Source organism: Dryobates pubescens, chromosome 36, assembly GCF_014839835.1.
Source record: "Dryobates pubescens isolate bDryPub1 chromosome 36, bDryPub1.pri, whole genome shotgun sequence".
Lineage (NCBI taxonomy): Eukaryota > Metazoa > Chordata > Aves > Piciformes > Picidae > Dryobates > Dryobates pubescens.
In genome coordinates this window covers 1,790,807-1,854,253 of record NC_071647.1, presented here as the reverse complement: position 1 = coordinate 1,854,253, position 63,447 = coordinate 1,790,807, and the positions used below count along the sequence as shown (strand labels likewise).

The 63,447-nt window shown below is 66.5% G+C and overlaps 7 protein-coding genes across 7 annotated transcripts in view; 4 read left to right on the top strand and 3 right to left on the bottom strand.

The window, feature by feature from the left end:
- Positions 1-8,721, bottom strand: part of SP2 (Sp2 transcription factor) — a 15,919-nt gene extending 7,198 nt beyond the window's left edge. Inside the window, exons 1-5 of the mRNA XM_054176800.1 lie at positions 8,666-8,721; positions 4,679-4,754; positions 2,658-3,602; positions 1,162-1,305; positions 960-1,125 (exon numbers count right to left, since the gene is read on the bottom strand). Coding sequence (XP_054032775.1) covers positions 960-1,125; positions 1,162-1,305; positions 2,658-3,602; positions 4,679-4,741 — 1,318 coding nt within the window. The 5' untranslated portion in view covers positions 4,742-4,754; positions 8,666-8,721. The remainder of the gene's footprint in view (positions 1-959; positions 1,126-1,161; positions 1,306-2,657; positions 3,603-4,678; positions 4,755-8,665) is intronic.
- A 12,668-nt stretch (positions 8,722-21,389) lies between these two features.
- Positions 21,390-22,482, top strand: SP6 (Sp6 transcription factor). Its single transcript, XM_054176761.1, is given in 2 exon segments — positions 21,390-21,710; positions 21,712-22,482. Coding segments are annotated over 2 exon segments (1,092 nt in total).
- A 4,544-nt stretch (positions 22,483-27,026) lies between these two features.
- SCRN2 (secernin 2) lies at positions 27,027-30,349 on the top strand. Its single transcript, XM_054176753.1, has 7 exons — positions 27,027-27,221; positions 27,324-27,505; positions 27,613-27,812; positions 28,152-28,367; positions 29,087-29,252; positions 29,392-29,569; positions 29,702-30,349. The coding sequence occupies exons 1-7, from the start codon at positions 27,030-27,032 to the stop codon at positions 29,858-29,860; spliced, it is 1,293 nt and encodes a 430-aa protein (XP_054032728.1). The 5' UTR covers positions 27,027-27,029; the 3' UTR covers positions 29,861-30,349.
- On the bottom strand, positions 30,347-32,472 carry LRRC46 (leucine rich repeat containing 46). Its single transcript, XM_054176607.1, has 8 exons — positions 32,373-32,472; positions 32,174-32,270; positions 31,968-32,076; positions 31,819-31,865; positions 31,551-31,660; positions 31,356-31,425; positions 30,883-31,043; positions 30,347-30,738 (listed from the first exon to the last, which is right to left on the bottom strand). Exons 1-8 carry the CDS (start codon positions 32,470-32,472, stop codon positions 30,347-30,349), a joined length of 1,086 nt encoding a protein of 361 aa, XP_054032582.1.
- A 1,474-nt stretch (positions 32,473-33,946) lies between these two features.
- Positions 33,947-39,042, top strand: MRPL10 (mitochondrial ribosomal protein L10). Its single transcript, XM_054176606.1, has 6 exons — positions 33,947-34,152; positions 35,970-36,134; positions 36,216-36,360; positions 37,051-37,254; positions 37,477-37,531; positions 38,649-39,042. The coding sequence occupies exons 1-6, from the start codon at positions 34,048-34,050 to the stop codon at positions 39,040-39,042; spliced, it is 1,068 nt and encodes a 355-aa protein (XP_054032581.1). The 5' UTR covers positions 33,947-34,047.
- An 826-nt stretch (positions 39,043-39,868) lies between these two features.
- On the top strand, positions 39,869-49,826 carry OSBPL7 (oxysterol binding protein like 7). The gene is made up of 22 exons (XM_054176796.1): positions 39,869-40,053; positions 40,562-40,684; positions 40,834-40,887; positions 41,017-41,130; positions 41,213-41,332; positions 41,438-41,558; positions 41,663-41,766; positions 41,878-41,975; positions 42,091-42,212; positions 42,308-42,432; positions 42,766-42,846; positions 42,944-43,075; positions 43,690-43,771; positions 43,881-44,152; positions 44,845-44,982; positions 45,076-45,139; positions 45,685-45,763; positions 45,873-46,017; positions 47,203-47,344; positions 47,450-47,576; positions 48,863-48,985; positions 49,438-49,826. Exons 1-22 carry the CDS (start codon positions 39,961-39,963, stop codon positions 49,544-49,546), a joined length of 2,568 nt encoding a protein of 855 aa, XP_054032771.1. The 5' UTR covers positions 39,869-39,960; the 3' UTR covers positions 49,547-49,826.
- A 1,095-nt stretch (positions 49,827-50,921) lies between these two features.
- On the bottom strand, positions 50,922-62,506 carry TBX21 (T-box transcription factor 21). Its single transcript, XM_054176605.1, has 6 exons — positions 62,016-62,506; positions 53,583-53,737; positions 53,359-53,480; positions 52,268-52,426; positions 52,043-52,104; positions 50,922-51,573 (listed from the first exon to the last, which is right to left on the bottom strand). The coding sequence occupies exons 1-6, from the start codon at positions 62,504-62,506 to the stop codon at positions 50,922-50,924; spliced, it is 1,641 nt and encodes a 546-aa protein (XP_054032580.1).
- Between the last annotated feature and the right edge of the window lie 941 nt (positions 62,507-63,447).

The following is a 63,447-nucleotide window of genomic DNA, read 5'->3' as shown; positions in this document are numbered from 1 at the left end:
CCCAGCCCCAGGACCTGGCAGTGTGCTGGGGCTGCTGCAGGAGGGAAAGCCTCAGGGCCCCATGGCAGAACAGAGCCAGAAGTGAGGAGATTCAGACTGGATGCCAGGAAGAAGGTGTTGCCCAGGAGGGTGGTGAGAGCCTGGCACAGGCTGCCCAGGGAGGTGGTGGCAGCCTCATCCCTGGAGGTGTTTGCAGCCAGGCTGGAGGTGGCTGTGAGCAACCTGCTGTGGTGTGAGGAGTCCCTGCCCATGGCAGGGGGCTGGAGCTGGCTGAGCCTTGAGGTCCCTTCCAACCCTGACAGCTCTGTGATTCTAGGTCCCTCTCCCTGCCTGGTGCCTCTTGTCCCCACTCTCAGGTGACAGAGCCTGAAAGGGCCTCAAGCTGGGGCAGCAGTGGGACACACTCAGGAGGGGAGCATGGCCTGGAGGAAGCCAGGCTGAGACCAGCCTTGATTCAGACTTTCATCCATGGGCAGCAGCCAGCAGGTCAGAGAGTGAGAACCACTGGAAAGGATCCTGAGGCTCCTCCAGTCCAACCAGGACCTAACTGCCAAGCCTGCTGCTCAACCATGTCCCTCAGCACCACACCTCTGGGGTGGGAGAGCTCCTTGCTCTCTACAGCTCCATGAAAGGAGGTTGGAGTAAGGAGGGAGTTGGTCTCTTCTGCCCAGCATCAGAGGACAGAAGGAGAGGAACTGAGCTGAAATGGTGCCAGGGGAGGCTGAGGTTGGCCACCAGGAACAACCTCCGCGCTGCAAGAGTGGTCAGGCACCGGCACAGGCTGCCCAGGGAGGTGGTGGAGGTGTTGTGGAACCCTTGGGGCCATGGCTTGGTGGCCATGGTGCTGCTGGGCTGCTGGTTGGGACTGGATGACCTCGGGAGGTCTTTCCCCAGCCCAAACCCCATTCCCATCCCTCCCCTCCCCTCCCGGCCCACTGCAGAGCAGGACAGCAGCCTACCTCCGGTGTTGGTGATGGTGACAGGGACCCCCTGGACCTGCACCCCGTTGATGTTGATGGTCTGCATGGCCTGGGCAGCGGCTGCCAGCTGGGCAGCGTTCAGGCTGATGATGCCCCCGGCCGGGGCGATCTTGGGCAGGGGGCGCTCCTTGCGCGCGGCTGCTGCCTTCCTGCTGCCGCCGCCGCTGCTGCTGCTGCCCACGGGGGCAGAGCTGCTGCTGCTGCTGCTGCTGCTGCTGCGAGGCACTGGGCTGCTGCAGGAGGTCCCAGAGGGAGTTAAGGGAATGCCTGAAGGGTCCTGGAGCACCACTGTCTGCAGCTCGCCCGAGGGGGATTTGAAGTAGATCTGATGGGAGGAGAGGAAAGGAATGAGAGCAGCCAGGGGCACCAGGGGACCCCCACAGCCCCAGCCCCTCTCTGGCCACCATGGTGGTGACCCTGCCCACACCACCCAGGAGTGCTGACCCTGCCCACACCAACCCAGCCCTGCCCACACCAACCCAGGGATGCTGACCCTGCCCACACCAACCCAGGAGTGTTGACCCTGCCCACACCAACCCAGGGATCTGAGCTTGTGATGGGGCAAAGAGCTGGAGAAGTTCAGCTCGGAGAAGAGAAGGCTCCAGGAAGGCCTCAGAGCAGCCTTCCAGTAGCTGAAGGGGGCTGCAGGACAGCTGGGCAGGGGCTTTGGACAAGGGATGGAGTGACAGGAAGAGGGACAATGGCTTTGAGCTGGGAGAGGGCAGACTGAGAGTGAAGAGAAGGGAGAAATGTTTGACACTGAGGGTGGTGGGACCCTGGAACAGGTTGCCCAGGGCTGGGGGAGATGTCCCATCCCTGAAACCATCCCAGGTGAGGTTGTCAACCTGCTCCAGTTGGGACCATCCCTGCTGACTGCAGGGGGGGTTGGACTGGATGAGCTTTAGAGGTCCCTTCCAACCCAACCCGCTCTGTGAGTCTCCCAAGTGGTGTGAAGGGAGACTTCACAAAGCCCTGTGGAGGGAGGAGCTGAGCCCCAAAGCCTCCTCACACATCATCCACACAAGCTGGAGGCCAAGCTGGGGAATACCTGAGAGCTCACAGCCCCCCTTCAGCACTGCAAAGGCTGGGGGAGAGCCTGGGGGAGGAGAAAAGAGGGCAAGGAAACGGAAGGAGGAGGAAGGAGGAGGAAGGAGGAGGAAGGAGGAGGAAGGAGGAGGAAGGAGGAGGAAGGAGGAGGAAGGAGGAGGAAGGAGGAGGAAGGAGGAGGAAGGAGGAGGAAGGAGGAGGAAGGAGGAGGAAGGAGGAGGAAGGAGGAGGAAGGAGGAGGAAGGAGGAGGAAGGAGGAGGAAGGAGGAGGAAGGAGGAGGAAGGAGGAGGAAGGAGGAGGAAGGAGGAGGAAGGAGGAGGAAGGAGGAGGAAGGAGGAGGAAGGAGGAGGAAGGAGGAGGAAGGAGGAGGAAGGAGGAGGAAGGAGGAGGAAGGAGGAGGAAGGAGGAGGAAGGAGGAGGAAGGAGGAGGAAGGAGGAGGAAGGAGGAGGAAGGAGGAGGAAGGAGGAGGAAGGAGGAGGAAGGAGAAGAAGGAAGGAGGAGGAAGGAGGAGGAAGGAGGAGGAAGGAGGAGGAAGGAGGAGGAAGGAGGAGGAAGGAGGAGGAAGGAGGAGGAAGGAGGAGGAAGGAGGAGGAAGGAGGAGGAAGGAGGAGGAAGGAGGAGGAGGTACCTGGGTCGGGACAGGTTCCGTGGCCTGGATCTGGAAGTTCTGGGAGGACTTCTGGGGGACGGTGGGGAGGGTGGCGGAGGCAGCCTGCACCACGCGCAGGGCCTGCGGCGGGATCTGCACCACCTGCGGCTCCTGCTTGGGCTGCAGCACCTGCAGCTGCTGCAGCAGGGCCGGCTGCCCGGCGCCCGGGCCCTGCACGATCAGCAGGTTGCTGCCCGCCTGGATGATGTTCTCCGCCGTGGTCTCTATCAGCACCGTCTCCACCTGCTCGGCCACGGCCAGCGCCTGGGCGGGGGACGCGGCCTTCTTCCGAGGCTTCTTGCCGGGCTTGGAGGGACTCTCGGCCATGGCCTGAGCCTGGCTGCCCTGCTCGGGGCTGCTCCCCAGGCCGCCGCCGGGGAGGGCGAGGGTCACGCCGCCGCCGCCGCCGGCCAGCTTGACCGCGCCGCCCTGCGCCGGGGCCGCGCCGCCCTTCTGCGCCGGGGCCGGCTTGATGGGCACGGGCTTGTGCGAGGAAGAGGAAGGAGCGAGGATGGCTTGGTTGGTGCCAGGGATAATTTGGATCTGGTTGGTGAGGTTGGGCTGGACCTGGAGGGTCTGCCCCCCCGCGGCCTGCAGCTGGGGCACCGCCTGGTACTGGATGTTGGCGGCCGACCGCGCGCCCTTGTTGATGACGGCCGGGTTCTGGATGGCGAAGACCAGCTGCCCCCCCGGGTAGGAGGTGCCAACCTGAGAGCCCTGGATCTGGAAGAGGTTCCCTTTGGAGGAGAGGAGCCCGAAGCTGTTCTTGCCAGAGCCCAGAGGGAGAGGAGCGGGCTTGATGGGGACGAGCTTGCGAGGCGTGGGCTGCGGAGGGGCAGGAGGCGTCACGGCGGCTTCCACGGCGGGGGGCCCGATCTTGCTACATGTCGCTGCCAGCAGGGCCAGAGGGGATGGCTGGGAGTCCTGGGGAGCCAGGGAGCAGATGGGTGAGAGAGAGAGAGAGGGACACACAGGGCTTTGTGCCCAGCACCTGGAGACGGCAGGCAGCAAAGGGCACACGCTGCCCGAAGCCACCCACGCCGCCGGGGCAGCCCTGACGGAGGGAGCTGCTTACTGACCCTGCCCCAGCTCTGCCTTCAGCTCAGCCTCCTGGCTCTGCTTTGAGCCAGCAAGGTGCTCACTGCCTTGTGATTGTGTCCTTCTGCTCCCTCAGCCTCAAGCAAGCTGCAAACCCCCCTGCAAGGCCCCTGGTCTCCACACCCAGGGTGCCACAGGCAGTTTTGAGCCCGAGGCCCGGATGTGTTGCTGCGTGATCTGCTTTAGGTGACCCTGCTCTGGCCAGGGGGGGTTGGACTGGATGATCTCCAGAGGTCCCTTCCAACCCCTGCCCTTCTGTGACCACCTTGTGGTATCAGCTGCTGATGGGAGCCTGAAGGAAAGGATCCTTAAAGGAGGCTCCTGGGAGAGCTGAGAGCAGCCTTCCAGTGCCTGGAGGGGGCTGCAGGAGAGCTGGGGAGGGACCTCCACTTTGTAGGGATAGGACAAGGGGCAATGGCTTTGAGCTGGAGGAGGGCAGGTTGAGAGTGGAGATGAAGAAGAGATTCTTCCCAGTGAGGGTGAGGAGACACTGGAACAGGTTCCCAGGGGAGGCTGTGGCTGCCCCCTCCCTGGAGGTGTTCAAGGCCAGGCTGGAGGAGGCCCTGGGCTGGTGGGAGGTGTCCCTGCCCACAGCAGCAGGGATGGAACTGGCTGATCTTGAAGGTCCCTTCCAACCCAACCCATTCTGTAAACCTCTGAAAACATGGCAAGGGGAGGAGAAGCAACAGCCCAGAGGAGCTGGGGCTAGAGCTGGGGCTGGGAACGAGTCCAGAGTGCGGCTCCCCAGCCTGTCCTACAACCAACCCTTCTCCTGACACAGCACTGCTGGCTGAGGCAGAGGCAGGAGGGGCCAAAGGATGTGGCATTTGCTGTCCTGCACCCAGGACACATCACCCTCTCCCCATGGGGAGCTGGGAGGCCACTGCTGCCCCAGAGCTCACCTGGGCAGTGGAGGCAGCTGGCTGAAGGTATTCACTGGGGCTGACAGCAGCAGTGGCAGCCATGCTGTCCCTGGATCTGTGAGGAGGAAGCAGAGAGAAGGAGGAGTAAGACCAGCAGCAAGAGCAGAGACTGCAGCAAGGTGATCCCAAGGCCCTCAGTGCCTGAGGGACTCTCTTAGTGTCCCCCCTGCATCACCCCAAATGCCACACCTCACCCACAGGCCTTCAATGAGGGGGTTCCAGAGAGGGGCAAGAGGAATCCCAGCAGCTCAGCACCTTCCCCCTGCCCTCTCCTTTGACCTCTGTGGGCCACACCTGACAGCAGCCAACCTCAGGAAGGGCAAAGTTGACCTCCTCTGAAGCAGCACTGTGGCTGCAGGAGCCCCTGGGCAAAAGGCAGGTCTGCACTGGGGAAAGAAGGGGTGGTTCTGGTTTGGAACTGGGGGTGGGCACAGGAGCTGCTGCCCACACCAGGGTTGGTTAAGCTGAAAGCTGAGAGAAAAGTCCTGCAGGCCACGGAGCCAACGACCACCTACAACCAGAGGTGAGGGCCCCCAGCCCCCCACTCCTGCACCCCTTGGCTGCCCAGGAGACAGACATCTCCTCCCTGGGAACGTGAAGCCTCTCACCAAACAGCAACCACCAAGCAAACAGAGTGCCCAGGCCCTGGGCCAGGTCACCAAGGAGCTCAGCTGGCAGCTCGGCCTCCGCCGAGGCTCTTCCACAGCCCTGCCGCGACCCAGGCCACAAATCCCCAGGGCAGGGGCCCAGGAGCCAGGGCAGGCTTGGCCCTTTGCTGAGCAGCGTGGCCCAGGGGTGCCAGCACGGTGTGGGCACTGCTGGCCCCGTTCCTGAGCAGAGGGCAACCCTTCCCCTTGCAGCTGCTGGCCGGGGCAGCCCCCTGGGGGTGACAGCCTCAGCGAGCTGGCTGCTGAGCAAAGGAAGCTTCCTTCCTCCTTCAGGAGGGAGCTGGCAGCTTGTCCTGGTGCCCAGGCTGGGGCTGCACCCTCCCTTTCAGCAGAATTAGGGCACTGCTGAGGATTAACAGCCCTGACTACAAATAGGAGCAACGCTGAGCTGGCCAGAACAAGAGCCACAGAGCAGGAGAGATCTCATTAGCCCAAGTAAATGAATCAGGATAATGATGTTTGGGGGGGGGGGGGGGGAGGAAGCTTTGTGTCACTGCTGGGTGACCCCCTCCACCAGGCTGTCACTTGGCTAAGCCCCACCTAAGGCCAGCAGTGGTCAGTTTCACGTCTGAAGGGTGGAAGGTGGAACAAAGCCACTCAGCAAAGCAGAGAACCCAAGCAGCAGGTGGCAAAGCCTCTCCCTGCCCAGGCCAGGAGCGGGAGCAGAGCTGTGCCTGGCCTGGCAGGGGAACGTTTCTGGAGCTGAGCTGGGATGTACACAGGCAGGGGGTGCCCTTCAGCAGCCTCCCACACAGCTCTGCACCAGGAAGATTCAGCCACCCTGCTTTACATACTGAACAAAGAACCTGCTGGGTGGTTCAGGTCCACTTCGCCCTCCTGCGAACCCCTAACCAAGGCTGGAGAGGAAGAGGACTCTCCCCTAGAGCAGTTAAAGAGCAAGAGCAGTGACTCATGAAGCTCATTCTCCTCTGGCCACCTCCTCTTCCTCTGCTGCTCAGCAGAGCAGTTTTGTGTGGCAAGCATCTCCCTGCAGCCTGGAAGCAGCAGCTCCCTCACCCCTTTGCCCCGGGAAAGGGCAAGAGGACCAAAGCTCAGCGACTGCTGCCTCAAGAATCACTTCCTCTGTGCCCTTCTTCACTCCTGGCCCAGGCAACATGGATCAAGCACCTCACATCCCAACCAGCTGGAGCTCTGAGAGCTGCTGGAGCCCACCCATGCCCAGGGAGACCTCACAGCTAGGCTCAGCTGCTCAAGGCCTCATGCAGCCTGGCCTGGAACACCCCCAGGCAGGAGGCAGCCACAGCCTCCCTGGGCAGCCTGGGCCAGGGGCTCAGCAGCCTCACACTGAAGAACTTCTTCCTCAGCTCCACTCCAACCCTGCTCTGCCTCAGCTCCAAACCCTTCCCCTGGGCCTGGCTCCAGACCCCCTCAGGAGAAGTCTCTCTGCAGCCTCCCTGCAGGATCCCTTCAGCTCCTGGCTGGCAGCTCTGAGGTCCCCCCTGGAGTCTTCCCCTCTGCAGGCTGCACAGCCCCAGCTCCCTCAGCCTGAGCTCCCAGCAGAGCTGCTCCAGCCCTTGGCTCATCCTTGTGGCCTCCTCTGGGCTCACTCCAACTCCTCCTGCCACCCACCCTTGAAGTATTGATCAGCACTGATCAGATCCCCCTCGGGCTGCCCTTCTCCAGACCAGACAGAGCCAACTCTCTCAACCTTTCCTCATCTCAGAGCTGTTCCAGTCCATCACCACAAACCCCACAGCAGTTTTCACAGACACCAGCAGCTCAGCTGTGTGTGGGGGGGTGGGAACTCTTTGCTCTCCAGAAGACCCTTCCCATCTTGCCTGGTGGATAGTTTCTTTGCTGAGGGGAACACAACCCCAGCTCTCAGGCCTGGCTTTAAGCCAGCTGCCAGCCCTGACCTTAGTTAGCACAGGTTTTAATTAACACCTCGAGCCTGGAGGTGACTCAGAGCTCCCTAAAATCCATGAAAAGGACCTCAGTGACCTGCTGCTCAGGGCTGATGAAGCTGAGCAGAGTCATAGTTGGGGGGGGGGGGGGGAGGAGTGGAATAAAACAACCAACCCCACCCCACCCCCCAACGGTGGCAACCCCATTTGGTTGTTTGCCATGGCCAGAAGCAAACAGGTTCCAAGCTGGGCACACAGAAGGAGCTCAACCCCCTGCACTCTTTGCATCTCAAGAGCAGGAAATGAAGCAACCTCCTCAGGGTAAAGCAGCCAGGATTTTATTCCTCTCCTTGCCTGTTTTACCTCCTGCTCTGAACACAGCTCTGACACAGCTCAGAGCCACTTTAAGTGCCAGCACCAAGAGATCTGGAAGGGGGGGGTGTGTTTTGGTTTGGTTTTTTGTTTCCTCCCCCCCACTCCTCCTTCCTTAAAGCTGGAAGGGGAAATTCCCTGAAGCTGTGGGAGGGGTAAAAGAAAGGAGCAGCTAAAGCCAGGATGCATAAGGGGATGGTGTGGAAGTGGCAGCCTCGGGAGGGAAGCAGCTTCTCACTCTGCACAGACAAGGAAGGAGAAGTTTTTGAGGGGCTGGAGCAAGCAGAGGGTGGGCAGCTCCCCTCAGAACAACCAGAGACCCCCGACCCCCCGACTTCCAGCAGCACCAATCCGTTCGTGGATCCCTCAGCAGCCTGTTCCAGCGCACGGCCCCAGGGGCCCCGAGGACCACCTCGGACCTGGTCTCCCCTGCTGCAGCCCCAGCCCCGGGGGGAGCTCCTCCAGCTCCTCTACACCCCGTGTCCGGCAGGAACGAGAGCCCCCGTCCCTACCCGCATCCCAAGGGCCAGAACGGGACGGAGCTGAAACGTCCAACCCCACAGAGACCCCCCCCAGCCCCAGCCCGCTCCTCCCGGCCCCAAGGACCCCCACGGCAGCTCGGACACCCTCACTACGGGCACCTCCATCCCCCAAGACCGCCGCAGCAGCCCGGACACAGCCGGTACAGCCGCACACCTCCGCCAGGAACCCCTCGGCGCACGGGGCGGCCCTAGGGGACCCCCACCGCCCCCCGAGCTCCTTCCGCCACGTACCGAGACACCCCCCCACATACGACGGGACCCACCCAGGCCACGGGAACGCCCCGCCCAGCCCCTCCCGGTAGCGGCGGCGGTCCCCGGGGAGGCGGGCCGAGGTGACGGGCCCGCCTCCGACCGGGCCCCGGCCCCGGAAGCGCCGCCTGTCCGCCCGCCCGGCGTTCGGGGAGGGCGGGCCGCGAAGGCCTCACGCCCCTTCCGGGCCCGCCGACACCGCCGCTGCCGCCCCCCGCGCCTCCGTCCCCCGCCCCAGCGCGCCCGCCCCTGCCGCAGGCCCGCACAGACCGGCCGGAGCGGCGGCGGCGGCTCCGACCCCCTCACGGCGCCATCTTCCTCCTCCGGGGCCGCCCGGGCACCGCCCTGGGTGACCCTCCCCTCGGAGACCTCTTGACCAATCTTCACCCGGCTTTCCGGAGCTCTGGCCAGTAGGCGACGAGATGTTTTATCGCTGTCCAATCCGCTGCGGCTAGCGTCTTGATGAGCAGCTCCTCCGAGCAATGGGACACGTGATGGAGTGATTGCTCGGCCAATAGCTGTGGACCTCCACCGTGACGGACGGAAGCGAAGACCCAATAGGAGGGTGGATCTGTGATCGACAGCACGACTGGCTAATGGCAGCGAGGTCAGCCTGTCGCCGTCCGCTGATTGATTGACAAGCCTTGGCAGCGGAGGGGGCGGACTTCCCCGTAGGCGGGAGCCACCCAAACTCCGCCTCCGCATTGATTGACAGACACACAAGGCAATGGAAGACAGAAGGCGGAGGCGCTCCGCTTGTGATTGGCAGCGCGCCTGGAAGGGGGCGAGGTCTGAAGCGCTCGGACCTGATGACGGCGGCGGGGTCCCCGCCGGGGCGGGGAGTCCCGGGGATCCCCAGTAGGGTCCTGGCCATCACCGCAGTCGCCGGCCCGGCTGCTCCAGGACTCCTCCGGCCCCGTGTTGCTGCCCGGGCAGGGACATTCCCTCCCTTCCATGTGGTGCCGGGGGAGTCTCTGCTGCTGCCGTGCCTCCAAAGGCTCCCCCAAATCCGGGATGAAGTGAAGCAGCCTTCCGGGGCTCCACGGTTAAGCTCAGGCTCATCCTCCTCCTGTCGCCCGTCACCGACCCCTCGGGACAGTCTTGGACACTCCGCGCTCCTGGCCGGGCACTGCGGGGTGCGGGGGGCAGCCTGCAGGGAATAAAAATGGGAGGTGTGGGACCCGAGGGGACCCCCGAGCCTGGTGACACCCAGCCGCACGGCTCCTGAAGGGCCTCATCTTCCCCAGGGGGTGTTGGGGTGCCTGGAAGGGTTTGAGATGTTCAGAGGGAGTCGGGGTTCCCACTCCCCTCATAGGAGTTGGGGTCAAGGTCCTTGGAGGGTGTGAGGGTGCCCAGTCCCTTGCATGGATCAGGGTATAAAAGGGGATTGGGATCCCCAGTCCCCTCACAGGAGTTGGGGTGCTTCGGGAGGATGTCAGGGTCCTTGGAGGGGTTTTAGGGTGCCCAGTCCCCTAGGCGGGGGATGGGGTGCACAGGGGTGTCACGATCCTCAACTGCCTCAAAGAAGTTGGGGTGCTCGGTGGGGATGCAGGGTGCTTGGAGGCACCTTGCAGGGGTCAGAGTGCTCAGCACCTGTGAGCCACGCATCTCCATCCTGCCTACCTTAGAGCCACCCACCCTGCCACTTCCTTGTGACCAAGAGGCCACCAGCCACCCCCAAGACCAGCTGGGGGCTTCCCCGGTGCTTCCTGACCCCTTCTACCTCCCCCCCCATGCCAGGTCTGCCAGGCCCTGGGGTGCCCAGCTGGCTCCAGCCCTCATGGGACCAGCACCTCCCACTGGAGCCAAATAATTGCTCGGTGCTTTGTTGTGCAGTGTCTATGGCCCCGGGGCCTTCATTTGTGGGAACTTGCTGTGGCGAGTGCCTCCCTTTTAATTACCTCCCCTCCTCATGCTCCTGCTTACTCACCGCCTGGCACCGGCGCCTCTGACCCCCGCCTCGGCCCCCGGCCCCCCACCGGCCCCAGCTTCATGCCGGGGTCCCGGTGGCACACGCTGGGGTGCTGGTGTCGTGCCTGGACGGACAGAGCATCCCTCACACGCCTCAAGCCTTGCCCTGCCACAGAGTGACGGCAGGTGGGTGCCCAGCCCCAGCGTGGCAGGTGGAAGGGGAGGGTTGAGGCTGGGTGCCCAGCGGGGTCCCTCGGGTGGGGGCTGCCCACAGCTGCCCCCAGGACCCAGCTGTGGCTGAGCTCAGAAGGCACCAGAGCCAGCAACGCTCTCGATGCCCCGGCATCACCCTCTGTGCACCAGGGGCACCGGGACAGGTGTGTGTGGGACGTGTGGTGCTGCCCGCTCCGTCCCCGACTTCTGACCCCACACTCCGGCAGTGGGACCCCACAGCCCGGCACTGGGATCCCCGCCTGGCATCCCTGCTCTCCAGGGAGAGCATCCCAGGGTGGGGGTCCCCGCGGGCTCAGCCCAGAGCAGGCTGCACCCCAGCCATGCTGGGGCGAGGGAAGGGAACGGGGCCAGCCCTGCGGTGGGACCCCGGGGGAGCCGGGGGTTGGCAGCGGTGCCCAAGGGTGACTGCCTGGCTGGGTGCCCACACGGCCTCGGCGCTGCTCCCGGCATTCCCGTCCCGGCTGCTGGGGCAAGTCCCAGCCTGCCGCTCCCTGCCTCAGTTTCCCCAGGCGGGCAGTGACGCCGGCTCTGGGCTGCGAGCCCGGCGCAGACGCGGGCGCGGGCACGATCGCTGTCACCGTCCCTGGCAGAGGGGACATCCCTCTGGCCCTCACCGTGGCACCTCCGTGCAGCGAGCTGGGCACTGGCACACGGACTGGGATGGGGGGCAAGGGTCTGTGTGGTGAGGAACACACAGCTTGGCAGGGCAAGGCTGGGACGGGGACACGGGGACAAGAGTCTGTGTGGTGAGGCAGGGGATGGGGGCACAGAGGTTGGCATGGCAAGGCTGGGACAGAGACACAGGCACACAGGGACAAGAGTCTGTGTGGTGAGGCAGGGGATGGGGGCACAGAGGTTGGCAGGGCAAGGCTGGGACACGGACATGGGGACACAGCGGCAAGGGCTGGCATGGCAAGGCTGGGACAGAGACACAGGGACCCAGGGGACACCCTGTGCCAACCAGAGTCCCTGTCCCATCTCGCTGCACAGCAAGGCTGGGATGAGGACCTGTGGACATGGGGACAAAGGGACACAGGTCCACGCAGTGAGGTTGGCACTAGGGTGCAGGTGTGAGCAGAGAGGCAGGGGACAGGGCCACACAGGTTGGCACAACGCAGCCGGGATGGAGACCCAGGGAAGCGAGGACATGGCGGGGGGGGGGGGGGGGCGTGAGGAGGTGGCGACGTGAGGCAGGGACCCCCTGCAGAGCCAGGCTGCGGCGGGAGGGCCCAGAAGACCTGGAGCAGCGCCACGGGGCGAGGGCCCAGCATCCTCCGCTGTCCCCGGCCCCGAGTGTGCCACCCACCCGCCCCGTGCCCCGTGCCAGCTGGATGCGCCCCGGCTCGGGAAGCGCGCCCGAGCCCACGCTCAATTACGGCAATTACGGCACCTCCTCCGCCGCCAGCCCGGCCCCGCGCCCGCCCCGGCTCCCTCCCAGTTCCTAATGGTTTCTCTGGAAAATTAGAAAGTGGTTTTGCGGAGGCTCCTCCTGGGGTGCAGCAAGCGAGGGGGGACGGTGCCGTCACCGCTGCCCGCGGGGCTTGGCATCACCCGGCGCTGCCTCCCCACCCCTTCGGGCCCTGATCCCGTGCCAGCCTTTGCCTCCTCTGAGCCCCGCGGGGCCGCTGGGCATGGGGACCAGCTGGCACAGGGTTCTGCAGAGGCTGGGGAGGGGCTGGGTGTCCCCCGTCAGCCCTGAGCCTGACGGCAGTCCCAGGGCAGCCCTGTGCTGGGGATGGCACAGCTGGGTGGATCCTGCGACTGCTGTGGTTGTGTGGCCCTGTCCTCCGTGGCAGCCACGTGGCCCTGTCCCCAGCGTGGCCGTGTGTCCCTGTGCTCAGTGTGTCCTTGCTCCCAGTGCAGCTCAGTGTCCCTGTGCTGGTGCGGCTGCCTGAGCCATCCCGGGTGCATCCCTGTGTCCCTGTTCCCGGTGTCACTGTGTGGCCCCTTCCCAGTGCAGTCCAGTGTCCCATTCCCCAGTGCAGACCAGAGTCCCCTTCCCAGTGCAGTCCAGTGTCCCATCCCCAGTGTCCCATTCCCAGTGTCCCATCCCCAGTGTCCCATCCCCAGTGTCCCATCCCCAGTTCATCCTCCTGTCCCTGTCCCTGATGCAGCTGTGTGTCCTACCCCAGTGCAGCTGTGTGCCCCATCCCTAGCACAACCCAACACCCTCTTCCCAGTACCTCCCAGTGTCCCATTCCCCAGTGCCTCCCAGTGTCCCATTCCCAGTACCTCCCAGTGTCCCATTCCCAGTACCTCCCAGTGTCCCATTCCCAGTACCTCTCAGTGTCCCTTCCCCAGTACCTCCCAGTGTCCCTTCCCCAGTACCTCCCAGTGTCCCATTCCCAGTACCTCCCAGTGTCCCATTCCCAGTACCTCTCAGTGTCCCTTCCCCAGTACCTCCCAGTGTCCCTTCCCCAGTACCTCCCAGTGTCCCATTCCCAGTACCTCCCAGTGTCCCTTCCCCAGTGCCTCCCAGTGTCCCTTCCCCATTGCCTCCCAGTGTCCCACCTTGGCTGCAGCCACGCATCCCTGTCCCTGATGCATCCTCATCTCCCACCCCCAGTGAAGCTTCGGGTCCCATCCACGCTGCAGCCACCCCCCCCCCACCCCCAGCACAACCCCAGCACCCTCTTCCCAGTACGTCCCAGTGTCCCATTCCCAGTACCTCCCAGTGTCCCATTCCCAGTACCTCCCAGTGTCCCTTCCCCAGTACCTCCCAGTGTCCCATTCCCAGTGCCTCCCAGTGTCCCATTCCCAGTACCTCCCAGTGTCCCTTCCCCAGTACCTCCCAGTGTCCCATTCCCAGTACCTCCCAGTGTCCCTTCCCCAGTGCCTCCCAGTGTCCCTTCCCCAGTACCTCCCAGTGTCCCATTCCCAGTACCTCCCAGTGTCCCATTCCCAGTACCTCTCAGTGTCCCTTCCCCAGTACCTCCCAGTGTCCCTTCCCCAGTACCTCCCAGTGTCCCTTCCCCAGTGCCTCCCAGTGTCCCTTCCCCAGTACCTCCCAGTGTCCCTTCCCCAGTGCCTCCCAGTGTCCCATTCCCAGTACCTCCCAGTGTCCCTTCCCCAGTACCTCCCAGTGTCCCATTCCCCAGTGCCTCCCAGTGTCCCATTCCCAGTACCTCCCAGTGTCCCTTCCCCAGTGCCTCCCAGTGTCCCTTCCCCAGTACCTCCCAGTGTCCCTTCCCCAGTACCTCTCAGTGTCCCTTCCCCAGTACCTCCCAGTGTCCCACCTTGGCTGCAGCCACGCATCCCTGTCCCTGATGCATCCTCATCTCCCACCCCCAGTGAAGCTTCGGGTCCCATCCACGCTGCAGCCACCCCCCCCACCCCCAGCACAACCCCAGCACCCTCTTCCCAGTACACCCCAGTACATCCCAGTATCCCCAGCAAGCCAGGCTGGGTGCTCCCCCCCACCCCCACCAGGCAGGTTTCCCCACGCCGGTGACTGACAGCCGGGGCCGGTTGGGTGCTGATAAAGCAGGGAGATAATTAAAACCTGCAGCTAATTAAAAACTCCTCTTTTCAAGCTCCCCGACTCGGCAGCTCCGTTGTCGTTTCCCCGTCGCAGAGGTCGAGTCCCGACAGCGGTAATTCCAGCTCTCTCCGGTAAGAAACGTGCCCTCGGGGCACGTCACGACCTGGCACGCACCGCGGGCAGGGGAAGCCCGGTCGTGATAATCCCGGGAGATATCTCTGCCAACCGAGCAGGTGCCCTGCCTTCAGCTTCTCCCCAAGGGACCAAACTGCCAGCCCTGTGCCCTCTTCTTCACCGTGCCACGGGGCTGTGCGTTTCTCCCCTCCCCCCTCCCCCTCTCCCCTGCCGTTTTTCTTTAGTGCCAGGTTGTGCCCCCCCCCAAACGTGGGCACAGGGATTTGGGGACCTGGGGTTCGGGGTGATGGAAATCCGCCCCCCCCCCCAGGGGTCGAGGGAGCTCACGCTGGGTGCCAGCTGCCAGGTTTGCTCAGTTAAGGGTGCACAGGGATGTGATACCCCCAGGGGGGGTTGTGACCACCCCAGGGGCGCTGTGGTGGTTCAAGGCCACCCCCCAATCCCTGACCCACTCAGCAGCATCCCCACCATGCCAGCCCCAGCAGGCTCAGACTCCCCTTCCCCCCCCCCCAAGTTCCCACCAGTACCCCCAGGTGCACCTTCCAGTAGATTCATCACTACCCCAGCACCGTCCCCCCCCCCCAGGGCTGTCTGGGTGCAGAGCCTGGGGGTGGGGGGAGGCAGCACCCCTAAAACCTCAGGGCAGGATCTGTGTGCTTCAGCTCTCCCTTGTCTGAGCTCCCACAGCCACCCCCAGGGGCTCCCCCCCGAGGGCTGGGGCGACCCAGACGGCGCAGCCCTGTGGCACCCGTGGCAGACCCCCCTCGGGGCATCCCTTTCCAGGCACCCAGGCTGTGTGGAGCTCAGCACCCCACGAGTGTGGGTGGGTGCACACAGGTGTGTGGGGGGGGGCACGGACAGAGGGACGTGGCACAGCTTGGGCATGGGGGCTCATGCCCTGCATACGTGGGCACACACGGGGGCATGGCACCCGCGGGGGGCATCCCCGTGTGTGGGCATGCTCCCAGCACCAAGCTGGCTCCACTGACCACTCCCATCCCCCACCAGACAGCAGTTTGGTTTATGGCAGCAGAGGAAATTACCATCCGGCACCCTCCCCCCCCCGCCCCCCCTCCGAGCCGGGAGCTGTTTGAAGTGCCCTGCCCCAGGGCTGGGAGGGGCCTTGGCCATCCCCCTGTCCCCCAGGATCTTCCTGGGGCCTGGGGGGGGACATCTCTCCTCCTCCTCTATCCCTCCATGTCCCCAAACCCCTGTGTGCCCCTCCCCAGCTCAGCACTGCCCCGTGCCAGCCCCTCTCACCCCCCTGCCCCATGGGGGTTCAGCAAGTGCCATGTGTCGTGTCCCCCCCCCTCAGCAAGGCCAAGACCATGCCCAGCTCTGGGGACAGCAGTGGGGTGAGGGCCAGTGGCATGGGGGGAGGCTGCTGCCTCAAGCCACTGGGGTCCTGCCTGCAGTTTTGGGGAGCACAGACCCCTCCTGCCCCCCCAACTCCAGCGCCTTGCTGGACCCAGGAGCCCCCAGCCAGCCCTTGGTCCTCCCCTCCCCTGGGACCCCGAGGGTCCCAGCTCCACTGCCAGTGCCTCCAAGTACCTGAGCACTGGGGAGGGATTGGAGGCGTTTGCCTCTTGCCTTGTAATTTATGCAAATGAGCTCTCTAATTAGCTGTAATTTCAAGGCATGGCTCGGGGTTTCAGACACTCTGTGGCAGGGAGATGCACTCCCCCAGGATCCTCCAGCATCACCACAATTTCCTCCCCATCCAGGGGCCCAGCTCTGCTGGAGTTGGTTCCAGGAGCCCCCAGGACCACCCCCTCCCCAGCCCTGTGCCACTGCCCCCTCCATCCGCAGGCTCTCAGCCCCCTGCTGCATCCTAGCAGCCCCTTCCCCCCTGCCCAGGTGTGGTGTTTTGGGAGGGATCTGGAGGACCCTGGGGGGCTTTAGGGCCCAGCACTGGAGACAGAAGCAGGTCAGAGGCTTCCCAGGTCCTTGCCCCTGTCCCCATGCTGTCCCACGGCCTCCTGCCCCACGGCTCGGGGCTGGCAGGGAGAGGAAGCAGTGGGAGAGGAAGTACAGCAGCCAGCTCCTGAGACCCAAGTCCCTCCTGCAGCACCAGTCCCTGAAGCACAGGGGAGACTGGGAGGAGACCCTGGAGGGCAGGGACACGGGACAGTGCTGCTGGGAAAGGCACAAACTTCCTGGTGGCCTGGGGGGGGACTGGGAGACATCCAGCTCGGTGTCCTCTGCATGGGATCCCTGCCCCTTCTGCTGGGATGGGGACCGGGATCAGGCTGGGAAATCTCTCTGGATGGTGCCCAGAGCTGCACATGCAAAGTCTGCAACCTGCTTCCTGCCCCAGGGAGCTGCTGGTGGCCATGATACAGCTCCTGGGACACAGCTGGAGAGCCCAGAGCCACCAGCTCAGCCCAAACAGCACTTGGGTGTCCCCACACTGGAGCACCCCCCTTCCCAGTAGGCACAGGAATGGCTCCCAGCACCTTCTGGGCAGGTGCCAGAGGTAGGGAAAGGAGGCAAGACTCTGGGGCTGGGGTCTCCCTGCATCTCCTCTGAGCTTCAACAAACCACTTGAGCCCCAGAGCTTGCATTCATCACCATCTATTTAGAGCCCAGCCCCTGCCTCAGCAGCTTGCCCTGCCCCTGGGCCTATCCCAGGCTCTCCGTTCCGGGGTCTCCATCGCAAGGTGCCAGTCCCAGTGCCCTGCTGAGCTACGGGGCCATGCTCAGCCCACAGCCAGCCACGTTTTGGTGGCACTGCTGGGGGTGGTGGTGGTGGTGGAGCCATCCCTGGGATGATGAAAACCAGGAGAGTTTTCCCCAAGGCAAAGGAGTTCCCCGTGCCCTCCGCCCGGCCGGGCGCTTGGCAAAGGTGCCAGGGAGATGTGGGATCCTGGCACTGCCAACCACCATCCCCAGCCCTTGGCAGAGCCCCTCAAACCTTCCCCTGCCCCGTGGGCTTCAGAACTGGGGTGGGCTTCTCCCAAGGGCCACGAAGGTCCTCCCTGAAGTCGTGGCCGGCAGCAGCCAAGCCCTGTGGCAGCCCAGGGATCCTGGCGGTGGAAATGGGGCCAGGACGCCCTGGTGATTAAGTGGCTCCTCTGGCCGCGGCGTTGCCACATGGCACCTCCTGGCAGCCCCCTGTGCTGGCAGCCTCGCTGGTGGGGAGAGGGGGGGTTGGACTCATCTGAGACCCCCTGGAGCCTTTTGGGCTGCACCAAATCCATCTGGGTCACGGTGGGTCCTGCCATCGGCACCGCTCCCTCCTGCTGCAGGTCCAGCTCTGGCCCCCGAACTTGTCCCTTGTGCCTGTCCCATTTACCCCATGGCACAGGGCTGAGCTGCAACAGGAAAGGGGGGGGGGGGGGGGGATGACACTGAGACCCCCTCTGGGGGCAGAAGCAAGCAGATTGTCCCCTTCTGGGTTGGAGGGGGACAGGAAGGGTGTCGGGTGCCAGGGGGTCCCTGGGGGAGGCTGGCAGGAGGGTGACAAGAGGAAGGAGGCCACGGGCGCGGGAGGGAGGCGGGTTTTTTTCCCTTTCTTCTTTAATTACCTTCCCCCCCGCCCCGCTTCTCTGTTTGCGGTGTCTGCTGTGAACTTCCCGTCCCCTCCCTCCGCTTTCATGCTCCGGCTGCTGGGACCGGGAACAGGCTCCTGTCAAGCGGCGGGGCTGGGGCTCTGCCTCCAAGGGTTAAAATCACCTGGGCCAGGGAGGGGTGGAGCTGGGACTGCTGGGGGGGGGGGAGGAGGAGGAGGGAAGAGCCAGGAGCCGGGCTAGGACCCAGCCATTCCTGCTCGCCCGGCCCAGTGGGTGCCCCATCCCTGGGGAGCCGCTCGGGTCCCTCGGGGTCCCCTCGGGAGTCAGCGCCCCCGCCACGCCGATGAGGACGAAGCCACCGGGAGCCCGTTGCCGCTAGAGCCGTACGTACCCACCGCCTCCCTTCCCCCCGTATACTACTCGGTGCCCGTGATACCTTCTTCCGTGGCCCCGACGGCCGGTGCTGCGGAACGGGTGGCTGGTACGGGGGACACCCCCACACGCACCCGCTGGGGTTCCCCCGACTCCGGGTCAGGGGCCGGCGGCCGCCCCGACCGGCGGCTGGGAACGTGTCGCTGCCGGTCCCGCCGCCACGGCCCGCCCCGGTCGCAGCAAGTCTTTACTTGCCGCCCAGCCGCGGCCACTGGCCACCGAGCCCTGAGGCTACCTGCCCCTTCACCTCCCGCCCCCCTCATCCTCTTCAGTTTACAGCGCTGAGTCCCCTCCCATGGAAGCTGAGACCCCCCCCACCGCTTCCAGAGAGACCTGGCTCCGGTGACCAGCTCGGGTGCGGGGCTGGGATTCCCCCCTCCCCCTGCTGCCACCGGGGCTGTGTCCGTCCCGTCCGCCTTCCTCTCCCGCCCCCCACCCCTGAAAACAGGAGCCCCGGGGAGTTTCGCTCGGGCCCCGGGGAGCGTGGCTGTGGGCGGCGGGACGAGAGCGGCGGCATCGCCCCAAACCCGCAGCATCACCCTGAGCCCGCAGCACCCCCGAAACCCACAGTATCGCCCCCAAAACCCGCGGCGTCACCCCCCTAAACCTGCAGCACCCCCCCCCCAAAACCCAGCATCATCCTCCCAGACCCACAGCATTACCTCAAACCGGCATCATCCCCCCCCCCAGACCCACGGCGTCAGCCCCCAAACCCACAGAATCCTCCCCCTCCAAACCTGCAGCATCACCCCTCAACATCACCCCCCACCCCGCCGCCGCCCCAAACGCCCTTCCCCATCTTTGCCGACACCCCTCCTTCCCCGCACGCCGATGGCGTTTCCCCAAGCCCGGCCGAACCGGAGCCGGGAACCGGTACCGGGGCTGCGGGCAGCGCTGCCCGCCCATCCCTGCCGCGGGGTGAGGCACCGGCTGGGGCCGGGAGACGGGCAGAGCCAGAGCCGCCGGTGCCCAGCCCGGACCGTGACTCACGGGGACGCATCACCCGCCGGTGCCTCAGTTTCCCTGCGGTGAAATGGCCAACGCGGCGTCGAGCCCCGCCAAAGAGGGGAGGGGATGAGGGGGAAATGGGGACGGAGAAGGGACGCTGGGAACCCTCCTAAGGGATTTGATTTTCCTTTTGGGCTTTTTTTTTTTCGGTCGTCATTCCCGGGTGGAAAAACGCCCTGGGAGTTTCCACGCGTGGCTGGCTGGGGCAGGGTGATGACAAGAGGGATCCCTCCCTGGGTCCCCCCCCACCCCCCCAGCAGCGGGTTTTGGAGCTGGTGGGGTCCAGCTGTGGGGCTTGGTGCGTGCAGTGGGGCTGTAGTTGTGGGGCTGGGTCCTGGTGGGACCCCCGAGCTGAGTGGGGGGCAGGTGTTTGGGAGTGGGGAGCGCTGTGGCTGTTGTTGCCTGCAGGTCACTGTGGTTGTGCTGAGGCTGTGTCAGGTGGGACCTGTCTGGGACCCCACAGAGGGTCTCTTTGCCTCCTGTGGGGGTTGGAGAGCTGGGGGATGTCTCTGCCAGGTCCCTTCTGTCCTCAGATCCAGAGGGGTCCTGTGCAGTATGCCCTGAGTGGTGCCAGCTGCCACCCCCAAGCCCTGTGACAGGCATCGCTGGGGGGGTTCTGTGGTTTTGACCCCAAATTGCACCCATGGGGAGCGGGGGAGTGCTCAGGACCCCACTGAGGACCAGTGCTGGTGTGGGAGCTCCCCCTCAGTGCCAGCCTTCTCCTACCTCGCTGGCATCCCCAGAAGTGGGTCCCACGTTTTGCTGCCAACCCCTCTCCAGGGTTGGGGTGGGCAGAGCTGAGCCCCTCCTGGGGGAGAAGCACCCCAAAACCTGCTCAGGCTGCTGGGCCCTGGAGGGAGTCATTCCCCTGCGACCCTAATGGCCTGAAGCTGAGGCCCCCCAAGTGACAATGGCACAGGGGCAGTTGGGTCCCATCAGGGGGATTGTGCATCCCCCCCCCCCCCGAGCTCTCAGCCCTCTCCTTGGGTCCCCCTGCCCTCCCCAGTGCCACCTGGCAAGGGAAAACGAAGTCCCCATGCAGCTGAGGGGAAACTTCAGGGCTGGGGACCTCTCCCCTCCCTGTCCTGAGCTCGTAGGGTTGGGGACTGGGGGGGCTCTGGGGATCCATCCCCTTTACACAGGGGATGCAGCCCCCTCCCAAAAAATATTCTATCACCCCCCCGGGTGTCTCTCTGGGGCCCTGTCCCTGTGCTGTATGGACTGGGGGTGGCAGGAGCTGGGGAGGGGTCGCCGTGGGGGTGTCTGGGAGCAGGTGACAGTGATGGGAGGGGATTGGGATGTCTGGGGGGGGGGGAGGGGTCTCAGTCATCCCCACCACGGCGCCGGTGGGAAGTCGGGGGGCGGGAGCTGGTGGCGGCAGGTGGATTTCAACACCGGGGTGGGGCCCGTCCCCAGTGGGGTTTGCACAGCTCCCGGTGAGTCACGGCCGCCGCGCCGGGGAGGCAGCCGGTGCCCGGGGGTCCGGGGCTGCAAGTGGGTGCCCTGGGGGTCCGGTGCCGGTGGCAAAGGCAGCCCAGAGCCCGGTTTCAAAGGGCCGCCAGTGGCACGGCCCTGGGGCTCCGCTCCCCCATCCTGCTGCCAAGCAGCCTCAGGTGCAGCCCCAGCTTTCCCCCCCCCCCCCGGATTCGTTTTTGTACCCTCCCCCCCGCCGCCCCTAAGTAGCCTGGGGGCTGCCAGGGCCTGGGGCAGGAGCAGAGATGGAGATGAGGATTTCCCAGCCCAGCTGGGGCATGGAGAGCCAGGGTGGTCTGGTGGGGGCCGTGGCCCTCCGTGGTTGGGGTATGGGCATGGGGACACCACTTGTGCCCCCTAGTTGGAGGGGCATGGTCGGAGAGGTGGCAAGGCAGATGTTGGTGGTTTCCTTTGACTTCAGACCTGGGCACTGACCCCTTTGGGCTACAGATGTGGCCCACTGGCACCCACCAGCACTGGGCCTGTGCCAGGAGCTGGCAAAGGGTCCGTAGGGATGCAGGGATGGGTGCTAAGGGGTGCCCACCCCTGCCTGGTACCACTGTCCTGGTGTCACACTGGGCTGTGGAGCACAGAGACCCCTTGGTGGGACAGGAGGGGGATGAGGTGCTGGGGACACTCAGGACGTGGCAGGATCGTGCCAGTGATGGATGGGAATCGGTGCTGGGGCTGCCACCCCTCCCTGTGCCAGGGTACGCAGGGGCAAGGGGGGGTCTGGACGTGTGCCCCTCCTCTTCTCACAGCTCTTCTCCCTCCCTCCCCCTTCAGGTCTGCCAGCTGCTGCCCCGCAATGCTCACAGCGGTCTGCGGCTCCCTGGGGACCCAACCCTCCGACGCCCCCAGATCCTCCCCGACCCACCTGGACCTGCAGCCCCTGCAGCCCTTCCAGCCCCACGGCAGCACCGCGGCGGCCGCCCAAGACTTCGCCTCCCCTCTGCCCCCTCCGGAGCTGCCGCTGGCAGGTCCCGACGAAGCCACTTTTGCCACCCCTGGCACCTATGAGCCCCATGGCCCCCCGCGGTTAGAGCTGCCCAGCGACGGCCCCAGCGCCTACACCAAGCTGCTGCCAGCCGCCCCGGACATGGCACATCCCTACGAGCCTTGGTTTCGGCCCCCCCCCCTCCGGCCCCCCCGGGGAGGAGGGAGGTGTCAACTGGTGGGACCTCCACGCTGGAGCCAGCTGGATGGAGCTGCCCCCTGGGCAGGGTGGGGGGCTGCAGGTGCCCGGGCACCCTGGGCTGCCGCCAGCCCTGGGCGGGTACGGTGCCGGGGAGCACCAGCTCTGCGCCCCCCCTACCCACCTGCTGCCCCCTCCCGCCCAACACCTCCTGGGAGCGGAAGGAGCCAAGGCAATGGAGGGCCCCCCCGAACCCCGAGGGCCGGAAGCAGAGGGCAGCGTGCGACCCAAAGGCGCCCGGCGTGCGGTGCCGCGGGGCGGGGGGCAAGCAGCTTGCCGCTGCCCCAACTGCCAGGAGGCAGAGAGGGGAGGGCCGTGCCCTGAAGGGGCGAAACGCAAGCACCTCCACAACTGCCACATCCCCGGCTGCGGGAAGGCTTATGCCAAGACGTCCCACCTGAAAGCCCACCTGCGCTGGCACAGCGGCGACCGCCCCTTCGTCTGCAATTGGCTCTTCTGCGGCAAGCGCTTCACCCGCTCCGACGAGCTGCAGCGGCACCTCCAGACCCACACCGGGGCCAAGAAGTTCGCCTGCCCGGTCTGCGGCCGCGTCTTCATGCGCAGCGACCACCTGGGCAAGCACATGAAGACCCACGACGGGGGCAAAGATGGGGGAGAAGCTGAGGTCAAAGGCAGCGGGGACCAGTCAGCCGGCAAGGGAGGCAAGAGGGAGCCCGAGGGGGGTAACGCCACCCCCACAAACTGAGCCGCTAAAGCCCCGCGTGGTGGAGGGGGGGGGGGTGCCTGGGGGGAAACACGGATGGAGGTGCGCGTTGTGGCGGGGGGGACCCTGGGCGAGGGTCGGAGGGGAAACCCTTCAGGGCTGGACTCTGAAGGGGGTTGCCGTGGGGGTTGTGCGGCAGGGTGGGCGCAGGGCTGGCACCTTGTGCTCGAGGTGAGGTAGAGGCGGGGGTGGGCGGGGGGGGGGGGACGGGGGACAGCGGTGGTGGTGGCACAGCCCCGTCCCCCGCTATGGCCGTGCCGGTTTGGGGAGCGCCCGGAGCTGCCCTGAGGCGGTTTCACTTGTCCCGCTCCCGCTCTCCCGCCTCCCTCCCCCCCCCCTCCCCCTTCCCCTCCCCGCTTTTGTCCTCCCCCAGCTTCCCAAATCTGTTTTTTCTTTCGGGAGCTGCTGGCAGGCGGTGGGGCTGTTTGGGAGGAACATCAATGGGAGCCGAAGCAGCGGGGAGCTGCCCGGGCACGTCCAGCCCAAAGGGGAGGAAGGAGAAAGTGGAGGGGGGGAAAAGGGAGAGAGGAGAAACCCAGGAGCCTTTGCTTGGGGAGGGGGGCTGCGGCCCCACCCCAAACCTCCCCGTTTTGATTTCCTCCCCCCCCCCCCCAACCCGTTGGCATCCCGGGCTCACCCCCACCTTATGCCAACCCTGTGTGAGGTTTGGCACCTCTCGGGGGATTGGAGGGGGGTACACAGTGGGTACCCGCAGCCTCCCCCTCCCCTCCTCCCTGCTTGGCACTGCTGGGCCGGTGGGGATCCTGCATCCTCTGAAGCACCACTTGGGGATGCGAATCCCTTTGTTGTTTCGGTTTGGGTCTTCATCGAGGCTAAAACGGGGGAGGGGTGGGGAGAAAAAGAGAAGTCCTGCTTGAATGTGAGCCGTGGGGGGCTGGGGCTGGGGAGGGGGGGTTCCCGTGGGGCGCGTGGCGTGGCGGCGGGCGGTTGCCCAAGCGCACACCTGCAGCTTTCCCACACCCACCGCCGCGGCCCCGGGCGGGAAGCACACCGGGCGGCCGCGGTCCTGGCAGAGCCGGGGCGGCCACATTCCTCTGGCCTGGCACGGCCGAGCTGCCCGCCACCCCTCGACCCCCGCCTCCCCCCCACCCCCGGTACCCCATGGCCGTCCGTCCCTAGGGACCTCTGGGGCTGCTTGGGAACCTCCTCCCTGGGCTTGCACCAGGTCCCTGGGGACTCCTTTGCTGTCCCGCTCCCAGGGACCCCATTAGAGGTGCTACAGGTCCCTTGGGGACCTCGTGACTTCAGGGGACCCCTGTTGTCCCCCCATGCATGCTGCCTGTCCCCCCTGTGGCCCCATAGCCATCCCCTCCCTGGGGTTCCATATCTCCAGGGGACCTCTGCCTGTCCCCTGCCGTGCATGCTGCCTGTCCCCTCGGGGGACCCCATGGATCCCTTCCCAGATCTCTGGATCTCCTGGTGACACCCCAGGGCACCCCCCCACCAGGGACCCCATATCTTTCCTTCCCTGGGGCCACCCCTCCCTTTCCCCAGGGGACCCCATCTCTGCCTTGCATCCCTGGCTGGTGATTTGTTTTGGCCCTTTTGGGTCTTTCCCCCGGATTTTGGCAGAACCCCTTGGACACAGAAGGAGACACTGGGACCTTAAGGGTGGGGGGTGGGGGGTGGGGGGGGTCAGCACTGGGATCGGGTGGGATGAGACTTTGCAGGCTGCTCAGGGCACCTGAAGCTCCCTCAGCTCTGTTCCCACCCCGCTCCCCGAGCTGGCAGCTGGGAATCAGGGGAGGGAGCAGAGATCGGGGGGGAGCTGATCTCCTGCCGTGGCTCCATCCTCGGGGGGGTGGGGTGGGGGGTGTAGAGCTCTGAGTGGGGGGGGCTCTGTAGAGGGGTTGCAGCACCCCAAGATCTTGGAAGGGGGTGGGGTGGGGTGGTGGAAAGGGGTAGAGGTGAAGGCGAGTTGGGGGTCCGTGCCCGGAGGGCGCCCCCTGGTCTCCGGGTTTGATTTGTTTTATTATTATTATTAATTAATTATTAATTATTAACTAATGTTATTAATTATTAATATTATATTATATTATTATTATTATTTTATTAAGGTGAAACCAGGCTTTGCCACTCGGGCAGGGTGGATGTCTTGGGTTGAAGCTGTGGCCCTCGGGGAGGGGGCGAGGGGGGAATAGGACCCTTCAAACGGTCCCCATCCCTGTCCCCATGGCTGCCTCGGGGTGGGGGGCGGGGGCAAGGGGGGGCGGGGAGGAGCTGATGGGGGGGAAACCCAGCACGAGGTGAAGTCTCGTTGCAGGGTTGGTGGTGGTGGGGGGCGGTCCAGAGGGACCCCAGCCCCAGCGTGGCCACCGCTGTCCCGCTGCAGGACTCGGGCGACCTGGGCTGTCCCCAGCTCTCGAAGGATGTCCCCGACCCCCTCCGTGCCCCCCCCCCCCGGCCCCCCTACAGCTGGAATTTCATCTCCCGAGGGGACCCCGGGGCAGGGAGGAAGGGAGCTCAGGACCCTCCCCAAGGTGCCACATGGCACCTGTGGGGCCGTCCGATTTTGGTAGCCAACCCTAGCTCCAGGAGTGGCCAGAGAGGGGCTCTGGCATGTTGGGGACCCCCTCATGCTGCAGCCACTGAGGACAGATTTAACGGGAGGGGGGAAGTGGGGGGGGTGTGGGGAAAGGGGGAGGAAGAGGGGAGGGCTAAAGCAGAGGTACCCCAAGGGTGGGGACCACCGAGTGGGGGGTCCCGCGCTCATTTCGGGGGCTTGGGGCTCAGCTTTGGGGCGAGGTGGTTGTGGCGGTGGGGGCTGCAAGGAGGGGCCCCAGGTGTGCTCTGCCCCCGCACCCCCACCCCCCCCGGGGCCCAACCTGCTGCGATGGGGCAATGAAGGCTGTAAAACCGGGTGGGGAGGGACGGAGGCTGGCTCCCACCCGCCGAAACCAGTCCAGCCTGCTGCGGCGTGGGGATCCCGGCCCTGCACCCCCAACCGCCGCGTCCCCCACCCCCGAGCCACCTCCCCGGGGCAGGGAGGAACCGGCACAGCCGGGAGCCCCGGGCGTGGGGGGTTGGAGGGGGCGGGGAGTGAAGGGGGTGGGGTGGGGGGGATTGGCCTGAGAGATGTTGAGGCTGGGGGTGAGGGGTGAAACCCCTCCCGCTGCCCCCCACCCAAGGCAGCGTGGGGAGGGTTTGTGCTGTGAAGAGGCTGCGGGGGGAGGGGGGGGGCTGTGGGTCGGTTTTGTACTGGAATAAACGCCGCGTGTTTTCGACCCCCCCGGCTCTGCGGCTCCGTCTGTGCCCAGGGACACGTCCAGCACCCTGACCCCCACCCGCCCCTGCCAAGGGCCCCACACATCCACCCCCATCTGTGTCCTGCCCCCCAGCTCTCCAAGGGATCCATCTGTCCCGCACCTTGCCCCCACCACCCCCGGCCTCACACCTCCAGGGCCGCTCGGGATGCTGCGCGGGTGGGTGGGTGGGGGGTGACCCAAATGAGGACCAGCTTGAGCCCCTTCTAAGAGGGTCACATCCTGCACCGCTCAGGCCTGGCCGCATAGACCAGGACGCGCCGGGCGGGCGCCCAGGGTCCCCCCGCGGGCAGGGTGCTGCCGTGCAGGTCTGCCTGCATACCGCGGGGGGGTGTGCCGTGGGGTGCTGCCCACGGGGGTGCTGTCCATTGGGGTGCTGCCCACGGGGGGGGTGCTGCCCATCGGGGTGCTTCCCACAGGGTGCTGCCCACGGGGGGTGCTGCCCGTGCTTGGTGCTACCCACGGGGGGGTGTTACCCACGGGGGGGGTGCTGCCCACTCTGGGTGTTGCCCATGGGGGTACTGCCCACTGGGGTGCTTCCCACAGGGTGCTGCTCACGGGGGGTGCTGCCCGTGCTTGGTGCTATCCACAGGGGGTGTTGCCCACGCTGGGCGCTGCCCACGGGAGCGATACCCACAGGGGTGCTGCCCGCGGGACCCTCCAGCGCACACCCGGGTTTCCCATCCCTGCTCCTTGCGGGGGAGATCGGAGACCTCCGTCCCCGGGTTCCTGTGGGGTCTGGTTCCTCCTCCACCCCCCCGCACCCCACGCAGGTGCCGGTGCCGGCGTCCGCTGCCGCCGTGCGACCTCCGGCCACCGGGCGCCGCCGTCGGGACGGGCCAGGGGGAGGCGGGACCAGGCAGCGGCGGCCGCGGCGGTGCGGGAGCAGCAGCAGGTCCGTGGGGCTGGAGGGTCTCGGGGGGGATCCAGAGGAGGGGGTTCGGGCAGAGGGTCCGGGTTACCGGGGCTGCGCGGGTGGGGGGCCCGTGCGCGGGTGGGGGGCCCGTCCGCGGTCGTTGCGAAGGGGTCCCGGTTACCGGGGGCTGCTCGGTCGGACGCCCCCGATCGGTGCAGAGCTGCGGGGTCCCGGGGGAAGGAGATGCCCCCAGGGACGCTCCGGGATGGGGTCCCCGATGTCCCCCCAGCTCCAGGGAGCACAAAATCCCCCCCCCCACACACCTCCCCACGTCCGCCAGCCCCAAAGGGACCCTGGGGGACACATGCAAGGGCGGGGACCGGGGGTTGATGTCCCGTGCCCGGTTTAGGATGGCCGAGCAGGACCCTGTGCCCTCATCCTGCGACTGCTTCGTGGCGTTGCCGCCGGACACGGCCGCCCCTGCTGTCATCTTCGGCAAGAACTCCGACCGCCCACGTCACGAGGTGCAGGAGGTCGTCTACATCCCTGCTGCCGTCCACCCTCCCGGGAGCAAGGTCCAGGTGAGGACCACGCCGGAAAGCTGGCACCGCCGCGGGGGGGCAGTGCCCCGAGGGCCTGCCAAGCCTCAGCCCCACGCCCCCCTGCCCTCCCCCACCCCACAGTGCACCTACCTGGAGATCGAGCAGGTGGAGAGGACCCACGCGGTGGTGCTGAGCCGCCCTGCCTGGCTGTGGGGCGCTGAGATGGGTGCCAACGAGCACGGCCTCTGCGTGGGCAACGAGGGCGTCTGGACCCGCGAGCCGGTGGGGGAGGAGGAGGCGCTGCTGGGGATGGACCTGGTGAGGTGAGGACCCCTGCGGTGTGCCCCCGCCCCTCACCTCGCCTTGGCTGCCCACCTCGCCGCCCCCTCACCCCCCTGCCCCCCCTACCCCGTGCTTGCTGGCCTGGCAGGCTGGGTTTGGAGCGGGCCAGCTGTGCCCGGGAGGCGGTGGAGGTGATGGCAGCGCTGCTGGAGCGCTACGGCCAAGGGGGGAGCTGCAAGGAGGAGCCGGAGCCCTTCAGCTACCACAACACCTTCCTGCTGGCCGACCGCTGCGAGGCGTGGCTGCTGGAGACGGCCGGCAGCTACTGGGCAGCACGGCGGCTCCAGGGTGAGCGGGCACCGCGGGAGCCGTGGGTGGGCACCGGTCGGACTGGGAGGCTGGGGGGAGTCTTGAGTGGGCACTGGGCAGGCTGGGAAGGTGGGGAGAGTATTGAGTGGGCACAGACTGGGAGGGTTGGGAGGGTCTTGAGTGGGCACTGGTTGAACTGGAAGGGTAGGGAGAGTCTTGAGTGGGCACAGACTGGGAGGGGGCCTCGAGTGGGCACCAGGCAGACTTGGAGGGTGGGAGGTGTCTTGAGTGGGCACTGGTCGGACTGGGAGGGGGGGGGGTGTGTGTGTGTGTGTCACATCCTCCTGCCCCAGCCTGAGCCAGCTGTGGCCTTGGCAGAGGGCAGCTGCAACATCTCCAACCAGCTGAGCATCGGCAGGGAGATCAGCGCCGAGCACGCGGGGCTGCGGCAGCGAGCGCGCAGCCAGGGCTGGTGGAGCGGGCAGGGAGAGTTCAGCTTCGCTGAGGCCTTCTCCTTGCCCCAGCAGCCACCTCGCATGGAGGCTGCCAAGGCTCGCTACCAGGCTGGCAAGGAGCTGCTGAGGCAGCATGCAGGTGGGCACAGGCGCAGAGAGCGGGGATGGGCACGAAGCGTGGGGGTGGGCATAAAGTGTGGGGTGGGTATAAAGAGTGGGGATGGGCACAAAGAGTGGGGTGGGCATAAAGAGTGGGGTGGGCATAAAGAGTGGGGATGGGCTCAAAGAGTGGGGTGGGCATAAAGAGTGGGGTGGGCATAAAGAGTGGGGATGGGCTCAAAGAGTGGGGTGGGCATAAAGAGTGGGGTGGGCATAAAGAGTGGGGATGGGCTCAAAGAGTGGGGATGGGCTCAAAGAGTGGGGGTGGGCACAAAGAGTGGGGTGGGCATAAAGCGCAGGGATGGGCACAAAGAGTGGGGGTGGGCATAAAGAGTGGGGATGGGCTCAAAGAGTGGGGTGGGCATAAAGAGTGGGGATGGGCACAAAGAGTGGGGATGGGCTCAAAGAGTGGGGGTGGGCATAAAGCGTAGGGATGGGCTCAAAGAGTGGGGATGGGCTCAAAGTGTGGGGATGGGCACAAAGAGTGGGGGTGGGCATAAAGAGTGGGGTGGGCACAAAGTGTGGGGATGGGCATAAAGTGTGGGAGTGGGCACAAAGAGCCAGGATGGGCACAAAGAGTGGGGTTGGACACCAAGCATGGGGACGGCCACCCGTGGCACACCCTGGCATCACCAGCACGCCGCCTGGGAAGCTGTGGCTGAGCTGCCAGGGCTGCTGTGGCTCTGCCTCGCCCCCCAGGGCACATCACGGCGGAGACCTTCATGGCCATCCTGCGGGACAAGGCCAGCGGCATCTGCGTGGACTCGGAGGGGTTCCGCACGGCTGGCAGCATGGTGTCAGTGCTGCCCCAGGACCCTGCCCTGCCCTGTGTCCACTTCTTCACGGCCACCCCTGACCCCTCCAGGTGAGGACAGCGCAGTGGACAGCCCTGGGTTGGGGGGGGGGGGGGGGCGGGGGGGTGGCAGGGACGGGGCAGAGCCGGGCTGCGGCGCCCGTCGTCGTGCCGGCTGGGGGCAGGATCCTGCCGCTCCTCTCTCGCACAGGTCAGTCTTCAAGCCTTTCATCTTCGTGGCTGGCATCAAGCCTGTGCCACAGGTGGCATCTCCCACCTTCCACGACGACCCTGCCAGGCAGGTCCCACGCTTCCAGCGCAGGGTGGACCGGCGCCACCAGCTCTACCGCCGGCATCAGGCGGCGCTGGAGATGATGGAGGAGGACCAGGTACCGCAGGCCCCTCCCCAGCCACCCCTTCCCTGGGACCCCCTGGGTGAGGTGGGAGACAGTGGAACTCCCTGAGGGTGCCCCAGCTCAGCTCAGCTCTGCTCCCTCCCTGATTCCCCCCACCTCCCCCAGGAGAAGGGGCAGAAGCTGCTGCAGACGCTGCGGGACCTGGAGCAGCAGGGCCTGGAGGGGGTGAAGGCCCTGCTGGGGGGCAGGGTGACCCCCAGCCCCGAGGAGCTGGCTGACCTCTTCTTTGACTGTGTGGAGGCAGAGATGAAGTTTTACACCTAAACCCCACTCAGGTGGGTGGGCTTGCCCCCCCTCCCTCCCCTCTCTGGCATTGCTCCTTGATAGGGGATGAGAAAACCTTCCCAGTGCCCAGTCCTGGCTCCTCATCTCCCACCACGGACCTGGGGTGGGCTTGGGCCCCCCCTCTAGGGCATTGCTCCTGGGTAGAGGATGAGAAAACCTCTCCAGTGCTCAGTCCTGGCTCCTCACCTCCCACCATGGATCTGTGTGGTGGGGAACTCCTCAACCAGCATCTCCAGCCCTGCCTGGGGCTGTGGAGCCTCCAGCCCTGACTAGCCCCAGAGGAAGTGGCACGATTGAGAGGTGGCTGTGGATGTGGAGGGGGAAGAAGGAGGATGTGAAGTGGGATTTGGAGTGGGTTTTTTTCCCACCCTCAGGCAGAGCTGCCTGTGCTCAGCCCCTCTGGGGCTGGCTGTGGGGCTGGGGGCTCCGTGGCAGAGCAGTGATCAGTGTAGGAATAAAGAGGCTTTAATTGGAGCTGCGTGGAGCTCTGCTGCTGGGGGGTATGAGGGGTAAGTGCCTGCTTCCTGCTCCTTTGCTGGGACTCTTCTCCTCCAGAGCCTTGGTAGAGGGCTGGCTCCCACTGGAAGCTTGCTGGGGCTGCCCAGTGGGTCCTGGCAGGGGTGGCAGCTGTGTCCCTGGCTTTGCTTGGGGACAGGGGTGAGGGCGCCTGGGTCCTGGGGCAGCGGTGCTGGCAGCTCCCTCCCGGCCTGGGCTCAGGGGTGCTGGAGGCAGCAGCAGATCCCAACGCTCCCACAGCTCCTCCAGCTCCTTCAGATGGGTCTGGTGTTTCCCCAGAGCCTCACTCTGCCTCTGCTGTGAGTGCCTGGACAGATCCTGGTGCAGATCCACAAAGAAATCTGCCAGGGATGGAAGGAGGGAGGGATGGAGAAGGATTAGAGGAGACCTGGCTTGGCCCTGCCACTCCTGTCACCCTTGGAGGCAAGGGGGACTGGCCTGCTGAACCCCAAAGCATGCAGCAGGTCCTGCTTCAGCCTGGGCACCTTTGCCTGCAGTGAAAGGGCTGCTGGGCTGAGAGAGCAGCAAATCATCTTCATCCTCACTGCTGGAAGAGCCTCCTTCCTCCTCTTCCTCACCCACAGCGCCACGGAGAGGCTGTGTGTCCAGCTCCAGGAGGTGAGGCAGGGCTCCCAGCACCAGCTTTCTGCAAGCACCCAAGGAAGAGCAGGTGTTCCCCCACCACACAGCATCACCTTGGAGCTGGGAGCACTTTTGGGGGTGGCACTGAAGCCCCTGGCACTGTGCCCCAGCCCCTAGCCCCACACCCTGCTGGCACTGCCCTGTGCAGCCCACCCCACGGCCTGCCCTGGGCAGAGATTTAGATTTCTGGGGGTTGGGTGGGGGAGGGCTCAGGTTCTATTTGATATCTGAGGAGGGGGCTGTACCCTCCTGAGGGGCTGAGGTGGCCTTGGGGGAGGGGGGGGCTTGTTCTCCCCTGTGGGCTGCCCTGCCCCACCTGTAGCCGTGCTGCTGGGTGCATTTGTTCCCTCTTAAGTCGAGGAGACGGAGGCTGCAGGGCAGCTCACCTGCAAAAGGAAGGCAGAAGGGTGCTGAGGTGGGGCTGAGCACCACCCCCATCTCTGCCAGACCCTCCTCTCCTGCAGCTCCTGAGCAGACCCAGGCCACATCCAGACCCATTCCTGCCTCCCACCTGGGTCCAGTGTCTGGATCTGGTTGTGGGACAGGTCCAGGAGGCGCAGGTGGCGCAGGGGCTGCAGGTTCTCCACCCTGCAGATGCGGTTCCCAGCCAGGGACAGGACCCTGCAGAGCACAGGGAGGGCAGTGGGGGTGAGCTGAGGGGGACCCCCCAGAGTCAGGAGCAGGCTGTCAGGGGCCTGCCCCCTCCCCAGCTCTGCCAAGGGAAGGAGGGAGGCCTATGGAAAGTGATCTCCCCAGGGTGGGGAACAAACTGCCTGTACCTCAGGTTGGGAAAGCAGCTCAGGTTCTCAATCTTCTCAATTTGGTTCTGGGAGGGAAAAGAGGGGGGGGAAAAAAACCCAAGAAAGGCAACACATCTTTCTACTGCCTGAAAAAATCAGACTTGGGAGCAGCTGCCCTGGTGCCTCACCTGCTGCAGGTAGAGGCTGTGAACCTCCAGCATGCTCTGCAGCCTCCCAATAGCAGAGATGTTCTGATGATCCAAACGGATGGTTGAGGAGGGCAGCAGCTCCGTGGGTCTAGAGGAAGAGAGGGTGCTTTGGGGGTGTCCTTTGTGCCCAGAACCCTCTCCCTGCAAGCCTGGGTGGTGAAGGTGGGCTCTGTGTGCATCCTCACCGGCTCTCTGGGCTCTGGGGATCCAGCAGCTGAGGTAGGCTCCTGGTGGCGATGAGGCTGCTGGTGAGGATCACTCCTGGGGGCAGCTGCTCCCCGTCTGTGGGACACCCAGGGTGACAGGGCTCAGGTTGGTGGGGTCCACCCCCCCCAGCACCCCCCCAGGCTGGCACATGAGCAGCCCCCACAATGGCTCACTCACCCCCAGGCAGGGTCTTGTCCACTCCAGCCGTGGCAGGGGGGTCCTTGTCCTTTCCTTGGGCCCCGGGGTGGGTGTGCTGTGGGGGCTGGGCTGGCCCCATCGCTCGCTGGAAGGGGAAGGCTGCCGAGGCAATGGGGGGCAGAAACCCACGGGCTGGGGAGGTCGATGGGGGCAGGACCGCTGGGCTGGGGGGGAGCAGCGCTGGGACCCCCAGGCTAGGCAGAGAGCCCCTAGGGTCTGGGGGAACCATGGAGCTGCGGGCAGGGGAGGTCACCAGGACCAGGGCCCCCGAGGTGCAGCTGACAGCGACCCCCGAGCTGGGGCTGCGTGGCGTCACCGGGGGCAGGACCCAAAGCTGAGGGCCGCAGAGACCCCCGGGCCGTGGCCGGGAGGGTGACAGGGACCAGACCCCAGGGCGGGGGGGGGGGCACAGAGCCCCTCTGGCTGCGGGAGAGAAGAACGATCCGGACCAGGCTGGGCGAGGCTGGGGGCGCCGCGGTCCCGGGGCTGGGGTCCCGGGGCTGGGGTCCCGGGGCTGGGGTCCCGGGGCTGGGGTCCCGGCGGCGCAGGCCGCGGCGTGCCCGTTGCTAGGAGACGGAGGGCGCCGGCGGGGGCGGGGCGGGGGCTGCGCGCCCCCTGCCGGCGCGGCGCGGGAAGGCCTCCTGCTGCGGCCCCTTCCTTCCCACGAGGCCTTGCGGCAAAGATGGCGACGCTGAGCGGCGGCCGCTGGGCCTGGCGCCGGGGTGAGGCCACCCCCAGCTCCCCCTCCGCACCGGGCTGCGGGGCTCGGCCGGCAGCAGCCGGGCTGGGTCTGGCGGGGGAGGGCGTGCATGCGGCCCGGCCTGCCCCGACCCGCGGCCCAGGCTCCGGCCCTCAGCTCTCCCTGCCCTGTGTCCCTCTCCCCAGCCTGGCTGCCCGTCCTGAGCGCTCCCTGCCCTGTGTCCCTCTCCCCTCACCCTGGCTCCGGCCCTGAGCTCTCCCTGCCCTGTGTCCCTCTCTCCTCACCCTGGCTCCGGCCCTGAGCTCTCCCTCTCCTGTGTCCCTCTCCCCAGCCTGGCTGCCCGTCCTGAGCTCTCCCTGCCCTGTTCCCTCTCTCCTCACCCTGGCTGCCCGTCCTGAGCTCTCCCTGTCCTGAGCTCTCCCTGCCCTGAGCTCTCCCTGCCCTGTGTCCCTCTCTCCTCACCCTGTGTCCCTCTCTCCTCACCCTGGCTGCCTGTCCTGAGCTCTCCCTGTCCTGAGCTCTCCCTGCCCTGTTTCCTCTCCTCACCCTGGCTGCCCATCCTGAGCTCTCCCTGCCCTGTTCCCTCCCCCCAGCCTGGCTCCAGCCCTGAGCTCTCCCTGCCCTGTTCCCTCTCCCCGTCCTGAGCTCTCCCTGCCCTGTTCCCTCTCCCCGTCCTGAGCTCTCCCTGCCCTGTTCCCTCCCCCCAGCCTGGCTCCAGCCCTGAGCTCTCCCTGCCCTGTTCCCTCTCCCCGTCCTGAGCTCTCCCTGCCCTGTTCCCTCTCCCCATCCTGAGCTCTCCCTGCCCTGTTCCCTCTCCCCATCCTGAGCTCTCCCTGCCCTGTTCCCTCTCCCCATCCTGAGCTCTCCCTGCCCTGTTCCCTCCCCCCAGCCTGGCTGCCCGCCCTGCAGCTGGTGCGCCGCGGCTCCAAGGCGGTCACCCGGCACTGGAAGGCGATGCACTTCCAGCGGCAGAAGCTGATGGCCGTCACCGAGTACGTGCCCCCGCGGCCGGCCGTCCCTCCGCGCTGCATCGCCCCCGTGAAGGAATCGGTCGAGAAGGTAAATCGCTGCCCTAGGGACCGAGGAGTGGCTTTGATAGGCTCCGAGCGTGGCTGCTGGCCGCCGGGGGCTTAAGGCGGGGACCAAAGCCCTTCCTCCCGCCCCCGGGGTGGTGCCGACCGCCGGGACGGGACGGCCCTGCCCCGGGCTGAGCAGAGCTTCCCGCGGGGAGTGCTGCTCCTTTTCCTTGCCTCCTTGGGTGCCTGGAAGCTGTCCCGGCTGGTAGTCCAGGTGCTGGGAATTGGGAGAGTCCTGCTCCGTGGCAGCCTCTCTGGGACCTGTGGTGGCCTCTCTCTGGGTCCTCTGGCAGCCTCCTTGGGGCCCTTGGCAGTCTCTCTGATCTCTGCTGATCCTCTGTGGGTCCCTGGCAGCCTCTCTGGGCTCTGCTGATCCTCTGTGGGTCCCTGGCAGCCTCTCTGGGCTCTGCTGATCCTCTGTGGGTCCCTGGCAGCCTCTCTGGGCTCTGCTGATCCTCTGTGGGTCGCTGGCAGCCTCTCTGGGCTCTGCTGATCCTCTGTGGGTCCCTGGCAGCCTCTCTGGGTTCTGCTGATCCTCTGTGGGTCCCAGGCAGCCTCTGTGGGCTCTGCTGATCCTCTGTGGATCCCTGGCAGCCTCTCTGGGCTCTGCTGATCCTCTGTGGATCCCTGGCAGCCTCTCTGGGCTCTGCTGATCCTCTGTGGATCCCTGGCAGCCTCCTTGGATCCCTGGCAGCCTCTCTGGGCTCTGCTGATCCTCTGTGGATCCCTGGCAGCCTCCTTGGATCCCTGGCAGCCTCTCTGGGCTCTGCTGATCCTCTGTGGATCCCTGGCAGCCTCCTTGGATCCCTGGCAGCCTCTCTGGGCTCTGCTGATCCTCTGTGGATCCCTGGCAGCCTCCTTGGATCCCTGGCAGCCTCTGTGGGCTCTGCTGATCCTCTGTGGGTCCCTGGCAGCCTCTCTGGGCTCTGCTGATGCTCTGTGGGTCGCTGTCAGCCTCCTTGGATCCCTGGCAGCCTCTCTGGGCTCTGCTGACCCTCTGTGGATCCCTGGCAGCCTCTCTGGGCTCTGCTGATTCTCTGTGGATCCCTGGCAGCCTCTCTGGGCTCTGCTGATCCTCTGTGGGTCCCTGGCAGCCTCCTTGGATCCCTGGCAGCCTCTCTGGGCTCTGCTGATGCTCTGTGGGTCGCTGTCAGCCTCCTTGGATCCCTGGCAGCCTCTCTGGGCTCTGCTGATCCTCTGTGGATCCCTGGCAGCCTCTGTGGGCTCTGCTGATCCTCTGTGGGTTCCTGGCAGCCTCCTTAGATCCCTGGCAGCCTCTCTGGGCTCTGCTGATCCTCTGTGGATCCCTGGCAGCCTCTCTGGGCTCTGCTGATCCTCTGTTGGATCCCTGGCAGCCTCTGTGGGCTCTGCTGATCCTCTGTGGATCCCTGGCAGCCTCTGTGGGCTCTGCTGATCCTCTGTGGGTCCCTGGCAGCCTCTCTGGGCTCTGCTGATCCTCTGTGGGTCCCTGGCAGCCTCCTTGGATCCCTGGCAGCCTCTCTGGGCTCTGCTGATCCTCTGTGGGTCCCTGGCAGCCTCTCTGGGCTCTGCTGATCCTCTGTGGGTCCCTGGCAGCCTCCTTGGATCCCTGGCAGCCTCTCTGGGCTCTGCTGATCCTCTGTGGGTCCCTGGCAGCCCCTCTGGAGCCTGTCCCTCCTCTCTGCACCCCGAGCAGCCTCTCCGGCTCCGCGCTCTCCCTCCCGCGGCAGCCTCCCCCGGCCGGCCCGGGGCGCGCCCCGGGGGGGGTGGGCGGCAGCCGCTGCCCCTTCCCCGGCCCCCACCGGCCTCGGGTGCCCGCAGGAGGACGGCTACATGCGGCTGCTGCAGCGGCAGGTGCGGGAGGCCTTCAGGGACAACCGGATGGTGGCCGTCTGCCAGTTCAACTCCATGGCCGAGGAGGAGGTGGCGCTGCTGAGGCACTACCTGCGCAGGCACAACATCCAGGTCAAGTTCGTCCTCAACGAGGTAGGGGCAGAGCCCTGCGTGCCGGGGGGCGCAGTCCTGGGGGTGGGGGGAAGCTGTGCTGTGAGAGGGCTGTCTCCCCAGGTCGTGAGGCCGGTGCTGTCCCAGTCCAAGTACAGGAACCTCCTCCCTCTCTTCGTGGCTCGCAACATCCTGCTGGTCAGCCCAGAGGCCAAGGCCAAGGAGATGCTGAGGGTGCTGAAGGGAGTGCCACAGGTCAACCTCCTGGGTGAGAGCCTTCTCTCTGTCCCCCGTGCAGTGGTGCTGGGCTCAGCTCTCGCTGGAGCAGAGGATGTTAGGGGCTGGAAGGGACCTCTGGAGATCCTCCAGTCCAAGCCCCTCCCTGCCACAGCAGCACAGGAACAGCCAGGTTGGGAAAGACCTCAGAGATCATCAAGTCCCAGCCTCTTACCCAAGACCTAACACCTCCTGGCAACTAAACCATGGCTCCAAGTGCCACATCCAAGAGGAGGTCCTCCCAAGCTGTGGGATCAGAGGGCATGGAGTGGTAGGACAAGGGGCAATGGATTTGAGCTGGGAGAAGGGAGACTGAGAGTGGAGATGAGGAAGGAACTCTTTCCAGTGAGGGTGGGGAGGCACTGGCACAGGCTGCCCAGGGGAGGCAGTGGCTGCCTCCTCCTTGGAGGTGTCCAAGGCCAGGCTGGATGAGGCCTTGAGCAGCCTGGGCTGGGGGGAGGGGTCCCTGGGCATGGCAGGGGTTTGGCACTGGCTGATCCTGAAGGTCCCTTCCAACCCATTCTGTGCATCACATCCTCATGCCCACTACAATGAGGGGTGCATGGTGAGGGGGGGTGGGTGTCCTGCCTGCAGGATCAAACCTTTCCTGTGGGAAGACAGAAAGGGGCTCTGGCCCCCCCCCCCCCCATGGCTCATCCTCAGCTCTGCTGCTCTCCTGCAGGTGCCTGCATCGATGACACCATCCTGAGCAGGCAGGGAGTGGAGAACTTCGCCAAGCTGCCCTCCCTGGAGGCCACCCAGGGCCAGACTGTTGGGGCCTTGGCCCTGCTGCCTTCCCAGACCTCCTCCCTGCTCCAGCGTGGCCCTGCACACCTCACAGCCCTCCTGGACCAGCACCTCCGCCAGCTGCGGGAGGGGGGCACGGGTGGGGCCACGGGTGGGGCCAGGGGGAGCCCAGCTGAGGCCACAGAGAGCACAGGTGGGGACAGGGGGAGCCCAGCTGAGGCCACAGGGAGCAGCACTGAGGCCCCAGGGAGCAAGGCTGGGGCCAGGGGGAGTCCAGCTGAGAGCACAGGCAGCAGGGCTGAGGCCACAGGGAGCCCAGCTGAGGCCAGGGGGAGCAGGGTTGAGGCCACAGAGAGCTCAGCTGGGGACAGGGGGAGCCCAGCTGAGGCCACAGGCAGCAGGGCTGAGGCCACAGGGAGCAAGGCTGGGGCCAGGGCCAGTCCAGGTGAGGCCACACAGAGCAAGGCTGGGGCCAGGGCCAGCCCAGGTGAGGCCACACAGAGCAAGGCTGGGACCAGGGGGAGCCCAGGTGAGGCCACAGAGAGCAAGGCTGGGGCCAAGGCCAGCCCAGGTGAGGCCACAGGGAGCAAGGCTGGGGCCAGGGCCAGCCCAGGTGAGGCCACAGAGAGCAAGGTTGGGGCCAGGGCCAGCCCAGATGAGGCCACAGAGAGCAAGGCTGGGGCCAGGGGGAGCCCAGGTGAGGCCACAGAGAGCAAGGCTGGGGCCAGGGGGAGCCCAGGTGAGGCCACAGAGAGCAAGGCTGGGGCTAGGGCCAGCCCAGGTGAGGCCACAGAGAGCAAGGCTGGGGCCAGGGGCAGCCCAGCCAAGCCCAATCCTAATCCTGCCCAGACTCCAGGGGGTCACTGATGTTGGCCCCCAGGCCCTGTGTGTTGGCCTAGAGCCTGCTCCTTCCCTGCCTGCAGTCGAGGGGGAGGGTCAGGAATGGAAGGTTTGGCCCCAGGTGGGCAGCCAGTGGTGGGATTGGGGGGGGCTGGGCTGTCACCAGCCCCTTTGGGGTGCCCTCTGCTCCCCACAGCTGGCAAAGTCCAGCTGTGTTTTGGGGGCTGTAGCTGGAGGGTTGCTGGAAGAGGAGGAGCCTGGTGGGGGGCTGTGGTGGTGCTGCTGGGGGGGTTGTTGGGATGCTCTGAGCCCCCCTGGGCTGGGGGGAACCTGCTGTGACCCCAAAGCAGGCTGTGGGATTGTGTCCTCCATTAAAGTGTGCTGCAGCTGCTGGAGCCTCATCTCGGCTTGGGGGGTGGGGGTCGGGGGGGGCCCTGCCCCTCCATGCTGGGGGCAGAGCCTGGGGGCTGCTCTGGGAGAAAGGGAGATCCGAGGGGGGGGGCGGTTACAGCAACGCCCAGGGGTGGGGGGCCCGGGACCCCCGTGGGGTGCTGCCTCTCCTGGGGCTATCCTTCCCCACCCTGAGTGGGCAGGGCTGGGGGTTCCCCTTCTCCCCTGGGCTGGGCTGGGAGGAGAGCCCCCGCCGCAGGGGATAGCCCCCCGCCCCGGGAGGGAGAGGAGCTGTGCCCGGAGGGGAGGCTCGGGCTCCGTGCGTGGCCCGGACGCGGGTGGGTCGGGCTCGGTGCCGGGAGGTGGGAGCGGCGGGGGGTGGATCCCGGTTCCCCCGGCGGGCTGCCGCGGCTGGCGGCTCCGGTCCTCCACGGTGCAGGGGGCAGAGCCGAGCGGCTCCGGCCCGGCGCCTCCGCCTTCTTCCGTGTTCCGCTTCCTGCAGCCGCCGGGCAGGATGCGACCGGCCCCGGCTGCCCGCCCGCCGCCCCCCGAGGTGAGCGCCGGGGACGCGGCCGCGGGGGAGACCGCAGGGGGTCCAGCCGGGGCCGGGGGCGAAGGCACCGCACCCGGCTTTCCCCGGCCCCAACGAGGGTCGTGCCCACCTCCGTGCCCTGCCCGGGGCTGCCAGCAGCTTTGACCCCCCGTGCCAGGCAGGAGCGGGCAGCGGGGGGTCCCCGGGGGCACCGGCCCGGCCCCGTTACCGCGCCGGGGGAGGTCACCCTGGCCCCACGGCAGCACCCGGAGTGGGGGTCTCAGGTCGCTGCCAGGCAGGGCAGGGTGTTTGGGGGTGTCCGGGCTGCGGTGGGACCCCCCCCCCCCCCCCCCCCCCGCCGTTCCCTCCTCTCTGCGCGGGGTACGCGGTAGCGGGGTGCCCGGTGCGGCGGGTAGCGGGGTGCCCGGTGCGGCGGGTAGCGGGGCAGTGGTTCCCGGTGCCAGGGCTCAGCCGTCGTCCCGGGGTTATCGCAGGAGCCGGGAAGAGGCGGCGCTGGAGGAGCGGGGAGGTCCTGGCGTGGGGGCAGCTTCCCTCCTGCCTCGGTTTCCCTGCCCTGTGATGGGGAAAGGCAGAGGGAGGGAGGGAGGGAGGGAGGGAGGGGGCGTGGGTGGGGATCTGCGTTTCGGGGAGGGTCATGTCCTGACTCGGAGGCACTCTGGACCCCTAGGGGGTTAACCTCCTGTGCCCGCCGCGGGGGTTGCGCTATGGCACCGTGAGGCGAGCAGGGGCTGGACTCTGGACCTGCCAGGCGGGCAGCGGGCACGGGCGGGGAGGGCGAGATAAGGCCGGGCGAGGGCAAGGCTCCAGCTCCCTCCGGGGGGCACTTCCCGGCTCCCAGCCGCAGGCTCCCCGCGCCTGGGGGTGCCCAGGAGGGAAGGGATGCGGCTGCCAGGCAGGGTGGGTGATGCCCTCCCTGACCCCGGCACTCACTCGTGGCAGCGGCTCCCACGGCTCGGGGCGTGACGGACGAGCTGGGACCACCCCCCGCTCAGCCCTGCAGTGTGGACAGGAGCGGGAGGGCCCTGGCTGTGCCCCCCCTGCCCCCCCCTCTGCTCGCCGGCCATGGGCAGCCACGAGAAGGATCTCTGCTCTCCCAAGAGGGCTCTGTCCCGCTCCAGCAGCACTGTGTCCTCCAAGCACAGCAGCATCCAGCAGGTTAGGGGGCTCCAGGCATGGGGCAGGGGGCTGTGGGGGGGCTCAGGGGGTGCTGTCCTCCAAGCACAGCAGCATGCAGCAGGTTGGGGGGCTCCAGGCATGGGGCAGGGGGCTGTGGGGGGGCTCAGGGGGTGCTGTCCTCCAAGCACAGCAGCATCCAGCAGGTTGGGGGGCTCCAGGCATGGGGCAGGGGGCTGTGGGGGGGCTCAGGGGGTGCTGTCCTCCAAGCACAGCAGCATGCCGCAGCCTGGGGGGGCTCCAGGCTTGGCGCAGGGGGCTGTGTGTGGGAGCTCAGGGGGGTGCATGCATTCTTGAGGGGGGGTGGGGTGGTGCCATGAGTTCTTAGGGGGCTTCACCCTGCTGCTTCACTTTGTGCTGCTATAGGGTGACACAGAGATGCCTCATCCCCTGGGGGTACCCCTGGGGGTGAGGTGGGGGAGCACTTCGTGCACCCCTGGTGCCAAGGGACTTCCCCCCACCCCGCACAACCTGACTGCCATCCCCACAGGGCTCAGAGAGCTGGGAGGTGGTGGAGGAGCCCCGGGGGCTGGGCAGCCCCGGGCAGGAGCCACCGCGGCATGAGGGCTACCTGCTGAAGAAGAGGAAGTGGCCCCTGAAGGGCTGGCACAAGGTAACAGGGCAGGGCTGGCACCGTCACCCAGCTGGGTCCTGGGTACCCTGCCCACCCCCGGGGTGATTTGGATCCTTGGCTAAGGGGAGGGGGCAGGGGCCTGCAGGCCCCCTCCCCACCCCAAACCAATCATCCTTCTGTGTCCCCAGAGGTACTTCGTGCTGGAAAGTGGCATCCTGAAGTACTCCACCACACGCCAGGATGTGAGTGTGGGGCTGGGCTGCACCCAGTGCAGCCTCCTCGAGGGCACAGGACCCCCATGAGGAAGTGGGGGGGAAGGGGGTCTTCCCCGCCCCTGACAGGGGTCCCTGGGCTCCCCCCCCACCTTCCAGGTCCTGAAGGGCAAGCTGCATGGAGCCATCGACGTCCGTCAGTCGGTCATGTCCCTCAACAAGAAGGCTCAGAGGGTCGACCTGGACACGGAGGAGAACATTTACCACCTGAAGGTGCTGCTGGGGGGCTGGAGGCAGGGCTGGGGGCGTGGGCTCGGGCGGCTGAGTCCCCTCACAGCTCGCTCCTGTGCCGCAGATCAAGTCCCCCGAGCTCTTTGCCAGCTGGGTGAGCAGCCTCTGCTCTCACCACCGCGGCGAGAGGCCTGAGCTCTGCCCCCGGGGGGGTCCCGCCGGGAGGGCCCCCGGCAGCGCGCAGGTCGGTGAACGCCTTGGGGGGGGTGGGGATGAAGAGCAGCAGCGTCTGGGGGGGGAGGGGCAGGGCTGGCAGCCCTGGGGAACTGCTCTTTCTCCTCTGCAGCAGGGCCCCTGGACGAGGATCCTGCCCTCGGGCAGTGCCCCTGCCCTCTCCAGCCTTGCCAGCTCCCGGGACAAGGTGAACGCCTGGCTGAAGGACAGCGAGGGGCTGGAGCGCTGCTCGGAGGGTGAGGGGGGGGCAGGAGGGGACGCCCTAGGGCAGGGAGGGGATGCCCTCTGGCCCCCCCCGCCCCCCCTCCCCCTGACCAGGCTCGCTCCGTGCCCGTTGCAGAGCTGGCAGAGTGCCAGGCAAAGCTGCAGGAGCTGACAGGGATGCTGCAGAGCCTGGAAGCTCTGCACCGCATCCCCTCTGCCCCTCTCATCTCTGGCAGCCAGGTGAGTGGGGCGGCAGGGGGCACAGCAGCGTGCCAGCCACCCCCCCTCACCCCCCCACCCCCGCTTCCTGGTGAGGGTCTGGCTCCAGCCTCCCCCTCCTCTCCCTCCCAGCCCTCAGCTGCCACGGAGAGGCCCAAGAAGGGCAGGAGGACCACCAAGATCTGGTGCACCCAGAGCTTCGCCAAGGACGACACCATCGGCAGGGTGAGGAGGGGGCCCGGGGGTGCCCCCCCTGAGCTCTGCCTGCTGCTGGAGGGCAGAGCCCAGCCCCCCTACAAGGCCTTACTGACCCCCATATTGTGTGTGCTCCCCCTCCCCCCAAAAGGTTGGCCGCCTGCACGGCTCTGTCCCCAACCTCTCCCGGTACCTGGAGCCGGCCCAGAGCTTCAGCCTGCCCCCGGAGTACCTCCAGCTGCAGAGGAGCTTCTGGGTGCTGGCCCAGAAAGGTAGGATCAGCCCTGCCGAAGGGCTGGGGCGGGGGGGGGTTGGTGTGCCAGCAGGGCTGCTGTGGCACAGGCTGACCCCCGCCTGGCCCTGGCAGTGCACGGCTCGCTCAGCAGCGTGCTGGCCGCGCTGACGGCCGAGAGAGGCAGGCTGGAGGAGATGAGGCTGGCGCTGGACCGGCGGCGCTCAGCACCGCGCCCGGGCGGTGCCAACAACGCAGGGGTGAGGGAGCGCGGAGAGAGGGGCACCGCGGGGGCGGCGGCGGGGCTGGCAGGGTGCCGGTGGGGGTGCTGGGTGCTTGGGAAGCAGGGGGGTGCTTCCCCTCCCCTCCCTAAGCGCTGTCAGCCCCACGGTAGTCGGAAGGGGCAGGCGGGGTGAGGGCACAGCTAAGCCTTCTTCCCCCCCATCGCTGTCAGCCCCACGGTGGTCGGAAGGGGCAGGTGGGGTGGGGGCACAGCTCAGCCTCCCTCCCCCCCCCATCGCTGTCAGCCCCACGGTGGTTGGAGGGGGCAGGTGGGGTGGGGGGCGCAGCTCAGCCTCCCCCTGCATCCGCAGGCTGCCCTGCGCCGCTTCCATTCCCTCTCCGTCTCCTCCGACACCACCCTGGATTCCTTCGCCTCGCTGCATCCCGATGAGGTCAGGGGGGGCCGGGGTGAAGGGTGGGGGTCTGAGCGGCGTCCCCCCCCGCCCCAGGGGTGGGAAGCTGAGGAGGTTTGGTGGCTGTGCCCCGCAGCCGGACTCGCTGCCAGCCAAGGGCGGGGAGCAGCAGCTCTCCAACCGCAGCATCGTCTCGCTGGCCGACTCCACCACGGAGTTCTTCGACGCCTGCGAAGTCTTCCTCTCGGCCAGCTCCTCCGAGAACGAGGTGGGAGGGGGCTTCTGCCGGGGGGGGAGGGACCGTGGGAGGGGCTATTACAAGTCGGGGGTTTGGGACCCTAACCCCAACCCCTGCCAGCCCTGTGCTGCCGGTTCTGTGGGTTCATCTCTGCCTTCTCTCTCCTCCCATCCTCTCCCCGTTAGCCAGCCCGGGAGATCCCCCCCCCAGCTCCCAGTAGCCCCCTCAGCCCCCGTGTGCTCCCCAGCCCCTGTATGCCCCCGAGTCCCTGTATCCCCCCGAGTCCCTGTGTCCCCCCCAGCCCCTGTGTCCCCTCCAGTCTCTGTTTCTCCCCTCAGCCCCCCCTCTCCGGGTGCTCGGGGTCTCCACAGTCTCTGAGCCCAGCGGTGGGGGCCAGGTCTTGCCGGTGCCTCTCCTCCCCAACCCTTACACCCCCCTCCCGCAGCCCCACTGGTACCCACCCCCCCAATTCCCCATCCTACCCGCCCCCAGCCCATCCCAGCTCCTCAGATCTCCTCCCCTCCTCTCGGGGAGACACCTGCCCATCAGAGCCCCTTGCTGTCCCTCCGTCTGTGTGTCCCCCACCCCCCGTAGCGTAATCCCCAACCCCCCCTCCCCACCCACGGTCCCCTGCGTGTCCCCAGCCCTCGGATGAGGAGTCCTGCATCAGCGAAGCCATCACCAGCGCCTGCGAGGACCCGGGGGGGCCGGGCCGCCCCCCGACAGGTACAGAGAAGGGCTGGGGGGACACACACAGGCACCGAGGAGAGAATTTGAGGGGCGGGGTGGAGTGAAGCCTGGACCCCACCCCACTCCACCACCCCGTTCCCGACAGGAGCGGAGGGCCCGGGGCTGCCCGCGGAGCCGGTGGAATTACCGGGACCGGATCCACGGCGTCGGAGCTGCCTTCCTGCCCCCCCAGCGCCCCCCGGGGATGTCAGCTTGTGGGGTCTGCTGCGGAGCAGCGTGGGGAAGGACCTGTCCCGGGTGGCCCTGCCGGTGCAGCTGAACGAGCCCCTGAACACCCTGCAGAGGCTCTGCGAGGAGCTGGAGTACAGCGAGCTGCTGGACAGGGCTAGCCGTGCCAGGGACCCCCGGCAGCGCCTGGTCAGGGGGGGCCGGGGGCACTGCGGGGGTGGGAGAGGGTTGGGGGACTCCAGGGGACTGGGGGGGCATGAGGGAATCTGAAGGCAGGTGGGGGCTCAAGGGAGGCTTGGGTAGGGGGAGGCTTGGGGGGTGGGAGGGACTTTGAGGGCTGTTGGGGCTGGGGGGTCTTGGGGGGTTCAGGGGTAGGGAGAGGCTCAGAGGATGCAAGGGAGTTTTAAAAGCAGGTGGGGCTGGGGGGCAAAGGGGGGTCAAGGAGTTGGGGAATTCCAGGGGGTTTAGGGAATTTGAGGGGCTTGGGGGCAGGGGGAGGCTTGGGGGGGCAAGGGGGCTCAAGGGACACAGAGGGGAGCAGGGGTATGGGCTGCTCCCCACAAGGGACTTCGGGGGCAGGAGTTGCTTGGGGGGCAAGGGGAGTTGGGGGACGCAGAGGAGCTCGAGGGACAGAAGGGACTTTGGGCAGGGGGGGACACCAGATGGGAAGGGGGAGGGGGCTCAGGAAGCTCAGAGGCTCCAGGGACAGGAGAGACTTGGAGGGCACAGGGGTGAGAGGGACAGGGGCCGCAGGGGTGAGAGGGGCGCAGGGGTGCGTGGGCACAGCCGAGGGGCGCCGCAAGCCCTGGGGCGCAGCGGGGGCCGGGCGGGCGCCGTGCCCCGGCAGGGTGGCATGACAGGCTGGCATCCCGGGGTGCCAGGTGTACGTGGCCGCCTTTGCCGTCTCTGCCTACGCCTCCACCTTCTACCGGGCGGGCAGCAAACCTTTCAACCCCGTGCTGGGCGAGACCTACGAGTGCGTGCGGCCCGACCGCGGCTTCCGCTTCGTCAGCGAGCAGGTGGGCGGGGGGGCACGGCGCCCACCCTGGGGGGCGGGGAGGGGCCACCCAGCTGGGTGGGCTCCTGGCATCTCCCTCTCCCTCTTCTCCAAGGTCTCCCACCACCCACCCATCTCTGCTTGCCACGCCGAGTCTGACAACTTCATCTTCTGGCAAGGTGGAGGCGCTGAGGAGGGGGTCGGGGAGGTAGCGGGGGGAAGGGGGAAGGGGGTTGAGAGGGTTGGGGGATTCCGGGGGTGGGGGTTTGGGGGAGATGAGGGAGGTGTGAGGGCAGGTGGGGTTGGGGATTTTGGGGGGGATCTGGGGGCAGGGGAAGGCTTGGTGGGTAAGGAGGCTTGAGGGACGTGGAGGGGCTCGGGGGCAAGGGGAGCTCAGGGGGCACAGAGGAGTTTGGAGGCAGGGGGTGCTTGGGGGACAAAGGAGTCAGGGGGCACAGAGGAGTTTGGGGGCAGGCATTGCTTGGGGGACAAAGGAGTCAGAGGGCACAGAGGACTTTGGGGGCAGGCACTGCTTGGGGGACAAGGGGAGCCTGGGGCACACAAGGGACTTTGGGGGCATGGGGAGGTGAAGAGCTTCGAGGCTGAGGAGGATCTGGGGGGCTGAGGGGCCAGAGGGACTCTGAGAGGCAGGGGTGGCACTGGGAGGCTCAAGGGCACGCAGGGGTCTCTCACCACCTCCTGCCCACCCCCTCCCAACCCCAAGACATGAGGTGGAAGAACAAATTCTGGGGCAAGTCCCTGGAGATCGTCCCTGTGGGCACCGTCAACGTCCAGCTGCCCAGGTGAGTTCGGTTGCCCTGGCAGCGGTGCCCAGCCCCGTGGCGCTGCCCCCCACCCTTGCCAACCCCCCTCCCCCCCCGTTTCTGGGGACGTGGCGGGCTGTGGCTGCAGGACTGGGGACCACTTCGAGTGGAACAAGGTGACCACCTGCATCCACAACGTGCTGAGCGGCCCCCGCTGGATCGAGCACTACGGCGAGGTGCTGATCCGCAACACCCGCGACGCCTCCTACCACTGCAAGCTCACCTTCTGCAAGGTGTGCCCACCCTGCTCCCCTGACACCCCCTCTCCCTGCGCCCCCAGGCCCTCTCTTTACCCCCTGGTCCCCCCACAGCTTGTCACCCTTTTGCCTGGCCCCAGCTTTCTGGATGTGGCTCCCACGCTCTCGTCCTCACGCTCATCTAAACCCTGCCCTTGCCAGCTCTTCTCTCCTCCCCTTCCCAGCTGTTCTCTCCTCCCCTTCCCAGCTGTTCTCTCCTCCCCTTCCCAGTTGTTCTCTCCTCCCCTTCCCAGTTGTTCTCTCCTCCCTTTCCCATTCATCTCCCTCCCTGTCCCGGTTGTTCTCTCCTCCCTTTCCCGGGTATCCCATCTTTTCCCACTGCCTCCACCCCATCGCTCCCAGCCCCACCTTTTGCCAATGGCTCCGTCCCCTCCTTCGTGGCCCCTCCCTTTCCCGGTTATCCTTTCCCAGTGGCTCCAACCCATCCCTCAGGGACCCACAAGTCCCCAGCGACCCCTCCCCTTCCCCACTGACCCCTCCCCTTCCCCACTGATCCCCCCTTCCGCGGTTAGCTCCCCCCTTTACCATTTATCCCCCCAGTTACCCCCCACTTCCCCAGTTACCCCGTTTCCCTAGTTACCCCCCCATTAACCCCTCCTTGTCCCCAGTTATCCCCCCAGTTACCCCCCTCCTCCCCATTTCCCTCTCCCCTTTCCCATTTCCCCCTCCCCTTCCCCAGTCCCACCTCCTCCCAGTTACCCCTCCCCCAGTGTCTCTCCCCTTCCCCACTTCCCCCTCCCCTTCCCCAGTGTACCACTTCCTCCCCACTTATCCCCTTCCCCACTTCCCCCTCCCCTTCCCCAGTGTACCACTTCCTCCCCACTTATCCCCTTCCCCACTTCCCCCTCCCCTTCCCCACTTACCTCTCCCCTTCCCCACTTCCCCCTCCCCTTCCCCAGTGTACCACTTCCTCCCCACTTATCCCTTTCCCCACTTACCTCTCCCTTTCCCCACTTCCCCCTCCCCTTCCCCACTTTCCCCTCTCCTTCCCCACTTACCTCTCCTCTTCCCCACTTCCCCCGCCCCTTCCCCCCTACCCCCTCCCCTGCCCCACTTCCCCCTCCCCGTCCCCCTCCCCTTCCACCACCCCCCCCTCCCCGGCGTCCCCGGGGAGGCGCCGGTGCCCCGGCCGGGCGCTGCCCGTCGGCTGTGCTGCCGCAGGCTCGGTACTGGGGCGCGGGGGCCAACGAGGTGCAGGGGGCGGTGCTGAGCCGCAGCGGGACGGTGCTGGAGCGGCTGGCCGGCAAGTGGCACCAGGGGCTGCACCGGGGGCCGGCCCCGGGCCAGTGCATCTGGAGAGCCAGTAAGGAGCAGGAGGGGAACGGGCTGGGGGGGGGGGGGGGGGGGGGGGAAAGGGATCACCAACCCTTGGCGGGGGTCTCTCAGCACTGTGCCCCCCACCCTGCAGACCCCATGCCCCCCGACCACGAGAGGAGCTATGGCTTCACCCAGTTTGCCCTGGAGCTGAACGAGCTGACCCCGGAGCTGCGCAGGGTCCTGCCTGCCACTGACACCAGGCTGAGGCCTGACCAGAGGTGAGCAGAGCCCCCTGGCACGGGTGGAGGATGGGTGGGGGGAGGTGCTGAGGGTGCTGAGCTCCTGGCAGTGATCCTGGAGTCGTAGGATTGGTTGGGTGGGAAAGGATCCCCAAGGTCACCCAGTCCAACCCTCAGCCCAGCACCACCAAGCCATGGCCACAGGGTTCTGGGACACCTCCAGGGCTGGGGACTCCACCAGCTCCCTGGGCAGCCTGGTCCTGTGCCCCATGGCCCTTGCCATGGAGACCTTTTTCCTCATGGCCAGCCTCAGCCTCCCCTGGTGCAGCTTGAGGCCATTTGCTCTCCTCCTGTCACTTGTTGGGGAGAAGAGACCAATCCCCTGCCTCACCCCAACCCCCTGGCAGAGAGCTGTGGAGAGCAATGAGGTCTCCCTTCAGCCTCCTCTCCTCCAGGCTGAACACCCCCAGCTCCCCAGCCCTGCCCTCCAGACCCTTCCCCAGTTCCTTTGCCCTCCTCTGGAGCTGCTTGGAGTCCTCCTTGGAGCCCAGGATTTGCAGTGTGCCCTCACCAGTGCCCACTCCAGGGGACAATCACATCCCTGCTCCTGCTGGCCATGCTCTTGGGGACCCAGGCCAGGCTGCTGGTGGCCTTCTTGGCCACCTGGGCTCACCCTGGGCTCATCTTCAGCTGCTGTCACCCAGCACCCTCAGGGCTTTTTCTGGTGGGTGCTTTCCACCCACTCTGCCCCAGGCTTGGAGCCTTCATGGGGTTGTGGTGATCCAAGTGCAGGACCCAGCACTTGGCCTTGTTGAACCTCATCCCACTGCCTTCATCCCATGGATCCAGCCTGGCCAGAGCCCTCTCTAGCTCCTTCCTACCCTGCACATGAGGTTGTGGTGATCCAAGAGCAAGACCCAGCACTTGGCCTTGTTGAACCTCATCCCACTGCCCTCATCCCATGGATCCAGCCTGGCCAGATCCCCCTGTAGCTCCTTCCCACCCTGCACATGAGGTTGTGGTGATCCAAGTGCAGGACCCAGCACTTGAGCTTGTTGAACCTCATCCCACTGCCCTCATCCCACTGCCCTCATCCCACTGCCTTCATCCCACTGCCCTCATCCCATGGATCCAGCCTGGCCAGAGCCCTCTCTAGCTCCTTCCTACCCGGCAAGCAGATCGACCTCCCACCCCCTTTAGGACCTGCCCTCCACCAGATCAGCGATCAAGGCGTTGTTAAAAGACAGCTGAGCCCCCGGGGCACAGCAGTAGGGCCCAGCTACCGCCTGGCGCTGCCTCCATTCCCCTCCAACCCCCCACCCCAGGTACCTGGAGGAGGGCAATGTGCCGGCAGCCGAGGCACAGAAGCGCCAAATCGAGCAGCTGCAGCGGGACCGGCGCCGGGTGATGGAGGAGAACAACATCACCCACCAGGCTCGCTTCTTCAGGTCCAGCAAGGGGGGGCTCCCGCTCCTGGTGTGCCTCAGGGGTCACAGAAGCCATAGCAGCCCCCATCGACCCCCAGCTCCTTGTCGTAGGGGTCCCCATTTCGGGGTAGGGGAACGACCTCCTCCGCTTGCATTCGTACAGCCCCGAGCCTGAGGAGTCCCCCGAGGTGGGGGGAGGAGGGGGGCTCAGGGTGGGGCCAGCCCTCCACCTCCTTCCCCTTTTCCTCCCAGGGCTCCTGGTACCAGCCCCGACCCCCCCTCCCCAGGGCTCCATCCTCCCCTGACACCCCCAAAGCCTCCCCCAGGCCCCTCCGGGTAGTAGGGCAGGGGAGGGTGGGGGGCAGGTGGGAGGGCAGAGGGTCGAGGGTGGGGGTCCTGAGGCTGCACTTACATGGGGTGATGCGTGGGGGACCCTAAATTTGACCCCCTGCCCCCTCCCTGCTCCTGTCCAGGCGGGTGGTGGATGCCAGTGGGAAGGAGTCCTGGGTCACCAACAACACCTACTGGAAGCTGCGCTTGGACCCTGGCTTTGCACACCTGGACACTGCAGTGCTCTGGTAGCCACCCCCAGCCAAGGGGTGCTGAGCCCCCTCCCCCTCACCTCCAGGGTGCTGAGCTGCCCCAAAGGGTGTTGAGCTCCTCCAAAGAGTTCTGAGCTGCCCCAAAGGGTGCTGAGCTCCCTGCAAGGATGCTGAGCCCCCTCCAAGGGGTGCTGAGCTGCCCCAAAGGGTACTGAGCCGCCCCCTCCAGGGTGCTGAGCTCCCCACAAGGATGCTGAGCTCCTCCAAGGGGCGCTGAGCTGCCTCAAGAGGTGCTGAGCCCCCCTCCAGCGTCCTGAGTCTCCCCCCGGGGTGCTGAGCCCCCCACAAGGATGCTGAGCTCCTCCAAGGGGTGCTGAGCCCCCACCTAGGGTGCTGAGCTCTCCCCTCCAGCTCCTCACAGCAGTGGGGCTGGTTCCCCCCCACCAGCACCGGGGGTGCAGCCCCCCCCCCCTCCCCCCCTGTTTTGCTGCTGTTGAAGCAAAACTGTGATGGAAAATGCTGGGGAGGGGGTGAGGGCTGGGGGGGGGCACAGGCAGTGTCTCCCCCCCCCCCCCTCCCCCCCCCCCCCCCCAGACCCAGAGCAAAGCCTCAGGGCTGCCTGGGACACTCTGGGGGGCAGGACTGGCAGTGCCCCCCCGGCCCTGTGGGCAGGGGATGCCTGCCTGGGTCCTTGGCTCGCTGGGCAGGGGCGGGGGGGGGAGACCCCTCAGGGGGTCGGGGGGGTGCCTGCGGGCGGGCAGACCCCTTAGCCCCCTCCCCACCCCCCCCCAAGGCGTGCACAGAGGCTGCTCTAATAAAGGTCATGAAGAGCTGGGGGGTGCAGAGAGCTTCGTCCCCCAGGGCTTAGGAAGCCCCCTGCCCACCCCGGGATGCCTGAGACCCCCAGGTGAGGGGAGGGGGAGGTGGTCTCACCCCCTTAGCCCCCCCCAAATGCCTCAATTCCTCCCCCCCCCCCGCCTTGCCCACAGAGGAGACCAAAGAGCTGTGCCCCACAGTGTCCCTTTTATTGCAAGATATGCTGCTCCCCCCCCCCCGCCGCCCCCAGCCCCACGCTGGGCACACGGGGGGGAGGGGCTCAATAAATACTTCAGTATTAACCCCTCCACCCCCCACCCCCACCTTAAACCCCCCCACCGACGATAAAAACTGTTTGCCCCCGACCCCCCCTCACGACCCCCCCTCCCCCCATCCCTTCCCCATGGCCCCACCAGGGGCTGATTGTCTGGAGCCCCCCCCGCCCCCCCCCCCCGCTCAAGCCCTCCCTGGATATGGGTGGTAAAGAGCTGGGGGAGAGGGGGAGTGGCACACACAGGGACCCCCCCCAAGCACTTGGGGGTTTCTGGGGGGGGGGTCTGAGCTCCCCCACATCCCCCCCCCCCCCCGCCTTGTGTGGCTCAGGTGCCATAGAAGCCATAGTAGCCCCCATCGACCCCCAGCTCCTTGTCGTAGGGGTCTCCATTCCGGGGTGGGGGGGAGCTCTCGGTGCTGGAGGGGTAGGGGGACACCCTCCTGCGCTTGCACTCGTACAGCCCCGAGTCTGAGGAGTCCCCCGAAGTGGTGGGAGGGGGCTCGGGGGGGGCCCAGCCCTCCGCCTCCTTCCCCTTCTCCTCCCGGGGCTCCCGGTACCAGCCCAGAGCCCCCCCAGGGCTGGTTTTGGGACCGTATTGCCCGGGGCTCCAGCCTCCCCCGACGCCCCCAAAGCCTCCCCCAGGCCCCTCGGGGTAGTAGGGCAGGGGAGGGTGGGGGGCAGGGGAGAGGGCAAAGGGTTTCACCCCATAGGGCACCAGTTTGCCCCCCCCGTACCCCGTGTCGTAGCCGCTGTACTCCGCGGCCGGAGGCTGCTGCGGGGTAAAGAACCAGCGCGGGGGGTCCTTGGGGGGCAGGGGCAAGGGACCCCCCCGCTCGCCGCCGAAGAAGCGCCCGGGGGGCAGGGGGTACTGCTCGGGCAGGAAGGGCTGGAAGCGGGGAGCTGGCAGGAGCTGCTGGCAGCCTGGCACCTCCGGGGGGGATGGGGTGAGGCGATCGCCCTCCGAGGCTGAGTACATCCTGGGGGGGGGGAGAGAGAAAACAGGGTGGGAGTCGGGGGAATGCCCCTCCTGAGAGCCAGGGGTGCGGGGGGCACACGGGGGTAGGAATCGGGGGGCACACGGGGTAGGAATCGGGGGGCACAGGGTTAGAAGGTGGGGAGCACACAGGGTGGGATGCGGGGGGGCACAAGGGGGTAGGAAGGTGGGGGGCACACAGGGTGGGCTGCGGGGGGGCACAAGGGGGTAGGAAGGTGGGGGGCACACAGGGTGGGCTGCGGGGGGGCACACAGGGGTAGGAAGGTGGGGGGCACACAGGGTGGGCTGCGGGGGGGCACACAGGGGTAGGAAGGTGGGGGGCACACAGGGTGGGCTGCGGGGGGGCACAAGGGGGTAGGAAGGTGGGGGACACACAGAGTGGGCTGCGGGGGGGCACAAGGGGGTAGGAAGGTGGGGGGCACACAGGGTGGGCTGCGGGGGGGCACACTCACGAGTCGAAGTTGTCCCGGAAGCCTTTGGCGAAGGGGTTGTGGTCGATCTTCAGCTGGGTGATCTGGGGAGGGAGGTGGAGATGGGGGTGGGGGGAACGCCAGCGTGCCCCCCGCCCCCCCACTCGCCGAGGATGCTGGCATTGAGTCTTTGGGGTGCTGCTGGCCGGGGGGGGGTGTCTGTGAGGCCGGTTTTGGGGAGGGGGACACCCCCGCGGCGGTACTCACGTCGGCGTTCTGGTAAGCGGTGACGGCGATGAACTGAGTCTCGGGGAAGGCAAAGGTGTGGGTGTGGGGGGAGGGGCAGGGCTCCTCGCCCTCCCCCTCCTTCACCTCTGTCACATGCAGCCGGGGCTGGTACTTGTGCAGCGACTGCAGCACGATCATCTGGGGGGGCGGGGGGGGGGGACAGGGTGGTCATTTGGTCAACTGACGGCTGGCTAAGGGTGAGCCAGGGAGTGCCCAGGTGGCCAAGAAGGGCACCAGCAGCCTGGTTTGGGGCAGCAAGAGTGTGGGCAGCTGGCACAGGGAGGTGATTGTCCCCCGGGCTGGGCACTGCTGAGGCCACTCCTCGTGTGCTGGGGTCGGGTTTGGGACCCTCGCCCCAGGAAGGACATCGAGAAGCTGGAGCAGGGCTGGAGAAGATCAACCAAGGTGGGGAAGGGTCTGGAGAGCAGGGCTGGGGAGGGACCGGGGGGCGTTCAGTCTCCAGAGGAGGAGGCTGAGGGGAGACCTCATTGCTCTCCACAGCTCCCGCAAGGGAGGCTGGAGTGAGGCAGGGCTTGGTCTCTTCTCACATGCATTGAGTGGCAGGAGAAGAGGAGGTGGCCTCAGGTTGCACCAGGGGAGGGCCAGGCTGGGCATGAGGAACAGTTTCTTCCCGGGAAGGGTTCTCAGGCACTGGCACAGGATGCCCAGGGAGGTGGTGGGGGTCACCATCCCTGGAGGGGTTTCAAAGCCAGGTGGAGGGGGTGCTGAGGGACATGGAGGAGGTGCTGGGGGACATGGAGGGGGTGCTGAAGGATGTGATTTGGTGCTGAGGGACATGGAGGAGGTGCTGGGGGACATGGAGGGGGTGCTGAGGGACGTGATTTGGTGCTGAGGGACAAGGTTTGGCGGTGGGGGATGTGGAGGGGGTACTGGGGGTCGTGGTTTGGTGGCAGTGGCTTCCAGCAGTGCTTGGATGGAGAGCCCCTGGCGAGCAGCTGGACTTGGTGATCTCCGAGGGTCTCTTCCAAGCCCAGCAGCTCAGTGCTCCTGTGCTCCACACGGGGGGGCTCTGGGGGGGCACAGCCTTGGCACGGCAGCGGGATCCTTACCTGGCCCACGTTGTTGGATGCCCCTTTGTTGTTGGTGAGCTTCAGCTTCCCGAAGGAGACCTCCTGCCGCATCCAGTGCGCTCCTGTGTTGGGCGAGTCGGGGTGCAGGTAGAGACGGTTCCCTGGGGATGGAGGTGGGAGGGGGGGAGGGACAGCAGGGGTGGGGTTACCCCCCCTGGCCAGCACGAGGAGGGGGAGGGAGGGGCTGGGGGGAAGGCCCGTACCTGGCATGTTGCCCTCAGCTTTGCCACACTGCACCCACTTGCCCCCCTGGTAGCGCCAGTGGTGCTGGTCCACCAGCACCACGTCCACGCAGACGCTGTAGTGCGCCACGGGGTTGAGCCCCGAGAGGCTGAAGCTGAGGAAGGGGAACATGCGCCTGGGGGGGGGACAGAAGGACAGACATTGTCACCTCCCCCCTCCTCTCCTCCCTCTCCCCCCCTGCCTCCTTCTCCCTCTCCTCCTCCCCCCTCTTCTTCTCCCTCTCCTCCTCCTTCCTCTTCTCCCTCTTCTCCCCCTCCTCGTCTGCCTCACTCTCTTCCCCTCTCTCCTCACACTCCCTCTCCTCCTCCCTCTCCTCCCCTTCCTTCTCCCCCTCCTTCTCCCTTTCCTTTCTCCCTCTCCTCTTCCTCCCTCCCCCTCTCCCCCTCCTTCTCCCTCTCCTTTCTCCCTCTCTTCCTCTTTTCTCCCTCTCTTCCTCTTTTCTCCCTCTCCTCCTTTCTCCCTCTCCTCCTCCATCTCCTTCTCCTCCTTCTCCTCCTCCTCCTCCTTCTCCCTCTCCTCCTCTTCCTTCTCCCTCTCCTCCCAGCTCAACCCCTGGAGCAAAGGGCTGGATGGGCTGGGGGGTGTCAGGAACATTGGGGGGCGGGGGGGTACCTTTTCCTTTCACAACAGGGATGGGGAAAAGGAGGCAGGACGATGTCCAAGCGCCCCAGCGCCACCCTGCCCGCACCCAGCTGGGTGCCCACGAGGCTCTGACTGACCCCAGCAGCTGGGGGATGCTCTAGGGGCTGATTTCCACCCTCACCCCCCCCTCCTCAACCCCCCGGGTATCTTCCTCCCCCTCCCCAAGCACCTTCCGGCTCGGAAACCAACACCGCTGCTATTTCGGGCTGGGCGCCAGCCTGTGCCAAGGGCAGGGAGGGGACAGGACGAGGTGGCCAAGGCAGGGGGGGGGCACTCTGTGGCCACAGCTGCCACCCTGCCATGGGGCTGCGCCCCACTGACCACCCTCACCCGGGCAGGAAACCTCCAAATGCCAGCCCTGGGCAGGGAGATCTGGCAGCTCCTTTCAGCCTCCCTGCGTGCGGTCCCTGCTTGGCCACCGCCGGTCCCAGCAGCCTCCAGCCTGCGGCGGGACCTCGAGCTGGGGCTGGGGTCTCTGAGTCAAGCCCGGCCCAGCAAAGCTCGGCTCTGCCTGCAGCGGTTTGGCACCCACTGGAGTCTTGGCTTGTGGTGGCTGGAGGTGGAAACCAGCACCACCAGCAGCCCCTGTGCTCCAGCACCAGCCCCAGCGGCCCCAGTCCCTCAGCACCAGCCCCAGCGGCCCCAGTCCCTCAGCACCAGCCCCAGCAGCCCCAGTCCCTCAGCACCAGCACCCCCAGCGGCCCCAGTCCCTCAGCACCAGCACCCCCAGCGGCTCCAGTCCCTCAGCACCAGCCCCAGCGGCCCCAGTCCCTCAGCACCAGCACCCCCAGCGGCCCCAGTCCCTCAGCACCAGCACCCCCAGCAGCCCCAGTCCCTCAGCACCAGCACCCCCAGGCCTGCTGCCTGTCTGCTCCACTATTGCCACCCACATTCATGACCCTTTGCTGGTGGGGCCAAAGCCCCCAGCACAGTGACATGGGGGAGACAGAGGTCCCTCAGCCCTCCTCCAGCTTTAACACATGGAGTGATGGGGGGGAGGGGATTCATCCTGACTCCCAGCCTCCAGGGTGAGATGGCTGGGGAGAGGGGCTGCAGCCTCTCACCTGCCCCTCCTCCCCCCTCCAGTGGGCTGTGCCATTTCCCATGCCGGTACCCAGTGGGTGAAGGTGGGGGCTGGGTTTGCACCCCCAACGCCCCCCCCCATTTCCCCAGTTCCTCGAGGTGCAGGTGCTGGGACCTCGAAAGCATGGCCCAGCCGGGGGGGGAGGGGGGGTCCTGCATGGGGCTGGTGGCTTCCACCAGAAGGGATCCCATGGGTCTGGGCTAAGTTTGGGCAGGGGCCAGGTGTGCTGCTGCCTGGAGCCCTGCCATCATCCAGCAGGATCAAGGCATAGAGCTGGCATTGGGGCTGCCAGGATCCCCCCTCCCGCTCTCCCCAACCACTCCAACCTCCCCTCAAGGGCAGAGGACTGGTGAGCTCATGGCAGGGATGGCACAATGCACCCAGTGAGCCCAGCCAAGCTCCTCTTCATCCTGCTGATGGCGGGGGGAGGGGACACCAAAGAAGGGTGAGAGGAGCAAATCGAGGGGCTGGGAAGCTGACGAAGCTCCGGGGAGCAGGGCAGGACCGTGGCGGACCGGCCGCGGCCGCGGCAGGAAGCGAGGCTCAGGCAGCGCCGCGGCCCCGGGGAAGCGACATGCAAAAGGGCGATGGAAAGAGCTGACTCAAACTTGCCCTTACAGGAGGCTGGGGAAAAGAAAGAGAAAAAGAAAGAGAAAAGAAGAAAAAGCAGCAGCAGCAGCAGCAGAAAGCAGCAGCGGTGGTGGAGGAGCTGTGCGAATGCTCCCCGAGGTCTGAGTGGGCACTCAGCAGCCCCTGGGGGGGACGGACACAAGGCTCTGGTCACATCCATGAGCCAAAACCTGGTGGTCCGTCCTCCCCCCACCCCGGTGCTCAGATCTTCCCTTGGCACGGCCAAGGTGGTTCCCACCGCGGATCAAAACTGGAGCCACATCAAAGGTCCCTAGTGAGGGCTTGGGCTGCCTCTGAGTCCCTGCCTGCCTTGCCACCACCGTGTTCCCGGTGCCAAAGCCTTCGCCAGCACCACCCCCCGGTGCCAAAGCCTTCGCCAGCACCACCCCCCGGTGCCAAAGCCTTCGCCAGCCTCATTGCCCCGGTGCCAAAGCCTTCACCATCACCACCCCCTGGTGTCAAAGCCTTTGCCAGCACCATGTTCCCGGTGCCAAAGCCTTCACCAGCACCACCCCCCGGTGCCAAAGCCTTCACCATCACCACCCCCTGGTGCCAAAGCCTTTGCCAGCACCATGTTCCCGGTGCCAAAGCCTTCACCAGCACCACCCCGCCGTGCCAGCACCATTCCCCCTGTGCCAAAGCCCTTGCTGACACCACCTCCCAGTGCCAAAATCTTCGCCATCACCAACTCTCCGTGCCAAACTCTCGCCACCGCCAATTCCCAGTGGCAAAGTCCTCACCAGCTCCCACTGCACAAACCTTCCCCAGCGCCATCTCGGAGTGCCAGCACCAGCACCAGCTCCCAGTGCCAAAGCCCTCACCGGCACCAGCTCCCAGTGCTGAAACCCTTGCAGACTCCCAGCCCCAAACCCTTCCCCACCACCTCCCAGCCCCAAACCCTTCCCCATCCCCATCTCCCACCCCCACCAGCCCCCCTCTCCCCCCGCCCAAGGCGATGCCAGCCCCGCAGCGGGCAGCCCCGCTGGGCGTTGCTGCCCCAGCTCCGAGCTGCTGCGCGGAGCAGGGAGGAAGAAACCAGCAAAAAGAAACATTTTGGGGGGGGCTGCTGCTGGCTTTTAGGGGTTTTTTAATGCACCTCGCTGGCTCCCACGCCGCCGGGTCCCCGAGCTTCACCCTGCCGGCGGAGCAGAGCCGCAGTCGCAGCTCAAAAGCTGCCGCGGTGCAAACCGCAGGGGCTCGGCCGGGGCACGGGAGGGTGGGGGGTGGGGGTAAGACCCGAAACCATGCACGCTTCGAGTTTATTCTTAACCCCCACCCTCCACTCCCTTGCTTTATGCTCAAGCTCCAGGGCAGGATTTGGGTCCCCTGGGTTTGGCCCCTGCGGTCTGGGTCTCCTCCCCAGGCAGGTTTGAGTCTGGAGGTCTGGAAGGAGCTGCTGGCTCTTGGGCTGCTTGGGGACACAGGGTGGGTGTAAGGAGGGGTCCGCGGGTGCCTGGAGGGTCTGTTTGGGTGCTGGGGGAGGGGGGCTATGGGTGCTCAGACAGCCAGGATGGGAGCAAGGGGCTGGTGGGTGCTTGGGCATCCAGACTGGGTGTGGGAAGCGGCGTCTGGAAGTCCTAGATGGGTGCAGGATGGGGGTCAGTGGTACCCCGAGGTTTGTCCTTGAGTGAACCCTTTGACTTGGGGTGGGGGGAGTGAGGGAGGATGGGGCCCTGGGGCAGGGGAGCCAGGGGGCACAGGGAGCTGGGTGCGAAGAGCATCCTAGGGGACATGGGACCCTGGGGACAGAGAGAGCAGGGCCAGGATGAACCCAGGTGCGACAGAAATGAGAGGGGCAGCTGCCAGCAGACCTGCCCAGGGCCAGGAGTGCAGACCCAGAGGGGCAGTGTTTGCTGGGTGGGGGGCAGTGGTGCCCGACCTGCCCAGCCCTACCTGCACCCCTGGCAGTGCACAGGGGGGAAGCTGCCAGCTTCCTGAGCTGCCTCCTCTCTCAGTGCCAACCCAGCCACAAGAACCACAGAGGAGTGGGAGACTGGCAGAGCCCCCCCCCCCCCCCCCAGGGCTGCATGGCACAGCTGCTCAGCATGGCACAGGGGCATGGTGTGGCTGCACAGCATGTGTGGCACGGTGCCACATGGCTGCATGGCAGAGCTGCACTGCATGGCATGGTGGCATGGCACAGCTACATGGTGGTATGGCACAGCTGCTTGGCATGGCACAGTGACATGGAATGGCTGCATGGCACAGCCACACAGCCTGGCATAGGTGCATGGCACAACTACCCAGCTGCTTGGCACAACATGGCACCACTACACCTCTGCCTCCAGCACCTCTGAGCTGCCACCCAGGCACTGGGGTTCCCCTTGTCCCAGCCTGTGCAGAAGCAGAAGCTTCTGGCCTGGGCAAACCATCCCTGAGTGCCCCTCAGAAAGGCAAAACCAGTTCTTGTGTTCCCCAAAATACAGAGGCAGCCCTGGCGCCCCCCAAAACAAAGCCATCCATGGCACCCTTCAAACCAAAGGCAACCCTGGCACCCCCCAAAACAAAGCCATCCATGGCACCCTTCAAACCAAAGGCAACCCTGGCACCCCCCAAAACAAAGCCATCCATGGCACCCTTCAAACCAAAGGCAACCCTGGCACCCCCCAAAACAAAGCCATCCATGGCACCCCTCAAACCAAAGCCATCCATGGCACCCTTCAAACCAAAGCCATCCATGGCACCCCTCAAACCAAAGCCATCCATGGCACCCCTCAAACCAAAGCCATCCATGGCACCTCTCAAACCAAACCCAACCCTGGCACCCCTCAAACCAAAGCCAACCTTCACCTTTGCCAGATGCAAGCCCAGCCCTCATGTCCCCAAAGCTGTCCCCATGTCCCTCCACAGGGGCAATGCCATCCCCTCTGTCCCCCAAGCACAAAGCCATCGCTGGTCCCCCCTCCCACTTGTGCCCAAAGACCCCACCTCAGTGCCATCTCCTCTGTCCCCCCCAGAGGCCAACCCCGGCCCTGGTTCTGCAGCAGAGGCCTGGGGCAGAAATTCCCCTGGGGGCCCTCTGCAGTGGGGGGAGGGTAAGGCCTGGGGAGCAGGGGGTGTCCACTGAAATCCTGCCCTGGCTGAACCCCCAAGAGTCATGGGGGGGGCAGAGGGAGAACGGGGACCTGTGTGGGAACCTGGCAGGAAGTGATTTGTAGTTAGGATGAATGGGTGTGGGACGGCATGGGATGGTGTGGGATGGCATGGGAGGGTGTGGAATGGCATGGGATGGCATGGGATGGTGTGGGATGGCATGGGCTGGCATGTCAGAGCCAGGACAGAGGGGCAGGAGTGGTGCCAGGGGGACAAATCCCAGCACCCCACCAGTTTTGCCCTGGTGACCCCAGTTGCCCCTCGGGCTCAGCTCCTCTCCGTGGGGGGCACCAGCCCTGAGAATCCAGCACGGGCCCACAAGCTGGGGCACCACCACCCTCCTGCATCTCCTGCCCTGCCCCAGACCCTCCCCCAGCCCGGTGGGTGCCTGTTATGGGGAGCCCCCCCCCGCCCCCGGAGCCCTCACTGTGGGGTTTTTTCCTGTCTCAGCAGCGCTGCAGCCTGGCCCTGCACACAGGAGCTTGCAAAAGCAGCTCGGGGTTGGGGCAAACGGATGTGCTGTGGCTCTGCCTTTGACATCTCCCCAGGGCTGCCTTTGCTGTGATCCCCCCCTCCAGCACACAGCACATCACCCTCTCAGCCCCCAGCCCCTTTGCAGAGCTGTTGTGGGAGGATGGAGCCGGAAAAAGAGCCCCAAAACCTCTCGGGTTTGGGTTGGGAGTCGATGGCAGAGCCCAGATGCGGAGCGGGGTAGAGGGGAGGGGGTCTTGGGGGGCCAAACCCAAGTTTCTGACCCCTTAACACCACCTCCTGAGCCGCCCTGAGGCAGTGGGGATGGGCACTGCCGGGCACTGCCCCTGAAACTGCCACCAGTGGCTGGGAAAAGAGAGGAGGGCAGCAAGAGGATGAATCTGAGGAGGTTCTTGTCGGAGCTGAACGACGGCGAGCAAGGAACAGCCCTTTGGGGAGCCCAGCACCCTCCTACCTCCTTGCCCCACGCTGGGGACACATCAGCCCAGCTGTGCTGGTGCCAGTTTGCTGCTGAGTGACCCCAAAACCCTGATGGGGGGAACCACCGAGCCCCCAGCCCTTTTGCAGAGCTGCTGTGGGAGGATGGAGCTGGAAGTAAGAGCCCCAAACCCTCTTGGTTTCAGGTTGGGAGCCAACGGCAGAGCCCAGACGTGGAACAGAAGATTGGATTTTAGGGGAGAGGGGTACCACCTCCTGAGCCACCCTGAGGCAGTGGGGATGGGCACTGCCAGGTAGTGCCCCAGAAGCTGCCACCTTGGCTAGGAAAAGAGAGGAGGGGAGCGAGGGGCTGAGTTCGAGCAGGCTCCTTCCGGAGCTGAACCATGGCGGACGAGGAGCAACCCTTTGGGGTGCCCAGCACCCATCCACCCTTCTGGCCAGCGCTGGGGACACCTCACCCCAGCTCTGCTGGTGCTGGTTTGCTGCTGAGTGGCCCCAAGCCCTGAAGGGGGGTGCGGGAAAACACACACCCCCCCCCAGGCCTGGGAACGGCCGTGGCAAACCAAGCGACCTTAACGTGTTCAGACTTCCAACACATTACAGCAGGTTGGGGCTCAGCATCGAAGTGACACTGCCTGTCTCAGCCCGGGGACAGCAGAGGGCACGGAGCATGGCTGCTGGCAGCCACGGCGCTGGGCAGAAAGAGACCCCCACCACACACCCCCAGGGCGAGGGGATGCCAGCAGAGTGGGGGCTCTGCCACCCGCCCCAACGCCCCCTGACCACGGAGCCGCAGCAGCTCAGTCTGGAGGGGGTTGAGCCTCGCACCCGACCCTGCCATGCTTATCCTCCTCACCCCAGAGACTTCCCAAGCAGCAGCTGGGGGGCTGGCTCCCCCCCCCCCCCCACACACCAGCCCAGTGCCATGGGGCTCATGGTTGGCACCAGCGTTTTGGGGTCTCCTTGCCCCGAGTTGGAGCAGTTCTGCAACCACCCAGAGGCTGCCTCTCCCCCAACCCCTTCCAGACTGGGCTGTTGGTGGAGGGGGGGTGGACTTTATCCCCCTTCTCCCCCCAAAAAATCCCCCAGCCCCATGGACCCACAGCCTGTGAACACCCCGGGTGGGCGGCAGCACGGAGGGCACAGCAGGTGCCCGCTCACGGCGTCACCAGCAGCTCTTTGGGCACCCAGGACATGCTGCACCCTTCCCTGGGCACATGTGGGGCACTCCTGGGCTCTGCCTGCCCCGTGGAGCAAAGGGGGGAGGGAGGGGGGGATTTCCATCCCGGAGGGGAGGACAACAAGTAGAGGGGGTGCCACACACCCATCCGCTGTGCCCGTGGGGTGCCCGGGACCGCTGGCACCCTCCTGGGCCTCCTGCTACTTGTTGCTGCGCTGGGCTGGAGAGGCAGCCCCGGGGTCCAGGACGGATAAATGCTTCCTGCAGCCCACCCCCGGCACTGGCACCATCCCCACGAGCTTCCTGGCACCCAGATACGGGAGGTCTGCACCCCTCCTTCCCGCCCTGGCACAGATGGGCCCCCCCCCCAAGGCTCTTTGTCCCCTCAACTCCCCTAGACAACCGGATTCGATTGGGGGGGGGGGGTCTGGTTTGCTTCGCTCCCCCACTTCATCCCTCTGCACAGACAGACAAACGTCACCCCGACCCCACAGGGATGGGGACCCCTCTTTCACCCCTCTCCCACGGGCAGATGGGGTCCCACGTCCCCCCCACCCCCCCCTCCAGCTTTTTGATGAGCCAAGGAGGGAACCTCTCCTGCCTCACCATGCCAGCCCCCCACTCCCCCCGCCCATCCCGTGGCTCCCCCAGCCTGTCCCGCACCCCCTACCTGTATCCCTGCTCACATCAGACCCCCACCCACTGTCCCCCAGCGTCCGTGCGGGTCCCGGTGCTGCTGCACGTTCCCTGCCAGTCCCCCTGCCCTGGTGTCCGCCCCCTAGCCCCCCCAGCCCCCCATCCCCGTGTCGGTGTGCCCCCTCCCCCGCGGCTCACCTGCCCTGCTTGGTGATGATCATCTCGGTCTGGTGCTTGTGGAACTTGGCCCAGAGCGGGTAGTTGTTGAGCATCACCTGCACCTTCCCGGCGGCCCGGTAACCGGGCAGGGCACAGAGCGGGCCGGAGCGAGGGCACAACGGGGCAGCCCCGGCTGGGCTATAAGCACCCTCCGCGGCTCCGTAAAGCTCCGCACCCGCGTAACCTTCCACCGCGTAACCCTCGACCGGGGCGGCGGGAGGTGGCGGTGCCCGGTAAGGCGGACACGGTCCCAGGAACCGGCCGCCGAAAGCACCGGGAGTACCGTAAGGTAGCGGAGGGGGGGCTCCAGGCTCCGGTCCTCCCCCATCACCGTAGTAAGCAGCGGCGGCGGCGGCGGCGGCGGCAGCAGCGTCCCGGGGACCCGGTGGCTCCTTGGCGAAGCTGGCGGTGCCGGTGAGCATGGGGGCGGCGGGGCTGGGGGCTCCGGTGCCCGGCTCCAGCGCTCCCATGAACGGGAGGAGGGGGGGCACCGGCCCCGTTCAGCCGCTCATGGGGGCGGCCCCGGGAACCGGAGCCGGGCTTCTTTCAGCGGTGCCCACCTCGCCGGCTTCCCATCGCCCCCTCCATGCCCGGTAATCCCGGAGTAGGAAGGATGATGATGGGGAAGGGAGGGGGGCGGGGGTGGGGTGGGGGTGTGGGGAGGAAGGAGGAGGAGGAGGAGGAACAACCGGGGCGGCCCGGGGAAAGCCAAGGGGGAGGAGGAGGAGGGCAAAAAATAAACCTCCCAACCCCTCCAAAAAAAAAAAAGAGAAAAAATTTCCAACGAAATCCCCAAACACCCTAAAAGTGCTGCCGGAGAGAGGGGGAGGGGCGGGGGGAGGGGGACACCTCCGTGCCCCGCCGCTGCCGGTAGCGCTGCCGGTGCCTCAGCCGCTCCACCTGCCCATCCCCGTGGCTCCGCGCCTCTTATCCAAAGAAGCGACACCGCCGAGGGAGCTCCGCCTCCCCCTCCCCCCCTTACCCCCTCCACCGGCGGAGGCGGCCCCCACCGGGGCGGGGGAGAGGGAACGGGGCGGGCCCGGGGCGGGGAGCGGGACACGAGGGGAGCAGGACACGCGGGGAGGAGCTGGGGGACACGGAGCCTGGGGAGGGATGGGGGACACCGGGGAGAGGGGATGTGGAAGGGCATGAGGGGACACGGAGCGTGGGAAGGGGGTGGGGGGACACGGGGAGACGGGGGGCACTTCGGGGGGTGGGGAGGTGGGAGGGGGTGGGGGACATGGTGGGACGTGGAGCACGGGAGGGCACGGGGAGACATAGGAGGGGTTGGGGGGCATGAGACACTGGGGGGAGTGGGGAGGCAGGAGGGGATGGGAGGACACGGGTGGGGGACACCAGGGGACACAGAAGGTGGGAGGGGAGGAAAGGATGGGGGAGAGGATGGGAGACA

Coding starts and splice junctions, on each gene's coding strand:
- SCRN2 (XM_054176753.1), top strand. CDS start 27,030: ATGTCCCGTGCCCGGTTTAGGATGGCCGAGCAGGACCCTGTGCCCTCA. Junction 27,506..27,612: donor CTGGGGATGGACCTGGTGAG/GTGAGGACCCCT, acceptor CTGGCCTGGCAG/GCTGGGTTTGGAGCGGGCCA. Junction 29,253..29,391: donor GCCACCCCTGACCCCTCCAG/GTGAGGACAGCG, acceptor TCTCTCGCACAG/GTCAGTCTTCAAGCCTTTCA.
- LRRC46 (XM_054176607.1), bottom strand. CDS start 32,472: ATGGGGCCAGCCCAGCCCCCACAGCACACCCACCCCGGGGCCCAAGGA. Junction 32,271..32,372: donor GGACAAGACCCTGCCTGGGG/GTGAGTGAGCCA, acceptor GGTGTCCCACAG/ACGGGGAGCAGCTGCCCCCA. Junction 31,044..31,355: donor ACCCAGCAGCACGGCTACAG/GTGGGGCAGGGC, acceptor GGGTGCTTGCAG/AAAGCTGGTGCTGGGAGCCC.
- MRPL10 (XM_054176606.1), top strand. CDS start 34,048: ATGCACTTCCAGCGGCAGAAGCTGATGGCCGTCACCGAGTACGTGCCC. Junction 34,153..35,969: donor TGAAGGAATCGGTCGAGAAG/GTAAATCGCTGC, acceptor GGGTGCCCGCAG/GAGGACGGCTACATGCGGCT. Junction 36,135..36,215: donor TCAAGTTCGTCCTCAACGAG/GTAGGGGCAGAG, acceptor CTGTCTCCCCAG/GTCGTGAGGCCGGTGCTGTC.
- OSBPL7 (XM_054176796.1), top strand. CDS start 39,961: ATGGGCAGCCACGAGAAGGATCTCTGCTCTCCCAAGAGGGCTCTGTCC. Junction 42,847..42,943: donor CCTCGCTGCATCCCGATGAG/GTCAGGGGGGGC, acceptor TGTGCCCCGCAG/CCGGACTCGCTGCCAGCCAA. Junction 47,345..47,449: donor CCAGTGCATCTGGAGAGCCA/GTAAGGAGCAGG, acceptor CCCACCCTGCAG/ACCCCATGCCCCCCGACCAC.
- TBX21 (XM_054176605.1), bottom strand. CDS start 62,506: ATGGGAGCGCTGGAGCCGGGCACCGGAGCCCCCAGCCCCGCCGCCCCC. Junction 53,481..53,582: donor AGCTGAGGGCAACATGCCAG/GTACGGGCCTTC, acceptor CTCCATCCCCAG/GGAACCGTCTCTACCTGCAC. Junction 52,427..53,358: donor CATCCAACAACGTGGGCCAG/GTAAGGATCCCG, acceptor CCGCCCCCCCAG/ATGATCGTGCTGCAGTCGCT.